This window comes from Pleurodeles waltl, chromosome 3_1, assembly GCF_031143425.1.
Source record: "Pleurodeles waltl isolate 20211129_DDA chromosome 3_1, aPleWal1.hap1.20221129, whole genome shotgun sequence".
NCBI lineage: Eukaryota > Metazoa > Chordata > Amphibia > Caudata > Salamandridae > Pleurodeles > Pleurodeles waltl.
Genome location: NC_090440.1, coordinates 1,437,759,586 through 1,437,831,674, shown reverse-complemented (window position 1 = coordinate 1,437,831,674; position 72,089 = coordinate 1,437,759,586). Strand labels below are relative to the sequence as shown.

Here is a 72,089-nt window from a genome sequence, read left to right as displayed (position 1 = left end):
GCTGGGCACAGGAGAAACCCTACAATTTGACAAATCAAGGAGATATATGTGTGGGGTGCAACACATTCGGGCAAAAGACTAAAAGAACAAAAAGAACAAAAATAATTTGGAAAAAGGTAATCTTGGGCACCAGACTACTAATTAAGGTAGCAAAAGATATGTAAAAAGGGAAAACGTTAGCATGTCAGAAGCTCGGTCAAGAGTCCTCTGCAGGGGGTAGAAAAAAAATCTCTATGTCTCAGCAAGGCTTTTCAAATGGCAATGACAGGGAGGAAGATACCTCTCCAAGGGGCTCAGCATTCAGGATACAGGAAAATGGGCTCAGCTTCTCCTCTTCAGAATCTGGAAGGATCTTCCTGCGATCTGACCAAAGTCCAACTGGTCCACGACACACCAAACGTCATACGGCAATCTGATTCGTTCAGTACAACAATTCATTTTACACTGAAGGGACATCATTCAATAGAAATCAATCACACAACTCCAAGCTGCAACATTTGCGTTTCTTTCCCAGGTCTGTAATGGGAACACCATCCATCCAAGTAGCTCCTCACAAGTTTGAAACAAATGTTTAAATTGATAATCCACAATCCAGGATGTTCCTTATCCAAGGTCAATTTGATACAACTCTTCATATGTAAAACAACAGGAGTCTGTTACCAGAACTTGTCTTCTTATGGGAACCAAGTCTGAAAGAAAGTTCATGTTATGGAAATGACTTCGCATTTTCTGCACAATCATGGAAAGCACAGCATAGTAGGTCTCACTTAGGCTAATGCAAGTGAATTAATACAGCACATTAATACATCAAATAAAATACATTTTAATATGCAAACTGTTAATTCTTCATTAAACAACCGTACAAAATTCTCCCTCATTTATCTCACCTTTGACTCATCCAAAGCCTCTCCTGCTACTATTTTCTCCCTAACCCTTTCCACAGACTCTTCCCTCCTCCATCTCTCCTTTACTCTTCCCAAGCCTCACTCTATTACTACAAACTCCCAATTAACACTTCTGGATTCTTCCATCCTCTATCCCTCCATTACTCTAGTCAATCCAACTAACAAACTCACATATCCTCTGATCAAATTAACTCATAATAATACTAAAACTGTACTCATATTTCCTTATACTAATCCACCACTAATTCCTCTTGGGTTCCTGGGTAGCGTGCTACCCGCAAAAAAGCGCTTCAATGCCTCATCAGGGGTAGTAAGCACTATATAAATACTATTACAATACAATTCAATAATTCTTCATTAGCATTCAGATTACAATAACCTTAAATGCAATAACTGTTAATACATTTCAATCTATATAAAGTGGAACTGCATTTATTCGTTTTTAAACAAGTATTTAAATCATTAATCATTAAATATTCAATATCATTTCAATACATACTATTATTCTATATTCTAAATCACATCATAATATCAGTTTAAGCCTTCAAACGTTTAATCAAACCTTATTATCACAAGTCTTTCTAACATTAGTCTAAACAAATGCACATTTGAAATGACTTCAGTCTATCTTTCTACAGTCAAACCATTAGCTCTTTGGTTAACATTATGCATAAGCTGTCATGTATAGAAGACGTCTGCGACAGGACAGACAGCACTACAGTTTCTCCTACATCATAACTTAAATGCCTGGCATAAATAAAGAACATTTTGCAGTACACAAACAGAGCAAAATAATCCTCTAAGAATATCTTTTGTGCAGGACAGTATATCGTCCTGCACAAAATCTGTTCTGGCCACAATGCAGACACCCTTGCATCATGGTGAAAGAGTCTCTGTGCTTGTGTTAGGCAGCCACAAGTTCACCAACATAATTCCCTTGTTGCGTTGTGTCAAAGTGGTTAGCTGGTAGGGGTGTGAACATGCAGAGAATAAGCCTTTATCTCTGTTAGTAAGGGGCCAGGACAGTGTCAGATTTGTCTTCACAAAATGGACGTAGACTGCTATATGTTATGGGATGACATAGACAAGTGTTTTTTTGCTATTGATGTGGCTCTTAAGATGCACAGGGTCCCAGAAGAGTTTTGGGGGCCATCACTCTGGAAAGACATCCTTACATTGGGGAGGGATACTGTAGTGTTGTGATACTAAATGCACTAGCACCCTTGTGGTTCTGGGCGGACTTAGAGGAGAGATTGAATTAACTGCTTGGTGGTGTTAAGGTGTGGTTATTAATGCTTATGATGCAAACAGTGATTTAGTGTGTGATTGTATGCAGACGAATAAAGGTGTTTAATCAGGAGCTCTATGTGTGGCATGGTCTTTACATGCTCCCGGGCTGGGGAAGATGCTACAGCTGGCGAAGAGTAAGGGGATATGTGCCCCAAAGGAACAAAGCTGCTGTCTCTGAGTGTTTGCAATGACCCAGCAGACTGCTCATGTGTGTCACATGCCCTCAACTGGATCACAAGTTGGTCAGAGCTGGCACGTGTGGAATCAAAGTGCCACTCAAGCTCTCATACAGCCCTTGGAAAGTAGAAGGCCCTGCAAAGGTGAGCGCTCAAAAGACCCACTGGAATCCTGTGGTGCACCATCACACAGAGTCTTTGTCAATGCAAGTGAAACACTGAAGGCAGTGACAACCAGGTACAATACAAAATGCTACACAAGTCAGCGGGCAGGTGCGAGAAACAGAATTAGCACTGACCACAAAGAAAGAGGGCAATGATTTATGCCCTCTGCTCGGGCATGATGGCCCAGGAACAAGCACAACGCATGTGCTTACAGAAGTTGCAGCGACCAACGATGTGTGGCTGCCGACAGCTGAACAACATATACTCTCAGCTGCAATTAATTATTTGAGGCCAGCTAAAGCCCCTGGTCCAGATAAGATTCCAGGGGACCTGTTTAAATCAGAACCAAAGATATGGGCATGGTACATTAACTTATTGTCTAATGCCATAGCAGCTGGTAGCCCTATTCCAGATTCTTGGCGTGGTGCAGAAATAATTCCGATTCACAAAAAGGGTGATGTAGGTTTACCTGCAAATTATCGACCAATCAGCCTTATCGATATCCTTCAGAAGACGTTTGCTAAGCAAGTCTTAGACAGGCTTACTGATTGGATTCAGGATAATCAAATTTTATCCCCCTTACAGGCCGGCTTTCAGTCCAAAACTAACACCATGGACCAAGTCTTCAGGCTGTCATTACTATTTTGGAAGTATGTCACCCTATCTAAGCAAAAACTCTATTCTGCTTTTGTAGATCTAAGATCTGCGTTCGACTTTGTCCCAAGAGAGAAACTATGGGGAGTATTAAACAAAATCGGTATCCCAGGAAACTTAGTGCATTTAATTCAAAGGTTACATGAAAAAACATTTGCACAAGTTAGATGGGGCAATCGGGGGGGACTCACCGACAAAATAGATATTAAGAGAGGAGTGCACCAGGGCTGTGTTCTTGCCCCAACTTTATTCACATTGTTTATTAACGAGGTGGTGCAAGTCGTTACCAACTGCCAAAATGATGCTCCATCCTTGAATAACCACAAAATTCCAATCTTGCTATTTGCTGACGATTCCCTCCTGATCTCCAGAACTCCTATGGGTCTCCAGGTACTTGTGGATAAGTTTAGTTCGTTTTGTGGTGACTATGGACTTGCACTCAATCATAGCAAAACTAACCTTCAATTTTCTATAGTGGAACCCCCCTAGGCCTGGTAAGATCCATAGATTATTTGGGGGTGAGAATTAGCAACAATCTGCATTGGGGGACCCAAATTGATAAAAGTTTAGCTCTTTTGGCCCAGAGATCTGGGGCTATTCTACGCTTCCACAAGTCTACCTCTGAGAGAGTGATTACTCCAACCATTAAAATCTACTGAGCTAAGGCACAGAGTGCTGCGGTCTATGGGGCAGAAATCTGGGGGTCCTCGAACACTGGCAAGTTGGCAGTGGGGGAAAACAACTTTGTAAGGTCAACTTTGGCTTGTCCTCGTATACCCCACTGCTGCCAATGTTCTGGGACCTTGGCCTTTCACGCATCTCAGATGTAATTGCCCTACGACCATTGCTTTTCTGGGTCCGTGTATGGACTACCCCTGAGCTATCCACATATAAGGAGTCTATTCAAGACATTCTAGATAGACCAAATGTTCTTACCATTCCTTGGTTTAATCACATCTCAAAATGGTTTTATAGATTGGGTCTTAGCGAGTTTTGGAGCCATCCAGAAAGTATAAGGAAGGATCAGAAGAACCATTTGAAAACTGTTTACTGGATATATGTCAGGGAAAACTACCTGCTGTGCTCAACACACGGCAGATTGACCTCACAATTTTTTTATTTCAAATGGTATCCGTATCTGGAACCATTCATAGATACAATTCTTGACCCATTAAGTAAGAGTTTATACATTCAGTTCAGATATGGTTGCCTGCCTCTTAAATCTTATGGTAGTACACGGAGTTTGACTACAAGATCTGATCCTTGTCCTAGTTGTAATCACACTTCAGAATCTATTGTACATTTTATGTTTATATGCCCTGCATATATGATTGCGCGATGGAAGTGGTTACGACCTGTGTGTAGAAATATGGGGATAAGACACTGCATGGCTGCCTTAAGGATCATGATGAGGGATACTTCCCTCCCTCTATCTTGTGCGGTTAGCAAGTATATTGTAGCTGCTTGGCATATACGTATCAGTTCCCTGGGGAAAAATGATGATGAGGAACAAATTTTAAAAGGAAAAAAAATAAAAAAATAAAAATAAGAAAAAAGTGTTTTAGCTGCTAAGTTTTAACTATGCACCTAAGACTGAAATAAAACCCCATGTTTAATTTAAATGATAGATATTAGGGGGTCAGGTGCATTTTGATGGCAATTATTTTTATGTGTTTTAAGGCTGAACATATGTTATTCTATTTTATTCTTATCCCTTTTTTTTTTAACTAAACTTCTTTTTATTTTTTACTCAATTGTTGGTTGTTTGTTTTTATGGTTGAAAGTAACCGAATAAAGCTATGTGAACTTGAACATATACTCTCAGCGGTAGTAGAAAAGAGCGCGAAGTACGATGTATCTGCGTTTCTAAAACCACTACTGCCGTTCAATGCCGCCAGGCAACACAAAATTGGTGCCAGGTGGACCTTGTGGATTGAGACATTTGGGGCCAGATGTAAGAAAGCATTTTGCATTCGCAAACGGTGCGAATGCCCGTTCGCGAATGCAAAATGCCATTTCAGAATGTATGGAATACATTCTGAACGCAATTTTAAGGAATCGCTAAAATAGCGATTCCTTAAAATTGCGACCCTGTTTAGAGAGTCGCAAATTGAGATTTCTTAGCACATGTATGAAGCAATTCCTAAATGCGATTTTGGCATTTAGGAATCGCTAATTACAACCAAGTTGAACTTGGTGGTAACCATGTGCAAAATTAAAAAATGCATATAAAATGCATTTTTAAATTGTACATGTAAAGCACACATGCCCTTTTGGCATGTGTGCGCCTTACATGCCCCCCCAAAAATGTTTGGGGTGCAGCAGAGGGGGCCTTAGCCCCCCAGCACCCTGGGGTTTTGCATTTCCAAAATTTCGATTTCTGGTTCAGAAATCGCAATTTTGGAAATGCAAAAAATTCGCAGCTATGGGCCAACAGGCCCATAGCTGTGAATGGGGACGATATCGCAATTTGCGATTCGGTAATAGCATTTGCGATTTTTAAGAAATCGCTATTACCGATTCGCAAATGTGATACATGGCACTTTGTGAGTCGGAAATAGCGATTTCTTAAAAATCGCTATTTCCGAATCGCAGAGGGCCGTGATGATACATCTGGCCCTTGATTACTTCATAGATGCCCTAGAAGAAATAGATAATAAGAAAATCATTAAATAACGAGTAACGTGGGGAATCCAACACAATACAGACAACTCACCGCCAGCCCTGCCACCCCTGACGAGCCGCAACCGCTGGCAGAAGACAGCATCAGGCAGGAAGCAGACAATGTCCCACCCTCCATATTCCAAGTAACCACTCCACCAGGATATCCTGTGGGGCCGTACAAAAAGTATAAATGGAAACACCCACCTCCAGGCACACAGACGCCGCCGTGGCCACCATGGCAAACTAACTGCTAATCTTCCCAGCGTTGTATCTCGCCATACACCTTCAGGACCACCACCGACGGCAAAGATGACAACCGTAAGTATACCTAGCACAGAGGGGAGGGAAATGGCAGTGATACACACCCACACACAACACACATACCCTTCACACACAGTGAATGCCACACACACGCACACACAACATACCTCAATGCAAAATACCCAATACACACACAAAGCCATGCAGATACATGCCAAAAATACAGCACAACGCACAACACCAACACACCCCACAACCACACGGCAACTACCCCACAAACACCTCAACCATAGCATAGACAGGCATGTTGTTCAACACCCACACCATGAACTCCATGTGGCAATGAACCACAAACAATAGCTGTGAACACACATCCAAACAATCACACAGCTGACAGAACACATACAACCAACAATGAAAGAAATATACACATCCAGCACTAGACACACGGACGCACACAACACCCCATACAAACACACAAGCAAGCAGACACACACATGACAACATCCCCATGGCCCAAACCATCTACCAAGCACATGCAACAACACACATTCCACACACAGACAGCACACAGCCTTATATACAGATGTCACACCACAATGTTGAAGGAAACTAGGACAAGTATCTCAACTTGCCAACCACAGCAATGTGGACAGTTGTATTTGAACAAAAAACTATATACAAAGGTGCCAATGGCAAGTTCAAATGCCCAATTTTGCAGGACACATTGTCCATAAAGAATGTCCCAACCTGACTCTTGACTGAAGCTAGGCCTCTACTACATAGGGGCAGCAATGGGACAGGCAGGCACCTTAGGGGCGTTGGGGTGGTGGAGGAGGCTTGGAAGTGGAAGGGGCGTGTTTGCCTTGGGCTTGGGAGGGGTGACTTTAGCACTGGGAGGGGTGGATGTTTTGCTGTGTCAAGGAGCAGGGGAAACACCAGAGAGGGGACCCAAAGAATGGGAGGTGGAAGGGCCTGAGAGGAGCAGGGGGACACGCTGTTTATGGGGAAGATGTGGTGGGAGAGGAGTAGGGAAGAGGTCAAGGGCGGTGAAAAAAACCTCTCTTAGGTACACAGGGTGGTCACATGATTGAAGGTTGGGAGTGGAGGTAGAGGGAGTGCTCGTCTGACGTGTCTGTGTGCTCTAGGTGGATGCTGGTGTGTACAGTGTCTGCATGTGTGTGATGGGTGAATGTTGGGTGGGTAAGTGGGTAAGTATGCATCTCTTGTCTGGGGGCAGGGAAGCAAAGAGAGGGGATGGGTGATGTGTGAGTGAATGTTGAGGTGGTGTGTGCAAGTGAGGTGGATGTGCTGCAGGTGGCAGACACGGTAGTCGTAGTGAGTGCAGATGTGGTGTGTGGGGTGTGTGATGGGGAGTCTGCTGTTGTGGTGATTGTGGGGATGACAGGAATGACAGCAGGACCAGTGTGTGATGATGCTGTGTTGGCAGGTATGAGTGGAGATGTGACTGTACGGGAGGAGGTGGTGGAAGAAGTGTATGTTGTTGTGTCTGCAGATGTGTGCTGTGTGTGTGCATGCCTGTGTGAACATCTGTGATGCCCATGTCTGTCTTTGCGCACCTTGTCTGTCGTACTGGGTGTATGAGTGTGTGTTGGTGTGCTTTGGACGGGTGTAGGGAGAGGGCATGTGGATTGGGAACAGGTAGCTGAAGGGGGGACGGAAGATGAAGGGACACTGGCTGTCATCAACGAGGAGGCCAGAGCCTGAAACGAGCACTGAAGGCCGGACAAGGCACTGTGAATGCCTTACAGGAACGCATTGGTCTGCAGCATCTGGGATGCCAGTCCCTGGATGGCATTCACGATCGTTGTCTGCCCCATAGAGATGGAGCTCAGGAGGTCAATAGCTTCCTCATTGAGGGCAGCAGGGCTGACTGGGGCAGGATCAGAGGTGCTTGTGGTGAAGGAGATGCCCCCCTCCGGTGAGCAGGCACAGGCAACTGGGTGAGGTGCTACAGGAAGGGCGGTGCTGGAAAGGGGGGTGGCGGACAACTATGGTGTTGGTATGGTACCAGAAAGGTCCACCACTGCCAGGGAGCCACCATCGGAGGTGGATTCTGAGTCAGATGTTGTGGTAGCTCCAGTCTCCACCTGGTGCTCCCCTCGCTTCAATGCTGGTTGCCTCCTGGTCCCATGGGCTGCAGCATCCCCACTCGCCGGTGCCCTTCCTCCCTCACCAGATGATACTAATGCACACATAGAGAGAGGAGGAGAGAGAAAAGGAGGGTGGCAGAAACAGAAAGGAAGGAAAATATTAGAACACACACATCCACTTTACATACTAACAATGCAGATAACAGTCCCTGCCTGCCAAACATTGTACAATTTAGCAGTTATTACCAAAAAGAGTCATGCAAGCTATGTCCAAATCCATCCCAACCTTGCAGACCAATCCCCTGCATGGAGACACCTACATGCCCATCATTACCAAAATTACCACTCCTAGAATCATGCCATGGACTCTAACCAATCACATGTCATCCACTTCAGGATGATATTGATCTAAGCAGAGAGGGACTAAGACACTAACGGACAGGAATGTGAGGAGTACATGTGGTACAGAGGATCCATTGATGTAGGAAGTGATGCAACTGCAACCCTCACGTAACATGCCTGTCATTACCCATATACAGTGCCATCATGACCAACTCAAACTACTACAGTACACCTAAAGATGGAGGGTGCAGCCATTTATATGACAGCAGACTAGAGAGACCCATACCTACAGCAGAACATGTCACTGTACCACCACTACTCATCCTACATGGCTCAACATAGCATCCATCATACACTCCTACCTGATGGATGTGGCAACCAGGACTGTACATTCCCTGTATCACATCTGACTACATTCATTCCAAGTCCAAGGAGGGTGATAGTGCACAACCATGCAGTAGTGACCTTACAGTCAACCCTTACCCCCTTGTAGCTGCTGTGCTGCCTTCATGCACCCATCCAACTCAGTGTACGCCACCACCAGTATGTGGGCCATTAGGGGGGTCAGGATCCCACATGCATCCCTCCCACGTTGGGAGGCCATCCCCAGCTGGGCCTCTGCGGTCTTCTGGGCCAACGACGCAGGTCCTCCCAACTCTTCCTGCAGTGGGTGCTCCGCCGGCAATGGACCCAGAGGGTCCATACTTCCTTGACGATGGATCGCCGCAACCCTTTCTTCTAGCTGGTGCTGACCTGATTGGGAAACAATGAGAAAAGGGGGGACATGATGTCAATGATAACAATCCAGCAGTGAGCATAGGCAACACACAACGAATACTGCTCATGCACACTGGCAATGTCCCACAAATATCATGTGCATGCTACACACCTGGTCAGTCATGACATGTGAATGAGCACACGCATATATCGTCAAACAACACACAACATGTGGAACCATAGATGTTGTACTGACCTGTTGTCCTGGAGCTCCATACAACCGTCCATACAGGGGTAGGACCCCCTTCCACCAGTTTTTCCAGCTCCTCTATTGAGAAGGCTTGGGCCTTTTCCACTGCAGTGCGTGCCATCATTGCGCCAAGAGACAGGACACAGCAGCACACAAAGTGGAGGTCTGTATCGCCCAAATGCCAGGAGTCAAGTGAGCTGTCTCACACAAAATGGTGGTTACGACCGCAGCGGTCATGACCATCACCGCCGGCGGTGATCGTCATTGGTCCCAGCCTCCCATTGACATCAGTGTTAACCAATGAGGAGTTGCACGGCGGTTCTGACCGCACTCCGCCATGACGACTGCCGCCGGCAGAACGAGGTCACTTCCAGCAGTCCAATGCATGCCAGACATGCGGATGCCATTTTAGTTTGCAACATTCCTGTAATGAGTTTACACAGCTTCACTACCTGCCTGTCAACACATAAACATACTTCAGGTCTGACATGGTGAATATGGACACATGTTGTACGTGTCTAGTGAAATGTACAGATTTGGCACAACAATTGTCAGCATATTTATCCAGTAAGGTAAAACACAGGAAAGGTGTAGGTGTACATGTCCTGTATACACGTCCATCCACACAGTAATCATGTGCCATTTTCTGATTAGGTATGGATGTAGAGTAATGTGTACTGCCACATTAAATGCAACTTGCATGAGTATTGCATAATGACTGTCGTGTATCATACTGTATAGCTTACATTGTGACAGACATCCTGATTGTTGTTTGTATCCCCACACAGATTTGCCCAGAATGGAGTGAGGAGGAATGCACCAATATTCAGGCCACTCATTGATCTGGAAACCATGGAAGAGCACAACAACATTCTGACCTATCGACTGAACAGTTTGTGCATCAGGGAGCTGGTCGCTCAGTTGAAGGCAGACCTCCTGCCGGGTTTGAGGAATCCCCAAGCCATCCCTCCAACAGTCCAGGTGTTGTCAGTCCTGCATTTCCTGGTGAGTGGCTCATTCCAGAGCACAGTGGGACTGGCTGCAGGCTTTTTGCAGCCCCAGTTCTGAAAGGTGTTGCAGGATGTGTTGGATGCCCTACTCAAGCATGTGCACAAGTACATTAGGTTCCCACTACCTCCATATTTTCCCACTGTGAAAGCAGCCTTCTACAACATCTCAAATGTGCCACATGTCATTGGGGTCATTGATGGGACTCATATTGCCCTGGTACCTCTGAGAATCAATGAAAAGGTCTACAGAAACAGGAAAAGTACATATTCACTCAATGTACAAGTGGTGTGCCTAGCAGACCAATACATTACACATGTAAACGCTAAATTCCCTGGATCTGTACATGATTCCTACATCCTGAGGAACAGCAGTGTCCCTGCAATAATGTCCCAGCTACAGGGCGAAAGGGCCTGGCTCATAGGTATGTGTACTGCTCTCCATGTCAGATGTCTATACCCCTCATGACCCAGTCAGCACTCCGCCTAGCAATGTTGCCCATGGCCATGTTTCCTTTTCCACACAGGTGACTCCAGATAACCCAACCTGCCCTGGCTCCTGACACCTGTGAGACACCCAACTACCTTAGGGGAGAACAGGTACAATGAGGCACATGGCAGACGAGGCGTGTGATTGATCGTACTTTCGGTCTCTTGAAAGCCAGATTTTGTTGTTTCCATGTGTCTGGTTGTGCACTACAGTACAATCCAGGGAAAGTCTGCAAGATCATAGTTGCATGCTGCATGCTCCATAATGCGGCCCTCAGAAGGCACATCCCACTGTTGGGAGGAGGGGGACGTTAATGCTGGAGCTGTTTTTGTGGCCGGTGTCTCTGATGCAGAGGAGGATGAGGCACATGTCAAGAGGACTGACATGATTCGTCGCTACTTTCCTTGATGTACAGGTATGTCTGCATTATATATCATCTGCGTATGGGAGATGTTTTGTTGAAGGTAGTCAGTAGGCAGTATTTGAATGCATCAATGTATGTGTGGGGACTGAAGCCTTACATATTGGTTGACTACCTTGAAGGGTGGGTGACTCAACATGAGGGGTAGTGGAAATGCAAAGCTGCTAACTTCATTTGTGGTATGCTGGTGCTAATGCGGTACAGCCTTACAGTTGTTGTGACGGTCTAGGGTCCTCAGATTGCCCATTTGGGGTCATGTTTGGGGGACTTCTCACTCTTGTCCTACTGGGTGGGCATATCTGCTTTGACATCTGCTAGGTGTCAGGTTTGTGACTACTCAGGGAGTTGTGCATTTGAGGATGTTACCTAAGTATCATCTTTCCTGTCCCACACATGTGTGAATGCCAATGCAGTCCCTCATTTATGGTGCAACATAGCTGCTGGGATACTCATCCTGTGTTTGTGCTCAAATTTACATTCCTACCACCCAGTACCTCATTCCATTTATTTATCCCTCTTCAGGTGACATCTCTGTTTGCAGTCTGCTTGCTGTATTTGCCTGTTGGTGTAGTTGACGGTGGATGTGAAAACAAAATGGATGTACTTACATACCTGCTGGAGTATCACAATATATATGTAACTTCGGATTCTGTGTTTTGTAAACCTGTGTATTATGTTTTTGCTCTTCAATATATTTGCTAATACTTACAATAAAGAGACATGCACCATGACTTGTGATCATAGGAGTTTATTTAGTCTTGAATTTCACAGTCCAGAGGAGTGGGGTAGTGGTATAGGTGATGATCAGAGTGGGTGGTCCAGCTGTTAGGTTCATAGGTCCTGTGACCATTAGCCTTGGAACGATGTGACCTTGGTTTTGGACAGCCAACAGGGTGAACCAGTGGCACACAGGGCGACAAATCTGAAGAGGGATCACTTCCCGGTGGGGGGATGGATCTTTGCTTGGGGTCCTGCAGGATGCCTGGATGGGTGACCTCTTTTACGGGGGTTTCCTCAGCTGCAGGGGTAGGGGTGCTGTTGTCCTGTGGGTCCTTCTGCTGTGCCTCCATCTCAGTAGTAGGTGCTGATGTTGAGGGCAGTGGTGTTGACTGACTACTGAATGGGGCCTGATGTTGGGTGGAGAATGTCCACAGGATGCAGTTGAGTTCCTTGAACTCCCCTAATATGGAAGCCATGGTGTCATTGTGTGCCTGTCACTGCTGCCTGGTCTCCTGGTGGTGTTCCTCCTGCAATCTCTGTGTGTCTTGCAAGGTGGTGAGTATCTGGCCCAACTGGTCCCGGGTTTGCTGATAGGCTTCCAGGACCTTGGAGACGGCCTCCTGGCCTGTGGCATCCTGGTCCTGCCTCATCCCTTGTCCCACAATTGTCCTCCGCCTGGCCCTAGCTCCCTGTGCCTGTGCCTCTGGTGCAGTGTGCTCCTCTGACTGACACCAGGACAGTCATTGTCTTGGGTTTGCACGTTGAATCCTGTCCCTGTCCTGTGGGGCACACTGATGATTAAAATGACCTTGGTAAACACGTATGGGAAGGTGGGCTCTGCTGAGCACTGGCTGCCACAGGGGAGGTGGTTTGGGTTGTGGGCAGGGTAAGGCTGGTGGTGGTGGACTGACCACTCATGCCTGATGGGCCAGGTTCATTGTCGGAATCCAAACTTGCACTTGGATCCTTCCCTAGTCATGCTGCATCCAGGCCTAGGCTTACTGTCACTGGGCTCCTCTATTGTGTCAGTACTTGGGAGACCTGTGAGATGAGAGGTATTGTGTCAGATGATGTTATTTATGTGGTGACACACGTGGGTATGAGGCCAATGATTAGATTGTGCATGTTCGGGTGGTTTGGGGGGTGAGAAGGTGGTGGGGGGTACATGCTGTGCACAGGGACATGGTGGCCAGTGATTACAGTGTACATACCAGTGTCCAGTCCAGTAGCAATTCCCGTCAGCTCTTCCGGATGTAGTATGGCCAGGACCATGGTGCCATTTCTGGGGGAGGTGGTGAGTGTCTGCCACCAGTCCTCATGACAGCCACTTGGTGCCTGGAGTCCATAGCCCGTACCTTCCCCCTCAGGTCGTTCCACTTCTTCCTAATGTCCTCCCTTGTGTGTGGATGGTTCCCCACTGCATTCTCCCTGTTGACTATCCTCTGCCATAGTTCGTTCTTCCGGGCAGTGGATATCTGCTGGACCAGTGCTCCAAACAGTCTCGGCTCCACTTTGACAATTTCCTCGACCATTACCCTGCGCTCCTCTTCAGTGAATATGTTTTTTTTTGTGGTGCCATGGTGGTTGTGTTGTGGGTGGGGGTGTATGGCGCGCAGGGATTGTGGGTGTGCTGTTTGTAGTTGTGGGTATGTGTAATGATATGTGCATGTGCTCTGTGGTGTGTGCGTGCAGTGATGTGTTGTGTGCTGCGTGCTTTGTGTGATGGTGCCTGTGGTATCTAGGTGCAGTGCCTCCTTTCAGAGTATCTGTGTCTTGCTCTATCTGGGTTTCAATTTTCAATTTGCAAAGGGGTCTGGGTATGTGTGGGGGTGTGTTTTGTAGTGCTGTGGACAGGTGTGTGTATGCGATTCAGGTGTTGCTATTGGTGTTGTCCTATCTGGTGCAGTGTTGGTGTGGTGGTGGCTACTTATTTTCCCGCGGCGGTTTAGACCTCCAATGGATTACCGCTGTGTTGGTTTTCGCGGTGCTGATTTGTCTATCGGAATTTGGCAGGTGGCATTTTCTCTGTGTGGCAGTGGTGGTGGGGCAAACGCCTCCTTCTTTCCCTCGTTTGGGCTGATGGTGTTTTTTTTTCATTCCAAATTTGGCAGTGTTGTGTTGGTCACTCGTGATATGGTGGGCTCCACTCTGCCATCGCTGATGGTGTTTCGGCTACCTTTTGCACAGCAGTTTTTGGGTATGACTGCCAAACTCAGAATGAGCACCTCAGTTTAGACAAAGTACTAGTGGCCGCAAGAGCCGATGAAAGAACAGAAAGACAACCGGCTGATATGGATGCTGGAACAGGGAAAAATGAATCAGCGCTAGTCATGAAAAAGCAAGTACAAGCACTCCACAGATGCTCAATAAATTGACATATTCAATGAAGGAAAAAGTGTGTTTTTGATGTGGGTTTTCATATCCTCAAGAGAGCAAATGTCTCGCCATAGGCCCAACATGCAAAGGCTGTGGAAAAGAAAAGCACTTCATAACGGTATGCAGGGTGAAAGAGAAACTAAATGCAGCACAGTGAGATAAGAAAATGGATGCTAGAAAGTTCCAGAAACATTCTTGCCTAGTTCACAAGCCCAAAAAGCAACATCAGTTACAACAAGTAGAAGCTCGACCAAGTCGATCATTGTCAAGAGCATCCTGCAAAGAGTCCTCAACGTCATTATCAAGCGCCAGTGAATAAGATGGTTGTGCGATGATGATGTCAACCAAAGTACACCAGACACATGTTGGGATGGTTGTGTGCAAGGCTGAACAGGTGACAAAGATAAACGGAACAACCTTGTTTGTTTGGGCAATGCCCCAAGATCACAATGAAAGTTAACTATTGCTCCATAACCTCTGTCATAGACAGTGGTGCGTTGATTAACATAATGCCAGTTGAGAAGTTTAACAAGTAGAAGCTCGACCAAGTCGATCATTGTCAAGAGCATCCTGCAAAGAGTCCTCAACGTCATTATCAAGCGCCAGTGAATAAGATGGTTGTGCGATAATGAAGTCAACCAAAGGACACCAGACACATGTTGGGATGGTTGTGTGCAAGGCTGAACAGGTGACAAAGATAAACGGAACAACCTTGTTTGTTTGGGCAATGCCCCAAGATCACAATAAAAGTTAACTATTGCTCCATAACCTCTGTCATAGACAGTGGTGCGTTGATTAACATAATGCCAGTTGAGAAGTTTAACAACGTGTCTCCTGTACCACAACTTAAGCCGTCAAACACAAAGGTATAACTGTGGGCTGCTTCCAACCCATTACAAAGTCAAGGATCATTCACAGCAACCCTGAAAAACAAAGCAGTGTCCATGGAAGCACCAATTCACTTACTTCCAGGAATTTCATCCAGTGCATGCCTGCTTAACTTAGCTAGTGCTGCTGACATTTGACTTATATCTCTCAATTACAACTTACACACACAGCCTGAAATTGTAAGTTAGTTGCCATTGTGATTTCACGGTGTTGGAAAATTCAAAATAATTAAAGTGATACTCACATTAATGAGGACATTCTTCCTGTTGTTCGATTGTACCCCAGAAATGCCTTTCTTTTGCAGGAAGCTGTTGAGAAAGAACTAAAAACACTGTTGGGGCATGACATAATTGATCACTCTGTTTATCCTACGCCATTGCTTTCATCCTTAGTGGTGGTACCCAAAAAGAACAGTGGCAGTGCAGTGCGCAACTGTGTTGATATGCGCCAGGCCAACAAAGCAATCGAAAAAGAAAGACACCCTTGTCCATACACAGCAGACATGATCATGAAGTTGAATGGAGCCAAAGCCTTTTCTCGTCTTGACCTCAACAAGCGATATCATCAACTCTAGCTGGAAGAGAACTGTAGGTACATTACCACTTTTTCGACTCATGTTGGTTCTTTGGAGTGTCATCAGCTGCAAAAATATTTCAGTATGTCACGTATGCTTTCAACTACGGTGATAACATGTTGGTGTTTGGAGTAGCACGGGAGAAGCACGACCAGGCCCTCATACAAGTGTGCAAATTACTTGCCAATGCAGGTCTTATTCTGAATGAAGCAAAGTATGAGTTTCATAAGACCAAGTTTAAATTATTTGGTCACATATTCTCTGATGGGGGAATGACTCCTGACCCATATAAAGTGCAAGCACTGTTATCTACGTGTCCCCCACAAGATGCCACAATGCTGTGATCCTTTTTGGGCACGGCCAGTTACTACTCAAAGTACATTCATGACTTTACTGCTGTGAGTGGCCGATTGAGATAGGTGAAAAAAACAAGATGTTCTTTTTCAGTGGTCTGTAGAATGTGATCAGAGTTTCAAAAAGATAAAGCATGTAACCGAGAATGCGACTAAGATGGCCTATTTTAACCCCAAGCTTTATACTGAACTCATTGCAGGTGCTAGCCTGGTGGGGCTTAACCTGCTGGGAAGTGTTAAGGTGTGGGTATTAAGGGTTATGATGTAATCAATGAATTAGTGTGTGATTGTATGCAGATGTATAAAGACTTCTAATGAAGTGCACCATGTGTGGTGTGGTCTTTGCATGCTCCCGGGGTGGGGAGGACTTTACAGGTACCTTGATTCCACTGGAGGTGGGTGACCAGATGAAGTGCACACCAATGATAACCATCCTTGTCACCAAGTGCAGCATTAGGTTCAGTGATAGCTAAAAGATGTAAAACAAGTCCTGGGGGATTTTCTGGATTATGCCAGCAAGGCACTGAATGGTTGGGTGCAGGGCAGCATAGTTGATGGTTTGACTGGGTTGTTTAATCTGATACTGAGAGAGCACATGTTCAATATCTGTTTTATAGAGCTGGGCCAGCACCTTATTGATAGTACGCTCAATAACATAGAAAGCTAGTAAGGAGGTGGACATCTTGGTCAGCATCAGAGTGTCCAAAACATTTTCTGGGGGGGCGGGTTCACAAGAAGGGTGGTCAGGGGTCCCACCAGAATGAAGGATGGGGAGAAAAATGTAAAAATAAGGAGTTCTATAAAGGCCACTAAAATAATTTGTAGGGGAACCCTAGTAACTAGTCCTGATCTGAACAAAAGAAAATAGCTTATTTGACAAGTGGACAGGGAGGTTTGTCCCTGTAGCCGGATGAAGACCTTCCCGGCTACATTACACACCAAAGCTGGAGCAGAACCGCACTCCGAAGCCGGAGCAGAACCGCGCTCTGAAGCTCTTGGCGAAACCATGTATATTGAAAATGGGAATCCAGACATCCGGATTCCCGTGTACGTACCTGATAAAGGACGGCGAGCGGGACATACAGGGGAGAACAAAACTGCCAACGCCAGGAACCAGGATATCCGGGTTCCCGAGAGATTAAAAAGCAAAGAAAGACTACACGCGGAAGTCGCAGAAGAAGAGGATGGCGCTAAGGAGCACGAAACCGAGATTGCAGAGCAACTAGACCACGGAGGAAACGAGGAGGAAAAGGGCCCATACCTTGGGGAGAGGCGGCCGTTCGACGGTCGGGAGGACATCTCAAAGGGACAGGACAGTCCCAATAAACCCAAACTCCGCCACGTCCCGGGAGGGACTTGGCTGCAGCAGGTACGGTCCTGCCTAAGGGGAAAATGACGTTATATGGTGGGAAGGGAGGAGGGTGGAGGAGAGGGATAGGGAGAGAGGAGGAGGGAGGTGGGAGTTTGAAAGGGAATTCCACAGAGCATGTGACAGAGTGATTTTTTTTCCCACTTAAAGTAGATTTGACACACACAGAGGTGAAAACGCTGGACTCTCGTGACCCTGTACATTCATCTCTACTTTCCTTATTGCCTTTTCTTGGGAAAGCACACATATACCCATTTACCCCGATCTCTCTCTCTCTCTCTCTCTCTCTCTCTCTCTCTCTCTCTCTCTCTCTCTCTACACCCTTCACACACATTAAAAGAATACCAATTGCAACACAAAGCCTCTCTCTCTCTCTCTCTCTCTCTCTCTCTCTCTCTCTCTCTCTACACCCTTCACACACATTAAAAGAATACCAATTGCAACACAAAGCCACTACTTACCAGTTTTTGGTTCCTTTTATTTTCCGGTCTTCCTGCCAACACCATCGCCGGGAAAACATTGTCAGTCACCAGGGACCCCGAGGGAGAAGAAAACAGAGGAGATCAACATCTGGAAAGACTCTAGATACTGATTATTATAAAACCATAATTATTTCACAATAAACGCACCTGTATACATCCACCACCTGAGTATCGTTTTACTCCCTATCACTATACCCACGGCCACAGTCCCCCAGTGTACTAAGTCCAAGGGAGACACCAAATGTCTCAAGAGGCACAGCCCCCCACCAGGGTTGGTGAATGTAGCACTTGGGGAGGAGGTGGTTCCAGTTAGCATGGGAGAGAAAAGCAGAGGTTACTGTAGTGTCCCTAAGGGATAACAATATAGTGCTAAAAGCCTTTATGCAGTGGGTCACTATCAATGAGCACAGGGTGCAGGCTCTGAGAGACCCTGGAGCCAGTATAGCTACTGTGAAGTGTCATCTAGTGTCTTCAGAGCCGGTCCTCCCTCAAACAATCCACTATGTCATTGGCGCAGACAATAATTAAGTCACTACCCAATTGCTCTGGTTGCCTTTGAGTGGAGGGAGGTCTTAGGTTCTCTAAAATTAGCTGTGAGCCATGCCTGTAGATTGTCTGTGGGGCAACAACCTAGAGCACATAGTCTGAAAGGAAGTGAAGCTCAGGTCACACCTAGAGATGTTAGGCTTGCCTGCATGGTTCTGTATGAGTACAAGGTTCATGGTTGCCCAAAAGGGGAGTCAAGAAATCCTGGAGCCTGGGAAAATGGCCCAGGTAGCTGCAAATAACAGAAAGTGCAAGAGGTATGGAAAACCATCCACTGAAGCTCCCACAATCGAATTTGACTGGGTGCCTGGGGAAGCCTCCCCTGTGCCTATCAGGGAGGACATTCCTGCCCTGGGAGACCTGCCTGAATTTGCCGGATGGCATGTTGAGGGTGGGCCCACCGGAGAAGAATTCTGTATGATGCAGAAAGAGCGCCAAACATGGAAGGGCTAGAGATGGCAAGCTGTGTCCCAGGCAGCAGGTGATACCTGTGTAGATCACCTTATCTATGGGGAGAATTACCTCTTATTAAATGAGCCCAATGTCGTAGACTTGGGGCAGCCTGTGTGCCTGTGGTCCCCCAGTGTTACAGGGCGTTCCTACCAGGGTTGGCTCATGATATATGCCTGGCAGGACATCTGGAACCAGATAAGAACTTTGCCAGGATTGTCCCCTACTTCTATTGGCCCCAGATGAAGACAGCCTCAGACACGTTCTACAGGTACTCTCCCACCTGCCAAGCAGGCGAGAAAGCAGAGAAAAAGCTAAAAGCTACCCTTCGTCCTTTGCCTATCATTGGCAGGCCCTTTAAGATGGTTTGCATCAACATTGTTGGTCTCTTGGGCCCCAAAACAGTCTTAGGCAACAGGTTCATCCTGGTATTCGTGGACAATGCTACCTGGTACCCAAAGGACCCATCCCTCTGAGGTGGTGACTGCAACTGCAGTGGCTAAGGCCCTGATAGGGATTTTTATCTGCATGGGATTAACTCAAAGAAATAGGGACTGATTACAACTTTGGAGAAGGTGTTAATCCATCCCAAAAGTGACGGTAAAGTGACAGATATACCACCAGCCGTAGTACGAGTTTCATAGGATATAATGGACTTGTAATACGGCTGGTGGTATATCCATCACTTTACCGTCACTTTTGGGACAGATTAACACCTCCTACAAAGTTGTAATCAGGCCCATAGTGTCTAAAAGAGGCACTAACTGCATGTCAGTATACATGAAGTCCGTGTGGGATGAGTGTGGTGTAACCTGCACATTCTCCACACCCTATTATCCTTAAACAGGCTTGATGAGAGATTCAAACTGACCCTCAAAGGCATGATTATGGCTGTGTCTGAGCCCATGAGGTGAAAGTGGGACATCCTCTTGCCTTACTTGCTATTTGCCTACAGGGATGTACAACAGAAGGGTGTTTGGTTGAGCCCACTTGAACTTTTCTATTGACACTCTGTCAGGGAACCTCTCAGCCTTAGGAGAGAGGGGTGGGAGCAAGTTCCCAGGAAAGCCGCACAGGATCTAGTCAGCTGCATACTGGCTGTCCGCAACCAGATGCAGCACTTCTAGAAGAAGGCTAAAGCTAATCTTGAGGCCAGTCAATAAGTAATGAAATTGGACAAGTTCATATGAGGGGAAGGAGTGGAAGGGGGATGCCACCTACCTGATGGATCTCAAGACCCCTAAGAGCCCCTTAAGTGTCCTCCACATAAACCACCTCAAACTGCACTTTGAGAAGTCTGAACTCAGGATTCCTCTGGTGACTGATGACGGAGTGGAAGAGGCGATACCTCTCCTTTAACAGCAGAGTGACTGACGTCAGTTACTGGGGCATTATTTTGTTCTCTGTTCTCCTTCACACACTTGTTACCAGTATTTTTTTCTCTGTTCTCCCTCACACACCTGTTACCATGGACATTGATACTGGCGACAGTATGCCTGTTAAGAACACAATTTACAGGTTGTCGGACCAGGTGAGAGCTAGCATCTAGGAGAAGGGATCCAAGATGTTGGCATTAGGGGTAATTGAGCCCTCCAGCAATCCCTGGTCCACCCCAGTAGCCCTGGTACCTAAGGCTGACCCACCGGACACCACTCCAAAACTTAGGTTCTGTGTGGAGAAAAGCAAACTCATTTCAGTCATGAAGATGCTTCCCCCTTTCCCCGAGGTGATGAGTTCATAGACAGTCTAGGCGCTGCTAAATTCCTCGGTACTTTTGATCTCACATCAAGGTACTGGCCTATTGCTCTGACTGAGGGGGGCAAAAAAGAGGTCTGCCTTCTCGACCACAGATGGCCACTTCCAGTTCAGGTTGATGCCCTTTGGCTTAAAAAATGCCCATGCCACCTTCCAGATGTTGGTGAACAAGGTCCTTGCTGGGAAGGAGGCATTCTGTGCTGCCTACCTAGATGACATAGCTGTCTTCAGCTCCAGCTGGCGGAAAAGCCTGCACCACCTCCAGGCGGTGCTTCAGGCCCTGCAGCAGGCAGGCCTGATTTTCAAGGACAGTAAATGCCAGATAGGGCAGGGCACTGTAGTGTGTCTGGGCCACATGGTGGGAGGGGGGAAGGTACAGACCCTCCAGGCCAAGATTGAGACTATCCTAGCCTGGCGACCCCACAAAACTCAGAATGAAGTGAGAACCTCCCTGGCCCTCACAGGATATTACAGGAGATTTATAAAGGGATAGGGCATCATTGTTGGCCCCTTAACTGAGCTCTTAACTGAGCTGATTCTGAAGAAGTAGTCCAAAAAGGTGGTCTGGACAGAGGCCTTTCAGAAAACCCTTGACTACCCCAAGGAAGCCATGTATAAAGAGGATCCTGATTTCTCCAAGGACTTCATTGTGCGGACCAATGCTTCAGAGAATGGCATAGAGGATGTCTTAGCACAGTTAAATGTGGAGGGCCTAGACCAACCTGTAGCTTTCATCATCAGGAGGTTACTTGCCTGGGAACAGAGGTGGAGTGACATTGATAGGGAGGCCTTTGCAGTGGTGTGGGCACTTAAGCTGAGACTACACCTGTTTGGGGCTCACTTCCGAGTTCAGACAGACCGCAGGCCCCTCAGATGGCTCATTCAAAGAAGGAGTGAGAATCCCAAGCTGTTGAGGTGGTCCGTCTCCGTACAGAGAATGGACTATACAGTAGAACACAAGCCTGCTTCAGACCACACCAATGCTGACGGTCTCTCCAGGTTCTCTCTGCCTTAGTGATGATATCTCCCATGAGCTTGGGTAGTTCTCCCCGCTTTCAGCTGTGGGGGACATGTGTTAGACCTTTCAGCTTTTTTTTGCTGAACTTATTTTTGTTGGCCTTATGACACTGGACTCTTTACCACTGCTAACCAGTGCTAAAGTGCTTGTACTCTCACTTTTAAACATAGTGAAATTTGCTTACACCCAATTGCCACATTTTAATAACGTGTACGTCTCTAGTGAAGTATACCCAGGGCCTGTAAATTGAATGCTACTAGTGGGACTGCAGAACAGACTGTGCCACCCACTTAAGTAGTCCTTTAAACATGTCTCAGGCCTGCCATTGCAGTTTGTGTCTGAACTTTTAAACTGCCATTTGTACCTGGCCAAATAAAACTTTTTCCAGGCCTAAACCTTCATTTTTAATACATATGTCACCCTTAGTGGAAGGCCCTACTCAGCCTAAGGGCAACTGCAGGTTATTAAAATGTTGGACATGTACTTTTAAGTTTTACATTTCCTAGAAGTGAAAAACTCAAATCACTTTTTCACTGCTGCAAGGCCTGTATCTCCCTTTGGATCACATTGGGTTACCTTATTATACATAATAAGTGATAACTTTAAATTGGGATGAGGTAGGAAGATCATGTTTGGTGCACTATGAATTCTAATTTTTAGCCCTTTTTAATGGTTAAGCTTGATTTGAAGTCACATTTCTGAAGATGTCACGTTTAGCAAGTTGGCATTTTCTTGTCCTTAACCATTTGGTGCCTGCAGCCTGTATCCTAGGGTTGCATGACTTGGTGTAGCTAGCAGTTGGTCTTTGTATTTTGCCCCCGGACAGTGAGACAAAGGGGGTATAAGTGTGGCAGGATGGATCACTTCTAATAGGGTGGGGGGATGAGCTGTCACATACCTCACTTGCACATCACAAAGTCTCTGCCTCACCACACTCGCAAAGGGTTTGACACTGGTCTTTTCTGACCCCCAACAAGCTAGGGCCAGGGCAGGAAGACAGAAAATTCCAAACACCTCTAGGGGTAGATACCTCTAGAAACGTCTCCTACTTCAAAGTTGGCACCAAGTATAAATATTGAACCCTCAGACCCACCCTTGAGTACACTCCTGGACCAGTGAATACTACACAAGAAGGACTGCTGTGCTGCTCTACTGCCTGAAGGATTGCTATTCTGCTCCCCGTTACTCTGCTGCCCTGCTTGCTGAGAAAGAAGACTGGACCTGCACCCTTCTTCTCAGGCTGAATTGACTCCAAGGGTCAGCTGACTGATCTCCTATTCTGAGCTACAGGGACATGACAAGCTCCATAGACCTCCCTACATCTGCCCAGCTGACCTGCCGCTAGACCTGCCTGAGCCCTGCTCTTCTCTTCCAGAGTGTGTTCCTGACCCCCAAGAGGTGCCTCTCAGGTCTGGAAACTTTGTGTGACCTTAGTTGATCTCCCCCTTTAACGAATGGAGGAATACTGACGGTTGGGCTCTTTGAGACTGCAAACGGGCCTGTTCATGCCTGGTTCTTGCCGCCTATGCTGCTGGCTTTGGTGGACGCGATTCTTTGCACCACACTGTTATCAGTGACTCCTGGTAATGCGAGACCTACACTTTGCGCTACAGCATTGACATCCTGCACTGACCACCAAATCGAATCTCCAACAATGGCTGTCCGCCATGCCCCACAAGATCTTAACTGTGCAGCGATGACCGTCCACGCCCCCTGGTTTGCTCTTCCTGTTACAGCAAGTACCATCCACAACTCCTTCCCTGCTCCTTGAGGTATGTGAAACCACGAACTACACTTTTCACTCCAGACTCTAGAACTCTAGAAGGTAACTTTTCAGGTGGACTAACCGGGTCCCTGTATCCGCCCTATGCACCATTATGGTAAGCCTAAACTTGTGACTTTCACCCGTTCTCTCATGATCAGACAGCTGCAAATGGTGCTTTGTGCTTTTAGGCATTTTACTTACCTGAAATACTTAATATTGCATATCTCCGATTCCACTGGATTTTTTTTGCTGTGGTTTCAAATAATTTATTACATTTTACTCTATTTTTCTAAATTAATGTGGGATTTTTCTTGTGTAGTGATTGCACTTTAATACCCTTTTAAATGCTGCATAAACATTTTACACATGGCCTCTATGTTAAGCCTGGCTGCTTTGTGCCAAGCCATCAGTGGTTTAAGCACAGGTTAATTTGGGGTTTCCTTGTCTTTCACCCTGACAAGATTTGGGGTTTCTGCTTGAGTAAGGTTTCACCCCTTCAACCAGTAGCCGAGTTTCCGACATGCATGTGCTGCTGTACTGTACAATTGGCATACTCACCCAATAAAACTGTTTAAAAAATAAAGCAAAAAAATAAACTGAAACAAGTAGCATTAGTAAGGACAAACCTGTATCTGCGAGGATGTGGACAGGTGGGTTTTCTCCACACAATATGGTAATGCCCTCAATTGAGGGTAAACAGAGGTGAGGTTAATAAGTGCCGGAATAGGGTGCTGGGGACTTGTGTACCTCCAACAGCCAAATTTCACCACTGGGAATATGGCAGGATGTCACGCTAATTAAGCACAACAAAATGTTTTCCAGTCTAGGTCTCATGATTCCAGTGCAGAATAAAACCAGATGATAGCCTGGCTTCCAACTCTGACACATTGCCACTCTAACATGAACTGGCGTGGGCGTCCAGAAAAATAAGTGTATGAAGGCAGAAGGTGTCTAAAGAAATCTGAAAATATTTGGGGTCCTTAGAGAGGATATGGCGATAGGTGGGACCCATTCACCATTGTTCACATACCCCCCACCCCCAGACTTTTTAGACATGGCAATTCAAACACTGTGATATTCGGATGGTATGTACATTAGAGAAATATGTCAGTATTTAAGAGTAATGCTGGTCAAATCATGATGACAATGTCTATTTCTTGTTTTAAATATCTATAAATTGGTTTACCATTAACAAAATGCAGCCGTCTTGGTGGTGTCCGTCCTTCCTGCTTCTGAGTCAGGTGTATTTTTAGATCAAGCCACCGCCTAGATTTACAGTAAGCGTTTAACCATACACATAAAAACACATTCTTGAACTGACAGGTCTGCAGGCATTAAAGCCTGTGTTACATTCTTTTGCTTATAAAAGCTAACCTGATACTTATCTTTGCCGAGAAGATTGATGGATGTCTTAAATTCAACATCTTGTTTCAAAGAAAATTGCCTTGGCTTACGGACAAGGAAGAATTTTTCTGAAAAAGGTTTGTTTTTTATTACCACACTGGGAAGATCACAGTCCCCATTTGCAAAACCTTTCACGTCACTAAATGTACGTTTACAACAGAAAATACCAACATTTACGCCTGTTGGGGACAGCACAAGGAAACTCAGCGGGTGTGAATAGTTTTATTACTGTATAATTGTATGTCATGACTGTGTACAATAGTACAAGGGTTGGGGGAGTGGGCTGCATGGTTGCTTCGAAAGTCTGGAACTCCACAATCCCCTGAGTTTGTTGGCATTCACAAATTCAGATCCAACCCTTTCTCTTTCTGGAAATGGTTAGTGAATAACCAAAGCAAAACTGTTGACCCTGTGGACAAAAATATGTGCATTTGCAGATTGGGATGCCTTTCCCCAGTGCAGAGACATTCACTTTGTACAACACCGCATTCGAGAAATATATCCACATGACATTATTGTCAGGACAACTGGAAACTGGTGTCTAGCACAGATTTACAGGAGTACTACCGAGAAAGTTTTTTTACATCTCAAAAGTCATCACTTTACACCTGTATCTAGGCTTACATTACGGTGTAACTGCTTGGCTTTTCGTTGGGTATTGGGTCCATCGAAAGTCATAAAGATATTGAATACTGAACACTGTATTGTAAAAATAATATTATAACTGCTGGTGTGGCCCACCAAGCATCTCCACATCTTGTGGGATTAGGTTATAGGAACAATGAGCTTCAGCAATAACTTAAACTCCTGGACTGATTTCCCCCCACAACACCCTGTAAATACCAGATGTGTAGCTGTGAGACAGTAGCCTCTTTCTAGCATGGTTACCCCCATTTTTGGCCTGTTTGTCAGTGTGTTTTAACTGTGTCACTGGGACCCTGCTAGCCAGGACCCCAGTGCTCATGGGCTGTGGCCTATATGTCAGCCTGTTTCACTGTTTTCGTTGGTATGCTTGACTGTGTCACTGGAGTACTGCTAATCAGAACTCCAGTGCTTATGCCCTCTCTGGTTCCACATTTTTGCTTACATGGTACCTACGTACCCAGGGCATTGGGGCTCCAGGTGATCTTTATGGGCTGCAGCATTTCTTTTACCACCCATAAAGAGCTCATACAAACACTTCTTCAGGGCTGCAGTTGCAGCCTGAGTGAAATAGTGTAAGCACTATTTCAATGCCATTTTCACTGCGCCAGGCCACTCATAAGTCACCTATATGTCTAACCTTCAGACTTTGAAGGCTAGGTGCATAGTACCTGTGTGTGAGAGCACCCCTGCACTAGCAGAGGTGCCCCCACACCATCCAGGCCCATTTTCCCAGACTTTGTGTATGCGGGGATGCCATTATAAGTGTGCTCTATATATAGGTCATAATCTATAAATTGCTTCACAGTGGTAACTCCGAATATGGCCATGTCTAACAACTGGAATTGTACCCCAATACTGATTCCAGTATTAGTTGCACAATCCTGTGCACTCTGGGGGCTCCACCATGGCCCTCAGTACTGCCATCCCAGTCTTCTGAGGTTTTCACTGCAGCCCCAGCTGCTGCCACCTCACAGACAGGCTTCTGTCCTCCTGCGGGTTGAGCACCTCAATCCCAGGAAGGCAGAACAATGCATTTCCTTTAGGAGATGGATGGTACATCCTCTCCCTTTTGAAATAGGTGTTACAGGCATGGGAGGGGTATCCTCCAGAGCCCCTGGAAATGCTTTGAAGGGCACAGATGGTGCCCTCCTTGCATAATCCAGTCTACATCAGTTCAGGGACCCCAGTCCCTGCTCTGGCGTGAAACTGGATGCGCGAAAAGTGGCCAGTGCCAGCAGGTGATGTCAGAGACCTATCCAGATAGGTGCTTACCTGGTTAGGTGACCAGTCCCCCTCTCAGGGCTTTTTAGGGTCTCTCGTCTGGGTGTTTCTTCAGATTCAGATTGCAAGACTCCAGCAGAAATCCTCTGCATCGTTTACTTCATGTTCTACAGACAGATCAATCGCTGATTGCTCCAGGAACTCTACAAAACTGCAACAGATAAGCAAAGAAAACTTCTACAACATTTTATCCTCAGCTGCTGCCAGCAACTGCAACAGTTTCCAGGTCATGCATCCTCCAAGGGCTGCCTGCCTTCAGCCTGCACAAGAAGAACAGAAGGAATTTCCCGTGGAGTGACAGAGTCACTACCTTGCTTCATCAGGCACCTCTCTACAGTGACGACCAGTGGCTTGGACCCCCTCTCCAGACGAGAGGTGTGGATCCAGCAACATGGGTAGTTGACTAAAGTGACTCCGGCAGTCCCACTGTCCAGCTGTCCAACTTTGGAGGAGGTAAGAGCTTGCCTCCCCACGCAAGACAGTACCCCCATGCACTGCGTGACTTGCTGTTGCCAAGGCTTGTGTGTGATCTTCCAAGAAGTTCTTCATGCACAGCACAGCTTAGGCCCCCAGCACTCCATCCTACTATGCACAGCTTCCTGAGTGGTTCTCCGGCAGTGTGGGAATCCTTTGTGTTGTGCTGCTGCATTTACACCTTCTTTGTCCCCATGCTGTAGGACTCCTGTGTGCGCTGACTGGTCGTCTGTGGGCTCTCTGAGTTTCTGACAGCCCCCTCTGTCTCTCCTCCTGGGTAGAGGCCACCAGGTTCCTCCTGGTCCTGGGCAGCGACATTTTCCGCTAATCCCGAGCTTTGCAAGCGCCAAGGCTTGTTGGTAGAATCCAGTGACGCAAACCAGACTGCATTCATCCATCCAGCATGGGACATCTTTTGCACCAACCAGGAACCCACATCTGTCTTCTTTGGTGCAATACTGACTTCGTCTTCTTACCTGTGGTTCCTCCTTTGCACCTTCATCCGTGTTAGCAGGGACTCCTGTTCTCCCTGGACTCTTCAGTGCTTCTTGGACTTGGTCCCCTTCTTCCACAGGTCTTCAAGTCCAGGAATCCATCGTTGGTGCCTTGCAGTCTCTTCTGGTTCTTGCATTATCTTTTATCACAACTTCTAGTGTGGCCTAGGAAACTTGCTGTGTTTACTCCTGCTTTTGTGGGCTCTGGGGTGGGGTACATAACTTACCCTTGGCGTTTTCTTACACTCCTAGTGCCCCTACACACACTATACGTGCCTAGGTGGGAAACCAACTTTCGCATTCCACTATTTCAGTATATGGTTTGTGCTCCCCCTATGCCCATTGCAACCTATTGTGTTTTTCACAATTTGCACTGTTTTCCTACTGTGTACATACCTGTTCCTGGTTACTAGTGTATATATTGTGTACTTACCTCCTAAGGGAATATAGCCTACAAAACATTTTTGGCCCTGTTTGACCCAAATAAAGTACCTTTATTTTTGTAACACTGAATATTGTCTTTCATGTGTGTATGTACTGTGTGGCTACAGTGGTATTGCCAGAGTTTTGCATGTCTCCTAGTTCAGCCTTGGCTGCTCTGCCTACAGCTACTTCTAGACAGCCTGCCTTATAGACACTAACTACATTTCACTAATAAGTGATAACTGGACCTGGCATAAGGTGTAAGTACCTTTGGTACCACCTACAAACCAGGCCAGCCTCCTACAGTAACCTCACACAAAGAGATGGGTGACGCGGTTTTATCGGTGGTCCCGCCTGTCAGGGCTTCTCTCTTGTAGGCTACCGGCTGCCAGGTTGATCCATGTCCCTCAAATTAAACCACGCAGACACGCCATTAATGATCTCTATATTGATGTATATGGATTTCCTGTCACCTGTGCTGCCATCACCTATACCACTTTTGAGCTTGCTTGTAGTTTTTCAGTGCACACCTCTCAAAAGGTCTCCATGAATGTTGCCCCGCTCCTCCCCACCCCAGTGCCACCATTTTAACACATGAAGTAATTGGAGGAACGGCACTTGCCTGTGGCCAACGCCCTCTTCCTGGGCTGTGGTAGCAGGGACCCGCAGTGCCTTCCTCCTCGTGGCCACTGGGTCTGACAGTGGTCTGCTCCAGGATTTCTGAATTATTTGCTCTGCTTGGGTTGCTGCATAGCATCGGCTGTGCTGATGTCCTTGTCTTCTGTTACAGCTGCATCCATCACTTCTTGAACCTGGTCCTCCTTTGCGAAGTCAGTTCAGCCAGATCCACCCCACTCCATCTGTACAACATTTGTTATCTCTCCGATGTTCCTTTTCCTCTCATCTGTTGCTCCCTGCTCCTTCTTCAGCCTTCCATCATTTGTCTTTCTCCTCCCCTCGATGTCAGATAGCATCCTCTTATTGACCCATGCCTTTGCAACTAGCACCTGCCTCATCTTCTGCACTGGGTCAACATAGAAGCCATCTTGGAGTCCTCAGTCTGGTCTCGACTTCATTACAGTATATTTCGACCACTGGTGTCCAGATATGCTCTGATTCCCCAGTTTAGAGGAGAATAGTTAATCCTGATTGGCTGGCTACAACATGAACAATATGTTGTGGCAGCTATTACAGGTCTCAGGCACATGGTTCCTGCATCCTGAAAATGAATTCAAAACGTATATCAGACGGCAGCGTGAGCACACTCTGACCCTCAGGGGCACGTGAGGTATTCCAAAAGAAACCGTTCGTCCCTTGATTGGCAGGCCACAACTTGGACAGCATTTTGTGGCAGCCATTACAGAACTCAGGAACACGTTCTTCATTGAAATGCATTATAGTAAAAGTCAAGTTTTGAGGGTCACAAAAAAGAGCACACATACAGAGTGATAGATTGTATACACAACATATATCACTTTTTGGTGGTGTTCAACACGTTTTAGAAATTCTAGTAATTTCTCAGGTGATTTTACCCTGTAACAATGCATAGTATTTGTGAACCAAGTTTGAGAGAAAACTGTTTTCTCTCATGATTTTCTCATAGACTTTGTGGAAGGTGGTCCAGAAGCTAAAATTAGAGCACACTCTGTATACGTTCACACTGTTTTTCAGCCATGTGAGAATAAAGTCTGCTATTTTGAGTAAAACATGTACTTCGACCAGCAGCAGGAGCCACAGTTGATTCCCCAGTGTTCTACTGATGCTTTACTCAATGTTCTGATGAACAACTAGAGTTATAACATTCTGTATTTATGACAAAAGTGTGTCACACTTAAGCAGCTAAAATTATTGATATTTATATTGCCCTCAATTTAAAATAAACACTTGCTTAGGTAAAAGTCACTTACAGGAGGGCTAGACTATCAGGCAGTTGATACAATGATGGGATTAGTCCTAGAAATTAGTCTATGCTCAGTCCCCAAGCCTTTTTAACCACCCCCAATATGTTTTTATCACTGCCTTTCAGCTGTTTGATGGTCAGAAGACCCATACATTTTACCTCCCATCTTAGCGTGTGCCACACTTCTCCCACACTTCTTCGTACATTTCTTCTTATGCCATCCCTTACACTGGTCCTCATTTGACCTTTTCATTAACCACTTAATTTTCTCATAGCCAAACTTAAACTGAGCCTTAGTCCTCCCCTACATTAATTTAACCTAATACCCACTCTCTCCCTAAACCAGGAATAATATTTTTTGTACTGATAATGTATTTGGGGGAAGATATTGTTTAGTTTGGGTGTTGGTGGGGAAACAACAGGAGCATTAGAAATATTATTTTGCATCTGTAGTTATTCAGGAATCATGCAGGTAGGAACGCTCAATTAGTTGTGTTGCATGTAAAGCCAAATAAATTGTGCTTTGTAAATTAATATGGCAAATTTTTCTGTGCTAGTGTAACTTTGCACTTTTCATTTTATAAACAGAAGGTAATGGTGTCTAGTAAAAGTGTCACTGCGGGAGTTTATTTTTCTTAAACCTTTTTCCATCTCTATTAGCAAAAAATGTTTCTTTAATTATGCTGCTGGATCAATTAATGTTAGATGCTAGTGCAAATAGTAACTTTGTCTAAAAGGTATGATGAATCATATAACTGCATTGGTCCTTAATGAAACAGCAGGAGCCTGTTTAACTGACTCTACAAACATATGCCTGCAGTGTGCACTAAAGTTAATGTCTTACTCTTTTTCTTCTCTTGTGAGACCAGCAAACTGCTTCTTCTCGAGGCAAGGAGGAAGAAGAGGAAGACCCTGGACAAAAGGACCAGTGGGAGATATCTGCTTGGCTGCACTTGAAGAAGATCCAGGCAACTGAGTTGGCCTTTCACCAGCTGGAGGATTTGAAGGAAGAGAAGAAGGCAACAGCTTCAAAAACCTCCTAAATGGCTCATGTACAAAGGCAGCTGAGCCACACAGTGAAGGGCCTCCTCCATAAGGTCCTCGAGGGCCTGGAGACCCCAGAACAGGGACAGGAGAACTTCAAGAAAAGACTAGAAAATTTAGAGGGACTATTTTATTATGAAGGTTGTTCGAAATGGCCGTTCCTGCAGGGTTATTCCTAGACATTTTGCCTTAACCTCCTGTTTTATTGCTGTACCTTTTTGTTGGCCTTAGGACTCTGAGCACTTTACCACTGCAGATCAGTGCTAAAGTGCATGTGCTTCTCCCTTAAAAATATGGCAACATTGACGTATCCACAACTGGCATCTTTAATTTACCTGTAAGTCTGTTAGGGAGTTGTATACTCTAAACCCAGGGCCTGCAAATTAAATGCTACTGGTGGCCTTGCAACACTAATTGTGCCACCCACTCAAGTACCTCTGTAAATATGTTTCAGCCTGTGTGCGCAGTCTAACTGCCACACTGACTTAGCTTTTAAAATCTCTGCCGTGCCTTAAGCTCCCCTTTTCATACATTTAAGTCACCCCCTAAGGCTGGCCCTAGGTAGCCCATAGGGCAGGGTGCCATGTAAGCAAAAGGCAGTACATATACTTATAAGTTCTCATGTCCTGGTCATTTTTCATGCCCCTCTCATAGGCCAGCATTGGGAATTCCTTATATTAACTTGAAGCTGTAATTACTGATCTGAGAGGAGTAGCTGCATCATGTTTAGTACCATTGGAATTGTAATAATAAATCCTCTCACCTTTTGAGGTTGGAGTTACTATTTTAGAAATTCCACTTTTAGAAAGTAGTCATTTATCTGCACACAGTGCCCTGTGTGCCCACAGCCTATCTCCAATACATGACTATGTTGGGTTAGGTGACAGCCACATTTGTGCATTCCCTTCACACACCCACAACACAGGATACTCCACTGCATCTGCATACTGATGGGTCTTCCTGGGGAAGAGGTTGGGAAGAGCTTACACCTCTAGGGGGTAGTGCCTGGAGTGCACACAAAGGGGCTGATTACCTCCCACTGGTAGTCTGGAGCTGAGGCTGGCCTGAAAGGGGGATCTGTGCACTTCACAAGAACTCTTTTGTAGTCACCTCACACAACAAAGGCACTTCTTGATATAAATATTGGGCCTATGACTCACTCAAGTCAGTATACGTCTGGACTGAAGACAAGCTGCTGGAGTAAGGACTGTTGTGTGCCAGGATTACCACTCTGCAAAGACTGACTGCTCTCAGGAACTGCTGCCGTGCTTCGTTGTGCCGCCTGTGCCGTGTTTGTGGCTGTCTGGAGGGAATGCACAAAGTGTAGCTGTCACCCAACCCAGTAGTGAAAAACGACTTTGGAAGTTTTTCACTACCAGGACATGTCAAACATAAAAGTACATGTCCTACATTTTACTTACACAGCACCCTGCCGTATGGGCTACCTAGGACTCACCTTAAAGGTGACTTATATGTAATAAAAGGGGAGTTTCAGGCTTGGCAAGTAGTTTTAAATGCCAAGTCGAAGTGGCAGTAAACTGCACACACAGATACTGCAATGGCAGGCCTGAGGCATGGTTAAGGGGCTACTTATGTGGGTGGCACAGTCAGCGCTGCAGGCCCACTAGTAGCATTTAATTTACAGGCTCTGAGCACATGTAGTGCACTTTACTAGGGACTTTTGGGTATGAGACAATATTACCATACTTACGGAGAGAGCACAAGCACTTTAGAACTGGTTAGCAGTGGTAAAGTGCATGTAGTCCGCTAAACACAGTACCTTAAATTCTGGTGCACGGTCTGAGTGACATTGCTTTGCGAGCCTTCGCATCGTCGGGCGTCGGTTCTGAGAAGCTGTTTGGTGATGCTTTGAGGGGCTTGCCGTCACTGTGCGTCGATCCCAGGGAGCTGTGCGGTGAGGCTTTGCAGGTCTTGGCATCACTGTGTGTTGGTACTGATGGACTGGCAGCTGCGTGGTGAGGCTTTGCGTGGCTTTGCACCAACCGGCATTGATTGCGGTGAGGCTGGCAGCTGTGCAGCAAGGCTTTCCAGGGCTTCATGTTGCTTCGTGCCATTTCTGATGATAACTTGTTCTGCTTCGGACATAGATTTACTTTCTCCCTAAGGTAGTTTTCCAGTTTCCTGCTGGGCACTACATCACCCTATTCTCGACCGAGCAGGCGTAGAGATTGCATCACTTGGATTCACATTGGGCTTTTACATTGAGAGAATTAAAGTAAATAGAATGGCTGATCAGCTTTTCCTTGGCTTAGTGGGACTATAAGAAGGGAAAAGTAACTATGTCCTAGCCAAAAAGGTGCCTCTCACAGACATCAGGGCCCGTTCTACCACAGCAAAGTAGTCTGCTACGTCTGCTTTGTTGAGGGAGTTCCAGTTCTGGACATGGGGTGGGCTGACACGGGCCTCTTTTCACACCTTCAGAAAGCACTACTCTGTTAGGTCTGTCAGGACTCTCTGGTTGAGAGCTTCTGGCCGATGGCTTAGGACAACGTGAAGATCTTTGAGCCCACGTCTTGACCATCGTGGTCTGCCAGAGGTAAGGGCAACCCATTCCAGTAGCCATGATGCCACCAACACTTTAAACGGCTAAGCAGAAAGTGCTTCCAGAAGGAGCCCCTAGGAGGAAAAATCCTGAAGGGAAAAAAATCTGATGATGAGGGTAGGCTCCCAGATGGCAAGGGCAGAGACCAAAAGCCCCAGCAGACTGGAATTAGACACAGGTGCACCCCTGGAGGTACTAGTCGCAAGAGGGAAATCCAACAGGAGTGGAAGTGCCAACAGAAGGCAGGAAAACAACAGCAGCCAGGCAGGAAATGTCAGTAGGAAAGAGGATCAATGGAAGCATGGAAACATACTACAGGAGTGCAGAAGTGCTGCAACGAAAAGAGAAAGAGAATCCCTCTCCATACATACTCTCAGGACAGAAAATTACATCAGAAAATGAGGCTAGCATATTGGATTGGGGGGGCTATTCAATAATGAATGAATATGCTGCTATGACGGATTGGGGGCTAAAAAACTCCTTCCAAGGACTTCTGGGAAGGAGAACTATGGTGCCTGCCAACATGGCTCCCAGGAAAAGGAATGCCAAAGACTGCACGGGCAGGCCAGCCCCCATGAAGATGTATCCCTGAATGCCTGCGGCGGCCCGCCAGCACTGCCAATACGCCACAGGTAAAGAAGCAGCACGCCCCACTGCATAGAGTTCGACGGGAGCTAAGCTGTTGGGAGGGGCATACTGCCTTGACCCCTAAGTCCACAGGAAAGGTACTTTTGCCAGGTCTCGCCTGCAAAACATTTTGACACAATTTTCTTTACAGGCTCACCACCTTGTGGCGGTGTTTGCATATTGACTCAAAAGGTGTCTCCCCATGCTGAGTCGTAGTCTCGTAGACTTATGTAACAAGGTCCTAATTTAGTTCAGTGTGCACACATAGCCATCATATATCAATCAATCAGATTCGGCCTGATCTCTACATTTAAGGGGAGGGAAAAAGGGGCTTGTATTGCTGTCAACACTTAAGGTTATGCATTATATGGCTCTGTGACATCTAATCTGAAGAAGGTATCAAAGTGGTAGCTAGAGACAGGTGATTGCATCCCTTGGTGAAAAGGAGCTAACACAGGTTTTCTGCATGCCGGGGTACACTCAGAATGTGAGAAATCTGCGAAGAGAGAAAGAAGTAGCCATTTTTTTCTTTTTTATGAAAGAGGTGCTAGGTTTACTGTTTGCATGGGATCCCCTTGTGGTTCTCCTGGGTGTCCTGTTAAAAGGACCACTGACAGTGGCAGATCGCTCAACTCTTTATGGTACCATACCTAACCATTTAAATAACCTGAGATCTGAAGGAGTGTTTGAGTTCAGGCAGCCATGATGTGGAATGCCCTGCTATTAGAAACCTCCCACATATCTTCATGAAGAAACTTTCAGACAGGCCTGAGAGCTTAGGTATACAGTACACACCAGCGTCCCATCAGCAGCACCTATGGACCACTTGTGATGTAGGGCCAGATGTAGCAAAGGGTTTTTCCCACTCTGTGTCAATGGGAAAATGTGTTCGTACATATGGTCCGTAGTGCGGTACAGAAATGCTGACATCAGTCAATCAAGAAAGGTTCTACCCAAACGATGCTACCACCGCTCCTATTCCACACTAATGCTTTGTAAAATGAACGTTAGCAAAACCACAAATACTTAGTGGTTGTATTACATTTCTCTTTTTGAAATTAAGGTTTCAAAACTTTGGTTTCGCAAAAACATTTGTAGGCTATTACCAAGCTGGTTAGAAGCAATGTGGCTGTATTACTTAGATTGATCCAAGAGTGCCTATAGCCCTATCAGATAATTCAAAGTACAGTTGAGCTTCCTCCCGTAACACCAACAAAACAAAGCGTGACCTCGTTTCACAGATCACATTACATGCATATTCCACTGTTCCAGTAAACCAAATAGTCAAAATTGTTGCAGGAACTGGTTTGCTGCCCTAGATCTATCACTAACATTACTGATTGGAATGTGAAAAACCGGAAAAGCAGCATTTGGAGCGCTATAAAGCCCAATGTTTTCTAGGGCTCCGGGAAAGGCTTGTTTGTCTTCTACGGTAAGTGATCACTCTCTCTCTTGTGCAGAGTTACACGACTTTTAAGACTTTCCCCAATGTTTGTTGGCTAAGAGAAATCTAAAAACATAATATTTTTGTATTTATTTCTCCAAGTCTACTTTCCATTTTTCATAAACCGTTAAAATGCAAGAAAGGTCATGTAACTGAATAGAATATCTCTGTATCTCATCCCCAGAGGTGTGCAGAACCAGGCCCGGCAGCAGGTGAGTTGACTTCATTGTTGTAAACAGCACAGTTTGCGGATATTAGCACCACGGGAGTGATGCTGAATCTGTAGAGTGTGGTGGAGTTTATTCTTGTGGAATTTTGTGCGTTTTTTCGATGAAATTCTCACGTTTAAAACGTTCTGTCTTATCTATTGAATCTGTTACTAATTTAGACCGTGAAACCCTCAACAATCCCACCGCCCCCCTCCATCCCCCCGTTCACATGAGTTGTCTTTCTTGCTCTTTTTTTGAGTGAGGTTACGGTACATGTATGCTCAGTATGTACATTCTTGTCATTATTGATTCTACATACTTCACTTCTGAGTTTGTACCTTCTCTTTGCTACAGATACAGATTGCTTCATTTCTTTTGAGATTATATTAATGAACATAGATATGCAAAGCAGAAGTCGCATCCTATGTTCATGCGTGTACCAAGGGCAATATAGTTGACAAGGGCTGTGTTCCACGAATGTTACACAGGGGTATGCAGGGATTGCATCTTCGAGATGGGCTATCTATGCTTTCACATGAGTGATGTCCTGAGGCCTTGGCACACATGGGAGTGGGACTATGCATACATTTGTACATCACCCCCTCCAGAGGAGGCAGCACAGAACTGATGGGTCAGGGTTCTGTGGTATACTCACTGCAGGGAGGGGTATTATTATTGGGTCACGGGAGGCTGCAGCTGTGGCACACTACATGCTATACTCATGTTCCAGATTAATTTTGGAAAATGTTCAAGTTATTTCATGGTTTTGCTCTAGATCTGCTTTTTCTCCTAACCCGCATGATTTTGATTAAATTACATAAAAGGCTGTGTAAGTGCTTTTAATTATAGGATCTTTATTGCATGGGTTTATCACAGTTTCTCCGAGTGCAGGGACAGCTGACAAAGACAGCCTATGAATTGGGGTAGGCACATGTTCTTGTTTTATTCTGAGAAATTAACTGAAATAACCACTGTTTTTTTCCTTTCATAGTATTATTAATTGCACATGTCTGCCAAAACATTCTATTAAAAAGCGTTAAAATCCCACCAAATCTGAGATTTTTACAGTAAAGAAGTGTTCATATTTCATTAACATTTATGGAAAAAATAAAGTAGTTAACCACTTTAACTGCATTTGCAGCAAATAATAAATAGAAGCAGATCCCGTGGGCATCCTAGTATTCCTGAGCTGCATCACTGTACATTGATCTCTCAATTATTCAATATTTCTGGACAGTGTAGGTTCAAAAGCAGGGCCGGTTTTAGCGCTGGAGGCGCCTGGCTCGCCAGTCTTTTTTGGCACCCCCACCTCTTAACTCATGTGACCTCCTACTCACTATTCTCCAGCAAAAGTGCCCGTCATCTCTCCTTAGCCTCTCTTTCAAATACATTTCTTTTGTTTTAATGAGCTGGTAAAGGCTGGCTTTACTAATCCGCTCACCCATTCACATAAAATACAAATCTGTTCTTTGCAGCAGGTATATTAACCCTCTGCGCTACTTTATGGCGAGACAAAACCACCACTAGACAGAACTCCCTCTCCCTCTCAGGAACCACCAATGGCAAGAGTTATCATGACATTTGCATTGCTGATTTAAAGCTGGACGCACAAGGAACTCTGCAGCAGGTGATTTTAAATCGTACTAAACACAGCGCCCCCCCCCCCCCCCCCCCCGTCAGTGCCCCGTACCCAGGTCAGCGCCCAGTGTGGCCGCACCAGTCACACAGCCTTAAAGCCGGCCGTGATAAGTTAACTTCCGACCTAACAAGAAGTCACACATTCATTCAGATTACGCTCAGCCACCAGCGTAAGTGTAAATGTAATCCACCAAGAGGTGTAACTTAAATTTGAAAATGACAACGTCATTCGAAAAATATAAATGAACGACGGGGTTTTAGCAAAATTTCCAGATCACTTGACAACACTGCAAACACTACACAATTCATGCAAACGGTCAATTAAAACTGATGTCCCTTAGACTCTAGTCTCTACCTTTATAATGTGTCAGAATAAAGATGACGAACCATAGAACTTAGAGGGTTCTAGCTGTTCTGATGATGGTTAGTGAAAATTCGCATTCTGTCTGGAACTGTTTGACCTAAAGAGACCCAATATAAGGACATACAAAGAAATGCAAATGTATCAAAGTAATTTTTGTCACATTGCAAATATTTAGCTGATTGCTGTGACCTTCATCACTTAAACATATTAGGCTCTATAATTGCAAATGTATTTGAATTAAATCTATGGCACTGGGCACTGATGACACCATTTATTTTTTTACATAACATAGCGTGTGTGTTTGTCAAGTACACATTCAAGGTTATGAAGGATGAGAGGATGAGTGGCCCTACCAGGATTGGAGCCTCGTTTGAGGTCAAGCGCAGATTTCTTAAATGGATGCATTCGTCCAATGAGCCACCACACCCAGCTTTGTTTGAGATGCGAGCACGTTTATACAAAGAATACAAAGTGAACAATAAATAAAAAAGTGCACAGAACATTTCAATCAGGAAATGTGCAGATTGTATGAATACTACTGAATTAGAAGAGCACTGCACATCTACAGGTCGATCGTGAAAGCATGAAATGTAGTATATAAACACAATAAGGGAGCACGACGACAAAGGCAGATGTCCATGAAACTATATAGTGATAGAAAGATATTCACAGCTATACAACTGCCCCTCTGATCATCTAAGGAAGCGTGTGGTAAATACAGTTGTGAAGGGTTGGATTCAATAAGGTTTTCCACCGAGGGGTTCCGAGTGACATTAGAGACAATGAGAGCCAAGGGCCGAAATGCCAAAGTGCATTGTGAAGATATCGATGTTCGATGACATCTATAAAAAGGTTTGTGTGTTAGCAATTCTTTGACTGTAGACTCTGACAATCCCTTTCTGACACCTTGGATAACCTCTTTACATTTACTCTATCTAAAAGATGTCTTCGAGAGATTACACGTGTTATTCATGTACCTGTTGTTTAGTTTCTTTTCAAGAAAAGCTTTAGATTGGTTTGACAATAGGAATTTGTACATTATCTTCGAACTAAGTTTTTTTTAAACCTGGCTGTGTCCCCCTGTGCTTTAGTTTGGGATTTTCAGACAAACGGATATTGATGCACAATGTGGTGGCGGGATTTACAATCCAACACAAATCGTGATTTGTAACCAAAAGTAACACAGAGCTGCACAATGAACTGCCTTGTGTTCCTTTGCATCAAAGAGGATGTTGCATGGACACTTTCGTGCAACAACCCAAGGGTTTTTTGACCCAAATTCGTATTTACAAAAATATGTAGACAAGGATTTGTGCCAAAATCCTTCACCTCCTCGAGGCAGGCTGATCGAAATGAACATTTCTTCTCTTTTATGCCCCTGTGCACTTGTGCTGCACCCCACAGCAGAAATGCAAAGTGGGAAATGCTATAAGGCATAATTTGTGCACTGGAAGGGACCCTATACTATAGGGAACTTATGCTTACACAATGCAGTACCCTTGCACTATGGTCCAAGGGAGACAGTAGAACATCAGTACATTTTAGCTGATTTTGGTGCTGTTCTGCTATATACCACATGTGCAACACAGCACAGCAACTTTACTTTCAGTGCGGCGTTGTGTGACTTTTTAGTAAATCTTGGTTTCTATTTCTACTGTTGACATTTATTTCACTGTCTAGCTTGTCATTTCCATACGTTCTCACATCCAGTAGGGATCATCCTACACTCAGTGACTGTTACATCATGTGACTGGAATATAAAATAAGGCAAGCTGTGTCTGTAGGAAAAGAGCAAGGTTCTCAATTAATGCTCCTTTGCTACTCTAGTCAGAGTTATATTTTGTCATGACTCCTGACAAATCAGCCATATTAAGTTGCTAATGGGGGCAATTTAGATGCTTGCTGCTGTTGGCGAGCAGGCAGCTCTCTAGTATAGATTTATCTTAATGCATCTCGTCCATCACCACAACATTGCCATAAAGTGGTATAGAAAAACAAGAAACAAGGCTCTTCTGAGTTCTTCCACACACTCGGAAACAAGCCCTCCCTCAACTTGCATTACTCTCTATCTTCTGATAACCTAAAATGCTCACACAGGCGGCGGATTTTCTGAATTTTCTATTTTAAAAGTTCCCAAAGATATTTTTTATTAAGTACCCCTTGGCCAGTGACTGGGTGCCACTCAGTCTTTCATATTAGTCAAGAGCAGTAATTGGGTAAAGGTAGTGCATCATTCATGAAGTAAAGGGGAACAATTATCAGTACTTTCACAAAAATGATGCAAACAGTGCAAATTGGTTTGTCAGAATTTATGTTCCAGTGAAAAATAAGATTTGCCTTTGTAGTATTTTGTATCAAGGGGGCGTTCCATGGATGGCACATAGGCATTCCCGTGCAACCACACATGCGGTCTGATGCAAAATCCAACTCTATTAAAGTTGTTAGACAGAGATTTACACCAAAAAACGCATGCCTCCTGGAGGCAGGCATAAAGTTTGAGAAATTTTGTCTTTTCCCAACACTTCTTAAACTTCGGATGTCTTCTGCACTGTACAGCAAACATATCAAGTGAGATGGGTAATAAAGCATAGTTTTTGTACTGGAATGTTCCCCTTCCAAGTCAAACCCTATGCTTGATAGAACACACACACCCCATCACTATGGTGCAAGGATACCTGCATTCGAGCATTGCAGCCTGAAGTACGACAGCGCAGAATGAGAGACAAACAGTGCCATAGCTTTGTAGATATGATGCTGTTTTAGTTTTTCCCATTGATGCAACACAACCCAGTGCAGCAACTTTGGTTGCGGAGCTGCATCGCGCCAAAAATGAGTAAACCTGGCCCATAATTTCCAGATTCCTCAATTTATGTGTCGTTTTGGAGAAGTCAGTCCATGACAATTATTCTGCTCTTTTTCCTATTTAACTGCACATCAGCGTGTAAGGAGGGAGTGGTACTACGTTACGGCCACTGTGGGCATCTGCTTTTTGGCAACACCAGAAGAGGCCACTACAGAGCACCAGACTGAAACAAATAGGCTTAATAATAGGCTAGTGACTACATGTCGGGGCACGTCCATACAGAGGTCATTCTGCCTTGCACTGGAAATCGAGGGAATGGACGTACGTAGCATCTGCTCAGGCATCACTAGATACTATGGCTGACACTTTTCCTCTTTTTTTCAGCTTCACGGGACTCTCTTTGAAGGTGACCACGCCTGAAAGAAGCAGTGTCCTTTAGAGAGCTGCCTGACCTAGGTAAATAATTTGCCATAACTGAGATGCTTTGCTGGCACATGAACATTTAATGCTCTTGGTGAAGGTGCACATTGCTGGAAACTCCACAACACCTCTAAGGACAGTCTGACCCCAGCTTTGTCCCTGCTTCTTTTATCTCCTGGTGATGGGCTAGTCTTTTATGCCCTAGATTCTACATTGTCCTTAGTCACTTAGATACAGTATCTTTGTGCCCTGATTCCCCCTAAAAGGTTCAAGACAAGGGGGATATTTAGGTGTGGGGTTAACAGGTTACTAGAATGAACATTTCTGGGAAGTATTCCTGCATCTAAATCACCCTGTTTGAGCTATTGTCCCTGAAAAGGGGAAAAACATGCGGACCTGGAATTACTTGGTCCTCTTCCACATGAGGTGTCCCCATTCCAGAAATAATTCCATTCCCTTTCAACTGCGACATTGAGCCGGTGGTATATTGGACCAAGAGTGTCTATGGGAGGTGGGGAGGGTGGTGGTGAGGTTGTCAGGGAAGGTGAAGCTGGTACTGGACAGACGGGGGGGCATCCATGCTGCACAGCGCTGGAGGGGGCGCAGGTTGGGCTGCGCTTGAGCTCGAGCTCGAGCTCGCAGACCCTGCCAGGTCCGCATGTAATTTTTCTGGTCATATTTTCCAGACCCTAAAATAGGACGTGGTGTTACTGCATCTTGAAAATCCGGGTGTAATCGCACCTGACCACTTCTGGTCGGGCGGAGAAGTATCCCACCCTTGGAAACCCCTCCTCCCAACTCGCAATATGGTCCCAAATCTGGTGAGACAGAGAACATTTCTGAGTTTGCCCCTGAAAATATCAATATTAAATGCAAACAAAGCTGGCTTGTGCCAAATGATTACTCCACCTACTGGTAGCACTAAAGTACTGCAAGTGGTGGGAAAAGTGTTCTTAAGTGTATGGGGATTCCTCCAGAAGGCAAATATACTCCGAACCTTCTTTTCGGAGTATATTTCTTGGAACAATCTTGATTTTGTTTCTTCTCACTCTCAAGCTTTGGGGCACATTTCCACTTCTTTTGCCACTGCTCCTACTTCAACCTCAGTAAGAACTGTTTATGGGAGAATTGCAAATAATTCCTGGAAGTTTGTTTTCTTGCATGCTAATGAAATTGTCACACTACTTTCTCAATGATGTAACTGTTATTTACGTATTGTGTAATGGATCATAGATTTAATTTAATAATAACATATTAATAATAATATAAATACCATGAAACGTGTTCACGTGTTCTTGAAAATAAATCAGCTTTATGTGTGTTGACAAAGTGAAGCCATGCACATCTAGCACAGGCCAGAAGAGTCCACATCCATGCTAGATTTCTAAGCTAGCATAATAAGATGTCTTCGCAGACAATACATCTTAATGGAATGTATTTACATAGGAAATGGTTATCCTAAAATATGGCTAGGATCTGCTCTACGTTTACCCCCGACCCCTACTAAAATACACTGTTACTGTACATGTTAAAACCAAAGGCTAAAACTCCACGGTCTGCAAAGGTGTTTCCATTGTGAACAGAAATAGCTGCAATTCCAAAAGCTTGTTATTATGACAGCAAAGTAAATCAAATGAATTTGCAAGTGTGATTATGGAACTGTTTTTGGATGCCTGAGCCTGGCATGAAAACAGCAATCACTCCCTAAACAGAAAAGTGATAAATAAGGGCCTGATTTAGATCCTGGCAGAAGGAATACTTCATCACAAACGTGACAGCTATCCCGTCACTGTATTACAATTCCCATATGATATAATGGGATTGTAATACGGCAGTCAGGATATCCGTCACGTTTGTGATGGAGTAAACCCTTCTGCTAGGATCTAAATCTGGCCCTAAACTTTCAAAATGTTGAGTCAGAAAAGTAAATACATGAAAGCACGCACACTGGTTGTAGGGAACTGGGCTTTTTGTTTCAATACCCACCCTTTTTGCGTGGTATTTGGTGCAACTTTGACATCAGTGCACTGGGTCCCTGTCAACCAGGTCTCCAGTGCCAGTATTCCTTCCCCTGAACTGACTAATTGGCAAATCATTTAGCACCCTCTGTAAGTTCCTAGTAAATGGTACCCCTTGCACTGTCTGTGGCATGGTGGTCTGACCCTATGTCAAATAGCAGGCAACGCCCCCAACCCTGTTGTTCATGGTGGGGTTACTCAGGTTGTGGGTAATCTCTTTGGGCCAGCTGGAGGTTGCCCTGGCTAAGATAGGGTTAGCAGAGGTGGCCACCTGTGATTCCAAGACAAAAAGAATGGGCAAGGACCCTAATTAAGCAGACAAGGGGTGTTTTGAATTGGGTACTAACACTGTTGAAGTAGGTCAGTTCCCCAAAGGGAATGTAATAGACAGGAAGATGTAAGGCAGAGTAGGCCCTGCAACAATCCAGCCAGTTCACTTATTCTTTCTCGCCTGACAGACTAGGAAGACTTTCCCAGGTTTCGCTGAGTCTCCAGGCCTGTGGGCTGGGAGGCTGGGTTGTGTAGGGAACTGGGCTTTTTGTTGCAATACCCCCTTCCATTTTTTGCTTGGTATTTGATGCAACTTTGACTAAGGTGCACTGGGTCCCTGTCAACCAGATCTCCAGTGCCAGTGTTCTTTCCCCAAAACTGACCAATTTACAAATCCTTTAGAACCCTCTGTAAGTTACCTGGTACCTAGGGCCTGGGGTACTAAAGAGGGTCCCTACGGGCTGCAGTACAAATTGTGTCACCCTAAGGGACGCCTCACCAAGCACATGACAGACTGCCACTGCAGGCTGCATGTCTTGGTGCAGACAAAAGTGAAAACACAACAAGTCACACATCCCTGTGTGACATGTCCCCTACCGCTGCATGTAATATTTGTAAGTCACCCCTATAGCCGGCCTGACAGCCCTAAGGCAGGGTGCTTAATATTACATGTGAGGGCATACCTGCATGAGCAGATATGCCCCTGTGCTGGTCTGTTCCATTACTGCCAGTGCAAGTGACCAGAGAAGCCAATTTAAACCATGTACTGGACACTGGTGAAAGCGAGTTCCCGAGCTATATGACGGCCTCACTGAATATAGGGATGTTTCATTTCAAACATCTCGTAGTGGTGAACACCCACTGATGCCAGTGTTGGTTTTACCACTACATGCACTCAGAGGGCACCTTAGAGGTGGCCTTTGCAATCCTACCAGACTCTGGTGTGCTCATGGACTGGTTTTTACTAGCCTGCCACTTGAGACACCATTCTGGACGCTCGGGTGAGAGCCTTTTGCACTCAGGAGACACAGAACAAAAGCCTGTCCGGGTAGAAGAAGTAAAACCCCGTCTCACAGGATGACCTGATGATTAGCCTTCCTAAGGCGGCAAGCCTCAAAGGGATGCTGCCTTTGAAATGCGAATCTGGCTCCCCTCAAAGGAGAGGAAGACACCCCCTGTCCAGAGCCCAACTGGCAGCTGGACAGGTGGGAAAATTAGCTAGTCAGTTAGGCGTGCCACCCCCAGGATAGTACCACTCCTAAGGTGGGCTATATCGAGGTGGAAGCAATTTTTCAGAAGCAACTATTTTGTGATGCCATACTTAGGAATTCTGGAATAGGGTTATGCTCACTTCCCACAGGAAGTGGTCATATAGGGGGCGTAGTGACCCCAAGGGTCAGTAGCCCATTGACTACTTCCCTGTGCACTCTAACATCCCTACATTTAGTATTTAGGGGAGCCCCTGGCACCAGAGAAGCAGACCACCACGACCTGAGAAGAGAGAGATTGGTTCTGTAAGTCGCTATGAAATGCTCACATGCAGCACATGTTTCTACCCCATGGGATAACATTGGGCACCTGAAGCTAAAAGGCACCTCTGCACTCAGATGCCCAAGTGCCTCCTGAAGTGACCTGTTGGTGCTGCCTTGGACCTTGCCCCATTCTTACCTTAACTCCTAAAGATTGCTTCCTGCAAGTTGCTGCTAAGTACCAGTTTGCAGAACTTGTTTTTCCTCCCATAGGATAACATTGCAGAACTCAGAAATTGAAGTGTCCGCTTTTTAAAGTGAAAAGAATTCCCACATAAAAATGTACTTACCTGAATGATTTTTCTCTAATCCATAAAAATATATAAAGATACTTGCTATTTTTATAAATTTGTGTGGATCTCCATTTTGAGTTGTGTGTCTCATTTATTGACTATTGTGTGTATTTGAAGTTGTCTTACACTCCTCTGTGTTAAGCCTAAGGCTACCCCTAAACAGAGCACTTTGGGATTACATAGTAAGCCGTGCACACTCACTGGGGACCCCTGAACCCTTTACAAGGCATTTGCACACCATATAAAGGGCAAGCTTCATACACTGGTTATGACATACAAGCTACAAGTCATGTTGCATTTGCAGTTTATCACAAGAACTACTGATTTCCTAGTGCCAAAACCTAATGGGTACAGATGTAACAATGCAACCATCCACAAAATACCATGGCCTTGAAGGACAGCCCATCCAAGCAATGACAACAACTAAAAGCATGTGAAAGCAATCAATCAATCAATCAGTTTTTGTAAAGTGTGGCTACTCACCCGTGAGGGTCTCAAGGCGCTGAGGGGGAGGAAGTGCCTCATCCGAAGAGCCTCATCTGAAGAGCCACATCTTGAGGTTCTTCCTGAAGATGGTGAGCGATGAGCTTTGTCTGAGGTGCAGGAGGAGGTTGTTCCAGCTCTTTGCTGCAATGTAGGTGAAAGATCGTCCTCCAGGGTTGGTTTTCCGAATGTGAGGGATGATGGCTATGGTCAGCTGGGCAGAGTGAGGGATCTGGTGGGGGTGTGGAAGGAGATGCTGTGGTTCAGGTAGGCTAGTCCTGCATTGTGTATGACCTTGTACGTGTAGGTAAGTATCTTGAAGGTGATTCGTTTCTCCACCGGATGTTGGGAGATATGTTCTCGGCATGGGACGTCCAGGATATGTTTCTTGTCACAGTGCCGGCGTTGGAGGCATTGCTGTAGTCGAGCTTGCTTGTGACTAAGGCGTGGGTGACTGTCCTGTGGCAGTCTGCTGGGATCCATCTGAATATTTTCTGAAGTTTGCAGAGTGTGCGCCAGCAGGAGGAGGCAACTGAGTTTACCTGGCGGGTCATGGATAGGGAGGAGTCGAGGATGATGCCTATGTTGCGGACGTGCTCAGTCGGTGCAGTGGGAGGCGCTGAGGGATGTGGGCCACCAGAAGTCATCCCATGCTGAGGTGGCGTTTCCGAAGATGATGAGCTTGGTCTTGTTGGAGTTGAGCTTGAGGCAGCTTTCTTTCATCCAGGTGGCGATGGCTTCATTCCTGAGTGGAAGTTCCTTTTGGGTCTTCGGTGAGGGAAATGATGAGTTGTGTGTCATCGGCATATGCCACGATGTGCATTCCGTGGCTTCTGACGATAGCTGCGAGAGGGGCCATGTACATGTTGTACAGTGTGGGACTCAGTGAGGATCCTTAGGGGGCTTTGCAATTAACTCCTGTCGGGCTGGTTGTGTTTGTCTGACTTGGCAGGTGAAAGGCCAATGGCTGTGGGTGGCAGACCCAACGACAACTCTCTGTATTGCTTCTAATTTAACTATTTTTGAAGTATTGATGACATGATGTCTTCTGGACAGCTAACTCAGACCTAAAAAGGACCAATCTGACAACCATAAATGTCACAATGCCCAGAAATACACTGCAGTGTGTTATAAAGACAGCATTTGTTGATGAACTGCTAGAGGGAAGAATAAAAAATACTAGGAAATTTATGACACTGCAAATCTATAGAAAAAACACTACCAAGATCTGCAAAATACAAATTCCCAAAACCTGCGAGAAAATATGTTAAAATCTGCTAGGAAAGCTGGGATTTAGACTGACTAGGCAGGTAAAAGCAGGTGAAGCGATGCGCCTCACTCACTGGATGCAGTTTGATTCACCATATATTTATTCCTTTAAACTTGTGGTTCAAGAAATACATGCAAGGTTAAACAAATACATTTTGAAAACCATTTGAAGTCAGGAAACAAACGAAAAGTACCACAATCATCTTTGGGGATGAAGGACCCCGCCACCTACACTATGTATATGATCTTGAATACACTCCCTGTTTTTAAACCTCCATGTCCCTAGCTTCACTGCTCTGAACACATAAGATACACACATGCCTACTTACAACCACAAGACAGGCATGTGCATGAAGGCTATTTTTGTGCTGAGTCCAAGATTGTATGATGGACACAACCTGTTTCACAATGCGAGGTAAAAAACACAGTATTAACAATGCTGTTCAATGCAGCACCACACAATGAATTGTTAGCAGACACCATTTGGAGTAGGTTTCGCAGAAATTATATGGTTTTAGTTCCTAAAGAACCTTGATAATTGTCTTTGTTTGTTGCAATACTTTGTTTATTTACAGCGGTTGGAAGATGAAAATAGCTAGTTCATTCCACATTTGGCTGTAAACACTTGGGCCTTCATTACGTCTTTGGCGGTAAAAACCACCTACCGTCGTGGCGACGGCTGCCAAAAGACTGTTGCCGCGGCTACCATCCGTTCGCCAAATTATGACCACAGCTGGATTTCCGCCACAAGAAGGGCAGAAATCCGGCTGTGGCCATACTGGCGGACGGTGGTAAGGTGGCGCTGCTACCACCAGCAGCGCCACGCCAGTAGGCTGCCGCCAGCCATATCATGACAAATGATAAGGCCTGGTGGTGTTCTGCTGGCAGGAGCTGCTGGCAGTAGCAGCGCCACGTCCCATCCCCTACCAGAAAGCTCCCTGGATTCAAGTAAGTCAGGTTTCTGACAGGAGAGGGGGGTGTTGTGTGTGTGTGTGTGTGTGTGTGCATGAGTGTGTGTGTGTGAATGGGAATGTATGTGTAGTGTTGTTTGCGTGTATGCATGTGTGTGAGTGCGTGTATGCATGAAAATGTGAATGCGTTTCTGCGTGTCAGTGTGAATGTGTGAACGGCTGTGTGCATGAACGAATGGATGCATGTGTGTATGTATGCGTATATGTCTGTGTGAATGAGTGTGTGTCTGCGTGTGTGTGTATGGGGGTTGGAAGGGAGGGGGAGCGTGGATGAAGGGGGCAGTGGGGGGCATCTGGGGAGTGCTGGGGGGAGGAGGCCTCCTATCAGTGACAGGGAAGGAATTTCCTGTTACTGATAGGGCCTCCCGCCATGGTTTTCGTGGCGTAAACCATGGCGGTAGGCAGCGTCATGATATCGCCGACGGTACAATGGCAGCCGCCGGGCTGGAGATTCTTATCTCCAGCCAGGCAGATGCTACTGCCATGGCAGTCGAAGTGGTACATGGGGGGGTTGGCTTCAGCCAACCCACCAATGTCATAATGTGGCGGTAAGTACCGCCAGCCTGTTGGCGGTACTACCGCCACATTATCTCCGACCGCCGGGGTCATAATGACCCCCATAATGTACTAAATATTTTGCCTTTCCCTGCCGCATGTTTTAATCAAATATGCCAAATAATTTAGTGCTCCGTTGTTGAATAACTCCAGTGGCTCATGCATAAATGATCTGGGATAGAAAATCGATGAACAAACTGAAAATCTTTAAACTTTACATGGTAATTTTTGGTGGTTTATCTAGTAACAACACTGATTAATTTCACACACGGTTGTCAAAAGGTATTTCATTTATTAATTGATTGGAACATATTTACAAATAAAAATATCATCATGAGGTCTTGATAAACGAATGTATGGCACTGCGGTCCTGCATAAGCCTCCCCACTGAACAGACCAACAAGCAGGAATGAGGTGCCATACATTCGTTTATCAGGAAGTCATGATGATATTTGCATTTTGTAAGGAGTTAACTATACTGATCTTTGGGATATAATAAATCTGTAAGTGATTGATGCTCGAATTCTCTGAAGTGAGAGCTCTAAGAAGACGTATTTAGTATCTGAATCTTGCAAATTGGCTTTGCTGCTTATAGCCCTGAAGAAATCGATAGTCAGCGAAACACGCGTTGGCTACTTTAGTGCTAGGATTGCGGTGATAGGATGGGGACTACAATGGGAATCTGATGGAATTTTCTTCGTACAGATATTTATTTGATCAATTAAGAATCTGGATGGGTGTCATTTATGGACAGATTGGAATACGATGTAAATCAAGCAAGAATTAGGGATGTTTAGAAACATTTCATATGATGTGATGTACTATGAATTGTCACATTTATGCAAATTTGCATCAACAGAATAATACAGAAATATTTAACCAGGTTTTCTTTTTTTGTGGTGGATTCTGTTTACATATTTTATTCATCTGTTGAGCTTTACTCCCCACGATCCCCTTTTTGAAATACATTAAACTTGTGTCACCGGAATAAACTGACTTCTGTGGGTGAGAGCGCAGGGCCATTCCTCAGTTTCCTCATATTTGTGTATTACTATTTCCCATTTACCTTATCCCGTGTAAGATCCTTGAATGATTTGTTAGAAAGATACTGTCTGGCTACCTGAAGGCTAATCAAATCCTTGAAGAAGAGCAATTTGGATTCCGTCCAGGTCATGGGACTAAAACAGCCCTGCTCACCTCCCTGGATGAGTTGAGAATGCGAGTAGACAATGGTCAATCGGTGGTTCTGATCCTTTTAGATCTATCCGCCACTTTCAGTACGGTTAATCATAACACGCTAGTGGCTAGGTTGAACTTGATTGGAGTCAGGGGCACGATGGCAAAGTGGTTTCAGTCCTATCTGTCGGACTGACAGCAGGCAGTATCCCTTCCACATGTTCGCACTGAGTTCAGGACTGTAAAACAGGGTGTTCCGCAGGGCTCATCAATCAGTCCAATCCATTTTAATATTTATATGAGCCCCCTGATCTCACTTACCAAATCACACAATGTCAGTTTGATTAACTATGTGCATGACACACAATTAATCCTGTTGCTAGAAGGAACTCAAAAGATGTCAGTGGATGCCTTCCATGACTGCATGAACGACATCATTGGTTGGCTTATATCTGGCTCTCTGAAATTCAATGGAGACAAGACAGAGTTTCTCTGCTGCTCGGCAACTAAGTCTCCTGCCCTAATCCCACCTAATTTCTGGCCAGTTCCCTCTGATGGGGTCCCAGTTCCATCAGAGGCTGTTAGAAATCTAGGGGTGTTGTTTGATAATAAACTGAGCCTAGAATCTCACATAAGTAAGACTGCAAGATCCTGATTCTCTTTAATTAGAGCATTAGGCAAGGTTCTCCTGCTAATTCCCTCCTCTTCTAAAGCTTTAGTAGTACACAGTGTGATCTTCAGCAGACTGGATTATTGTAATGCCTTGCTTTTAGGAGCCCTGAGCTTCCTGCTCAACCAGCTCTACAGAGTTCAAGCAGTGGTGGCTAAACAGGCCCTGAATAGACCCAGAAGGTCTTCTGTATTCTTGTCATTGAATGATTTGCACTGGTTGCCATTAAGACAAAGAGTTGTGTTTAAATCTATATGCATTGTTTATAAATCTCTTCCTGGGATTGGCTTAATCCCCTTACAAAATAAAATAAAATGGTATGCCCCAGCTAGGCCCCTACGTTCCTCCTCCATGTATCTGGCCACATGGCCAAATTTAGAAAATCTAGACAAGGGGGGGCGTGCTTTCATGACTGAAGCAGTTTGACTATGGAACCTTCTCCCAGATACCTTAAGATGTTTTTCTGATCTTATGCATTTCAAAAAGGCACTAAAAACCTGGCTATTTCCCTAACAACTCAGGGGAACTTGGTAGAAAACTGTTTTACCTCTCTTTCTCATTGAAAGGAATCTGTTATCTAATTATTTATTCAGCACCAGGATACCTGAAAGGTGTCAGTCACACCTTATAAGTAATCTAAATAAATAAATAAAATGAGCCAGAGCCAGGCATCTGTCTTAAGCATGACTTGAGCATTTAGTGACTCGCCCACCTCTAGTGAGTGGATGGATGAAGGGGGTGTGCTATGTGCAGTAGTGCAAGAACAGTGTGTAGAGCTGCCATTGAAGTGAGACAATTTGGAGGCAAAGGGAATGTGGAGGCTGTATGTTTCAGGGAGGCGCTGTCTGTGCCATGCTGAATTTTGATAATTAAGCAGTCATGTTCATAAATTAGGCACAGTCCCCCACCAACATATGTAGCAGAGATGTCCACAGCAGGCCCAGGAGAGCCAATCACAAGCCACGTCTTTCGGTATAACCCCTATATATGTAACTGATGTCCATTTTCAGTCACTGTATGTAAATGTATCTCACGAGGATAGCTTAAAAATATGGCAAGGCTCTTGTCCTCCAGGACCTACGATGGCCATCCTGTAAGATAATGATATTAATGCATAAACAAGAGATCTGCTGCAGATAGGATTACAGTATGCTCTGAATGAAATATCCACATGTTCATAATATATCCACCACCAAATTGTGGATCATATAATACAATAAGAGACTGAAACAGAGGCATAGAGAAATACCACAGAGCCATAGCACCCTAAATCTAACCTGGTGTTCGGAGATAGATCAAGGCAAGTGTTAGGAATTAAACTACTTAAAAATGATCACAGTTTTTAAATGTTTCTCACTTCATAGCCTACTTAGTACTCTACATATAGGTTAACTGGCCCTGTATTTCTTGCCTAGCTTGGATTTTTCTCATTAGGAGGAAGAGACAAAGTGATGACTTTAAACAGTGCCCGGCATGAGCGTATTGCACAAAAGCGATGTTTCGTAAATTCTTTCTGAAAGCACCAAAACCCATCGGGCATTCAGGTGAGTGTGCCCTTATCAGTTGAGTAAAAGTGGAAATATATGTGTTGCAGCTTCATTTTTTTAGAAAAATCACAAAATAAATATGAATAGATGCAAGTAAAATTGGCAAACAAAATTAATATCAATAAATACAGGTGGAAGCGCTTAGAAACCATAAATCCAGGATACCAACTGGTAAATGAATTTGCAAGTCAGACCTCTTTGCTTCTCGTTTCCTTATGTGCCTCCTTATGTACTACATTTCTGTTTGCAGTGCGTCAGAATGTGACATTATCAGGTCTTCTGTGTGACATATTTAATGATGCTGTATCACTGAGGAAGCAGATGCATCCCATCCATCAGTAGCAGGAATGTCCTCCAGAGGAGTAATCACGGACTCCTTTTAAGTGGGGTTCCCCTACGAGAGTCAGTAATTGTCCCCACTAGCATAAAGTGACTATTTTGTGACAGCTCACACTATCCAGATTAAACTACCAGCAATAAATCCCTTAGGAACACGTGACATGTGTGGGTCGTTTTGAGGCACACATAGATATCAGGGGAGCACCATCATTTTGTAGAGTGCCACCCGCCCACTAAATTAAGTGACAGACATGGCCAGGGGTCCAAATCACCACATACCAGCCTTGTAATGGGGACTATGTTGTGTTTAGTGGAGACATATGGGTTGCAGGCAATATTTATGTTCAGGTAACCAACTCTTGAGCGATTTGTAGTCAAGAATCCGGCATCGGTGAGCGGGCTGGCCCGTCATTGGAATATAACGAGACTTATCCCAGTTAACCTGCAGTCCCGCTGCATCTCTATAAATGTCTAGCATTTGGATCGGACGGGGCAGGTTTTTATGTGGAGACTGGATGTACAACAGAATGTCATCTGCATATAGCACTACTCTGCCTCCATGGTCAGATGTCCAGTAAAAACCCTATAGCTCTAATGTGTAAAATAAAGGTATTTTAAAAGTGATGCTCAGATCTGTAGAGTGTCAAATACGGAAGCTATAATTAATGCAAGTCACCTATTGACTTGTCACGTCACCCTCTGCAGAAACCCCTGGGCTTTGAGATGTTGACTGTGCAGCTCAGCTGATGTGCCACCACTTTGCGTGCAACTGTCCGTGTGTCTGTGATAGAGATATTTAAATGCATGGACAATGGGAAAGGTGGTGGGTCATGCTGAGCTGCAAAGGAGTGGCACTTTGACATTTCAGCCTCAGCTAAGTACAAATCAGTGAGCATCGGAGTACTATGGGGCCTGGAGCACCAGACTTAATGCACTGTAGTTTGACATGAGTGGAAAAAAACCTCATTGGCTGGTTGTGGGAAATTGGGAATTTGATTGAGGAGCGTGAAGACCCTAATGAAGCAGCATCCACAATCTCTGTCAGGGTGAACCACAAAAAGTCACTAAAGTAACCTAGGCTTAACCCTCTGTTAGTGTGGCGCAAAAGCAGTCATGGTTAACTTTGAGGCAATGTGTTGAGCATCTATGTAGAACAAAGCAGCAATAAAGTGAAAACACAACACAAGAAAAATGCCACACCAATTTAGAAATATAGAGAAAATGTAATAAATAACTTGACAACAAAACTAATTAAATTCAATCAGTAGAACCGGGTTTATTAATTTATAAACTTTTAGTAAAAAATAGTGCCTAAATGATCAAAGCACAAATCATGGGCATCTAGTTGGACAAGACTGGGGCATAGTCAAAAGTTATGGCTGGCCACAATGGAGGGTGGCTCTGGTACACGAGGTGGATTGGGCCTGGTCTTGGCTTACCTTCGGACTTAAAAGAAATTTTGAAAAAAAGTTCCTGGGGGGCAAGGCAACCAGTGGTGTCTGAGGAGAAGCTGTTGTCATCGAGGAGTCACTGGACGAGTTTGGGGTGAAGATTTTTTTATTCAGACTTTCCCACTTTTTTGAAAGTTGGACATTTCCAGTAGGATGAAGTTGTAGGCTGTAGACAACAAGGGCCGCACAAGCCTAGATATCTTTCCTGAGAAGTCCCTCTCAATAGGATTTGCTGCTGTGGAGAAGAACGTAGTGGGCGCTACTGAGAAGTCAGGCTGACGAGCGATGCACCTCAGGCAGATTGGCAAGCTGGTACATCCCAGTTTCCTGTTGGTTCTCAAACCATATTTTGGTTTTGACTGTTGGGCATATTTAGCATAACATCCAAGAGTGCAGGACTTGTTAGGCACCACTTGGAGGGCAGGATGCACTTCATGCAGGGTTCATGTGTGAGTCCAAGCTTGTTGGAGCTTTCTGTTTCGCTCTAGCTCAGAAAGGGAGACCAGACAACCAGCTCTTGGAGTCACTCGTGTGGTCCTGAAAGCAGCAAGTCAGGCCTCAAGCCTCATGGCAGTCTTGTGAGGCTACATGGTAGGCTTCAAGCAGCAGAGCAGCCCTCTGGTAGCAGCAGGGCAGTACTCTGAGGTACAAAGCAGGACTCAATCAGCAAGGAACTCTGATGTACAGGGCAGTCCTTCTGAGGGTCCTCCGCAGGTCAAGGAGTGAAGTAAAGAGTTGGTTTGAGGGAACAATAGTTATACCGAGTGCCATCCTTCGAAGTGGGAAAAAGTTCTCGGATCTCCCCTATCTGGTCCTGGAAATGTCCTTCCTTCCCCTTCTGGCCGTCAGGTTCGTAATGAGGCCCTATGTGTTCTAAAATGTAAAAAATACAACTAAAGTGCTACAGTAGATTGATGGCTTTAGGAGACGTGAGGCAGATTAAATGTTTTGCAGATTCTGCAGAAAAGTGAAGCTGCCTTAATGTTTACAAAGCTATCACAACAATACGGCCCGACAATGGAAGCAATGGACTCAGATGGCACTCGGAATGTAATATGCAACCGGCGGGAGAAGCAACAAGATACCATGGACTACTGTACTTGATGTCAAAAAGGCATGCAATATCTGTGAAATTATGTGTGAGGAACTAACTGTGAAGGGCACTTCACACAACCAATAGCTGAAGGAGTCTGACCACAACATGGTAGTGGTTGAATTATGCTGCCCAAAGCCCCTTTCTGTATATTGTATAGTGCTTACTTTTTAAATAAAAACGTTCTGGTGCCCAAAGCCCTCCTCTTAAACACGCAGTTGCAGCACTTAAATGTGCAAGCACAGAATTCTGAGGCAGCGTAATCCCGAAGCCTTCTCGGGCCTCATAATCCATTTACTGCCACTCCCTACCCCTTCAGCTCACTCTTACAGCTTTCTTCTTTCTCACTTTGTGAAGCTTTTTCGTTTTTTTTCCGTCTTTCTCATATGAGTCTTTTGCTCGCAAATTGATTATTGTGTCAGTGTTGTTTGCTAACAGGCGGTCTTTCCTGACAACTATTGTTGCCTGGAGTCAGACGTCAAAATTGAGCATGAAAACCACAGTTTGATCAGAAGCATATCATGGGAGTATTTATAATTATAAGGAAGTCAAGGATTACATCATAGGGGCAGATTTGGCGGGGATTGGAATCTCAGTGACCCGCTCATTCATTTATTCTGCATAGAATGGTGAATTTACTTGTGTGAGCAGTTCAAGGTTCGGTGAGTACATGGACAACAAGAGGGTTGTAGATTCTCTCCTGAAAGTCAGGGATGGGAGACCAGTGTCAGGCAACGGAGACATTTTTGACAGGTGTAAGATTCACGTCATTTTTTCTCAGGGGGTTTAGTGAAATTATAGGAACATTTTGCAAATTACACTTTCGTACTGAAATGCGGCGGTATCCCACTTTACATCTTTTAAGTAAGCTCAAATCCTGTATATAAATTCTCACAAGATCCCACCAGAATATTAGATTAAGGAAAAAAAAGTCTGTTGATGAGACATTTTCTATGCAAACCAGTCTCCCGCGCTGGTACCTCGCATTTTTATGCAGTGTGTATATTCAGTTAAAAAAAAATATGCAGAATCATATTATACGAAATGTTGACAAATTACACACATTTTGTTTGCCACGAATTCCGGCCGTTCCACTGGTGGAATTAAAATTATACCCAGGCTCAGCTTTCTCTGTCCTGGACATGGCAATAGTTAGCAGGTCCAGAAAGTAAAAATTGTTTTGATGGCAAAGAGACCGTGCACTGTTTCTCTTCATAAGAATGTTGCACTCAATGAGCTCTTTCCCACTTTTTCCTTTTTGCAGAAAGGCAGAATGAGTTGCTACGCTGACGTCGATCTGTTTGCAGAATCCAAATCGAGAACGTACCGCGATTGGGATCTGGGGATCTATGCGGAACCTAAAGATGGAAAGCTCTACCAAATGTACCACGGGACCACAGTGGATGCCGCTGAGGAGATCATCAGAAATGGCTTCAAATTGACGAGGGATGGCAAATTAGGGTCCGGGGTCTATGTCAGCAGACGGTCCAATATTGCCGACAAATTCCCCAAGCATCTAATGCACGATAATGTGGTTCTGAAACTGAGAGTCAATGTTGGTAAATGCATAAAGATTGACGCAAAGGGGCATCCCTTGCAGAAAAACTGGCAGCATCATTATGACTGTGCCTGGATTCCCTATGGAAACCCCTGGCTTGATTCCTTCCAGGACAGAAATTGTATTGCAGATCCCAGAAGGATTAAAGTCATAGGTATAGATTCGGCACCAATACGTGAGAAGGCCAGGCTGCAAGCCTTAATCAAATAATGCACAAAGTAAAACACTTGGGCCCAGATTTAAGAGGGCCGAGCACCATCTAACGACACAATAGGGTTATTTTTTTAAATGCAAATGTGGTGTTAGATGGCCAAAAAAACAGCGCCAGATTTACAAAGCGGCGCAATGCATTCATTGTGCCACTTTGTAACCCCTTGCGTCACATTATGCCTTCGCCAGGCATAATGTATGCAAGGGGGACGTTCTCCCGTTAGGGGGGGCTGCAAAAATGTAGCAAAGAAATCTAAGAGATTTCTTTGCATAATTTTTTCCAGCATTTTAAGACCTGCTCAGAGCAGGCATTAAAAGGGGGCATGCCATTGTATTCAATGGGTCCCTATTTACTGTTTAGGGCTAGCACCAACATTTTGGCACTAACCCTTGAGAGTACATCAATAGCATCAGAAATTCTGAAGCTATTGCACCCTACCCTGTGCCACGGTGCACCGTACTTTAAATACTGCACACGCATGGCGATGGTAGGGGGCGCAAGGGGCCGCAAGCAAATTGGCACTACATTTTATGTAGCGCCACTTTTCTTAAATCTGCCCCTTGGTTGTTGACACCGAGGGGAAGATTTACTGAATTTCCACACAACGCAGCTCAGCAATCAAAGTTGTTGCACTGCATTTGGCGATAGAGACAGAACAGAACAGCACCATCTCAATTAAGATATGGAGTCATTTGTACAGAACTTTTTGTGATTGGAAACGGGCCTCTTCACAGAATCAGCCCATTTGTGACTGCAAAAAAAACCATTTATCAATGTATATATGTCAAAGAGCGATTTGGAAACGTGTTACCAAATCACAATTTGGTTTAACGATTTGGTATTTGGAAGGGCAGTTTTTAGTGCAGCCCTTCCAAATATCGAATTGCAGTGCTATGTATGAATGTTTTGCGACTGAATTACGGTTGCAAAACATTCATTTTTTACCAACACCTCAGATGAGGTCTCGGGGGACCCTTCCCCTCTGAAAATGTTTAACTAAATATTTTTAAGAGCATTTCTTAAAAAATGAAACTGAAAAGTTTTATTTTCTTTTTTTAAACACATCCTGTTTTCCTTTGATGAAAACGGACTACATGTAAAAAAAAATATGACTTCATTTAAAAGCAAACACAGACATAGTGGCCTGCTGGCTCCAGTAGACCACCATACCTGTGATGGCTATCATTCCTAATGGGCCGCAAACTGTAATCTATCTCATTAATATTCATGAGGTATATTGATTTGCTACACACTAGGAATCGCAATTTAAAAGTGGCAAGTTTTCATACATTAGGAATTGCAAAGTCGGAAAAATGTGGGGAGTTTTCAAACTTACCATACTGTTATGCCTGTTTGGAAGAGGTGTATATTTCGGTGCAAACACTTGTCTGCCTTGTCGAACCTATGAGTGGGTGCATGGGAATGCTCATGTACTGGTCATGGCTCACCCCCACAATGCAAAGTAATACAATGCTGCGCGTATCGCTACTTGTGTTAATTCCGGCAACTTTCCAATGCAAATTATGATTTGTGTTGGGGTGTAAACCCCACTGCAACACCTCGTGCTGGGTTTGTCACCTTTGTGACTCAAACCTGGTGCAAAGAATTTGTAAATATGGGCTTGAACGTCTAGTGATAGTAAAGTGAATAGTATCAATTGATAGACAGTTCAGTAAAACCGAGATGTTAATAGAAAGATTCTGAAATGTTTGGAAAGAAATCCATTTTCTAATTTGACCTTTTTTCTGTTAAGTGATGAGTTCCTTGACTCTGATTACCAATGGATGCACCTCCATCACTTCGAGTACTGTTACCTCCAGCCCCTTTACTGCTTGGGATGTGTTCGGAGTACCTCCTGCAATGGGTGCTCTAAGTAGTGGCAACTACTGATGTGATGTTCAGTCACACTATTTGGGGTTGGTGTGGTCACATTCATCCCTTCAGAGAAATTAGTTTTGTTTTGGGAAAGCAGTTCTCGTGGCTCCTCCACATCCTCCTCTCTGCCACACGGACAGTGATATTAATGCTTTGATGGATGGTTTTCCATCTGTGATTGTTTACATTAAGTTCCAGTCCGGTAGAGTAGATGCATTGGGAACCCTTCACAGCAGATTGCTATAAACGTTTTTTCTTCTGTTTGCCCCCCCAGTTCTATGAGTATGTTATCGATCTGTTCCCCTAAAGCTTTTTGAATGCCTATATGTATTTTGATGAAATGTATCAAGATCACTGCCAGAGAAGACTGTGGTTGTTCCAAAAGTTATGGTGTCTGTAACTAATAAACTTCTGTGGGTCACTTGCTTTTCTTGGGCTGTGTTGTTTCTGGTGGCAGGATCGGTGGCAGAATGCGCACGCTGGCTCTGTAAGACTGCACTCTAAGCACATGTGACTTATAGAAATTCCTAATTTAACCTTCAAGTTCATTTTCTATTTCAATTCTAAACAGTTTTTTTCCAACAGGTCTCTTTGTCAAACATCCCCTTTGAAAATGTAAGTAGACAAAGTTAAACAACTTTTGGGCCAGATTTATGCTGGCCTTGCGCAGTTCCAACATCACAGTAGCGTCATTTTTTTACACTAATGTAGTGCTGGAAGAGGATAAACGGCGCACCATATTTACAAAGTAACCCATTGTGCCACAGTATGCCTGTACCAGGAATAATGTATGCAAGGGGGTGTTCCGAAGCTAGCTGGCTGTAAAAATGGTGCAAAGGAATCTATGAGATTCCTTTGTCATTTTTTTCTCAATTTTTTAACGCCTGCTAAGTGCAGGCATTAAAAAGAGGCTCCCGTTTATTATAATGGGCCCCTGGGTGCTTTGCAGGATTAACGTCATAATTTCTTACACTAATCCTGCAAAGCGCCGGACAACCGTTAAAAAATATGACGCTAGTCACCCTAACTACCGCCATGGTGCGCTGTATTTTAAATACTGCACTACTATGGTGGCGTAAGGGGGGCTCTAAGGGGTTCAAGAAAAGTGGTGCTGCACTAGGTGCAACACCACGTTCCATAAATCTGCCCCATTGTATTTCACCAGTGCCAGTTTGCTCATTCCCCAACTTGCAATGTGAAGCAAAGATCACCCAAAGTTTTTATTTAGTTTGTTGCAAACTGTGTGAGGGTTGTGAATATTCTTATATTTTTTCGAAAACCTGCACTAAGCTGAGAAGGACAATCCTCCCAATATCAATGCTATAGATGTTGGCGCATTGTCCTACGCTTTCCACAGCATTTACACTTTTATGTTTCATATGCTGAAAATGTGTCGAATGGCTTTGCATATTTGTTTAATTCATCACCAAGTTAAGTTTGAGTGTTCGTTTGCATACTCTGACACCCACGCTGGGGTAAACTAAGTGGAAAACTCTAACCGTGCACACTATGCATGGGTAAGGCGACTGTACATGTATGTATCACATGCACTCACGTCTGTTTCACACTTCATGCCTGTGGTGTAAATTATGGAGGCGAAGGAGGGGTTAAGCTTTTTTTAAGGCATGGCTCAAACACATTTTCAGTGGTTGGGTTGGCTATTTGGGACAAATGTGTTGGGACAGTGCTTTCAGGGCCAAAGAGCTGAAGGATGCTTACCCATTAAGGCCTAAAAGCAACTCTGAAAGGGTTGCACACCGTTTTGCACTAGGGAATGTCTATGTGGAGAGAAAGTACTCCTTGATGGTGTACTAGACATTAAAGTGCTGGAATATGTTATGAGGCCTTTCACTTTATTTGCGTTTTTTAGCCAATGTGCTGAAAAGAATGTCCTATGAAGTGCGTCATTCGGTCCTAATGTTTGAAAGTTTTTATAGGGATAAGATGCCAGAAAGCATCTGAGGGAGGGCATGTCTTGCTGGCTGCACTTGTTTTCATGCAGAATGTGGCTGCTGTAATACAACAATGTCCCGGGCTCTGTTTGGATCTCTTAGAGCCTTGATAATCCCATACCTTTCACAGGTGTATGCGTTACACTTAGACATTATCATTATGTAATGTTCAAGTGCCAACCCCACTTTCATTGTGAAGGAGTCTGTGCCGGCGTCACTTTACTTACCATTGCACTGTACTTACATTAGGGAAACAGCTCCTCGCGAAATGTTTATCTCGATGAGGCTGCGGTAGAGGGAACCGATTTTCCTCTCCTGGGAAGGGACAGTGTCACGTCCTCCTTCGGTTAATAAGTGCCCACCCTACTACAGAAGCAAATTGAAAATGATGTCACTGCATCCTTCTATTGGCCACGCCCAAGTGGCTGTAAAATATGCTGTGTTAAGCACCAGCAGAAACATCATGCAAATTCATTAAGCAGCAAAATCCTTAACCCTAGCGAGAACTGTTTTTCTTTATACGTTGTTGAACGTTGCTGCAAATCTAATCTGTGCAAATGTGTGATTTACTCATTCATTAAAAAAAAATCCTTGTGAGAGGGCAATCTTACATGCAGGCCCGGTTCTAGAGGGTGGATCAGGCCCTCCTAAGGAGAATCCCAGGCCCACCCAGGGCCGTTCACAACTTCAAAAACAACTTTTTGTTTTTTTCCACTAATCTTGCACAAGGGCCTGCAGCTCCGCACGCTCTACCTAATCATTTAATATTAATTCACCGTTAACTCTGGCTACTTTCAGAAGTGGGGAGGTTTGATGGCAAGTTTGAAGTCAGCAGAGATGGTAACTGCTGTCATGCAAAGAAAGAACATGTCTCCTGAACACTTTCGCTATACCCCAAGTGGTGGCAGCACCCAATCCAAGGTACTGAGATGCAAATTCAGCATTAAGAAACACATTTTCTGCAAATGATTTTACCTTTCCTAGAATTTCCTGCTGTGAGGCCATTCCTAACTTCCAGCATTAGCAGTGATGGAATCATGCTGTGTGAAGGGACCTATGTTTAACCTGCAGGACACCTTTTTGATTCTCAGCAGGATCATCTCAGAATTACATCACTCTGAGGTAGATAAAACTGGTGTAACTTGGTCAAGTAATAGGAAAACGTGTTGCTTTTAGTGCTACAAATTGGCAAACTGTGCAGCAACAGGTTTTACATTAAAGAAGAATTGGCAAGGTACATAGGTCTCACCTACGCCATGTTGTCCAGCAGTGTGGCTGTGCAGCCCGACTAAAAGTTCGAAAAAGGCACTATGAGCAGCGTGGCTGCGCAGCAAGGCTAAAAGTTATAGCGTCATTGCACTTTTTTCTAACTTTTAGCCATGCTGCACGCTGCTAAACAATATTGCTAAAAGTCATTGTGAAAGCCAAAAGCTGCCGCATAGGCAAGACCTATTTTCTTTGCCAATCTTGTTGCTGTAATTGTGGGGCTCCGGGGGCCTGTGATGAGAAAACAAGAAAATGCCTATGTTGCAAGAAGCCATCACAGCTATACTGACGGGAAGCTTGGCTTTTCTGACAAGCGTTCACCTTGTTTGTAGACTGGGGCAGTAATGGCGCTGGGTGTGGAGGTGACTGGCCTTTGGTCCTCTGAAGACAGTGCTGGCTTGGGCTGTGCCAGTCCACTGTCTGCCAGTCTGCGGAGATGGAATTTCCCACTTGGCCCATCTGCTTCTAGCTTCTTACCAACACTGGTATTTCCAGGTGACAAGTCATTTTCACAGGATTCATTAATGGGTATATTTATATTTGAGCAATACTCGTTTCTGTAATCGACCTCGCAACAATGGTAGTTTGAGTTCACCCCACTGAGAATCTTACTAGATGTAGATGTAGGAAATAGGCACATTAATACCGCTTTTGCACGGATATAAGGGTCAGACAGGGAGGGATGTGTCTTTGACGGAGGGGTTTTATATAACCTGCTCTACTAAATAATACATGGATTTGGCTCTGACACAATTTTTTGTGATCCTGGTGCAGATGTGATCAAGAACAAGTGGAGCCCTGATCCTTTACTGGCATGTAAAATAGCCCAGTTGATTAAGTGCCTGCTGCTTTAATCTTTGTGCCACCTGCACCAGTTGCCAAGCTCAACTTCTAGTCGGGCAGATGTTCATCCTTGTGAGGTAGATAAAACCAGACCTTTTGAATTGGATCGATACACTATTGTCTAAGCAACAATCATGTGGTACTTGGTATGTAGTGCACACATGGACACCTTTCTACTGCAAGTAAATCCTTGCAGGACCCACGTTTGCACATAATAAACCAGATCATGTGGTTGTAGTAATTCAGATTGAAACCCAGATAACTCTTGGCCTCTCACCTGAGAATAACAAAACAAATAGCAATTTCTGCCAGTTGTGATTGTTTGGAGAACCATATGACAGGAATTAAATAATGGTGCACGTAAACACTGTGCAGCATGGAAAGTGGAACAACATGGACAATGAGGGGTAAGGGAGAAGAGAAGAAGCAACACAAACAGCAATGGTGTGAGAGCTCAGGGGCGTGATTTACAATTTCTCATCCAATGGACTTTTTTATGTAATGAAAGGCAAAAGTAGTTAATAATGATAAACATTTCAAATCTTGTGAAATTAATTTGACCCCACAATAATGACTAAGAATCGATAATTGAAGTTGATGTAGTTTTATTTCCAATCAATAATCAATCCAATATATATATATATATATATATATATATATATATATATATATATATATATATATATATATATATATATGATGAAAATGTTAAAAAGATGCAAGATCAAACCTGGCAGGCTGAAATATCGCAATCAGTTGTATCTCATCAGATTAGGATACAAGTCAATAACAACTACAGCCATACAGAAACTAAGAATTAGAAATAGGTGTTCCATAAAGAAACCCCCACTCTCTCACATAAACATGAAATAGTTCCAAATTCATCTAATCAGTGTTCTAAGTAAGGAATGAGGATGGTTTGAATGAAGTCTCAGTGCGATTTGGGAATGTGAGAAGGTGTCAGCATAGTGAAGGCTTCAATAGGAGCCCTACAGGAAGAAGAACAAGTGTTCAGCATAAAGTTTCACACTTACAAGAATAACGGAAGCAGAGAGGTTTGTACCCCTCAAAGTCTAAGGAAATCTGTTTTCTTCTAAACCTAAATGAATCTGCCTTACAATCTAACAGCATAAGCATTAGTTAAAACAAACGGAGATTTCAGAATCCATGGTATCTCTTTTCTCCTTCAGCTTCTTGTCGGTCATGTGCATTTGCAACATCACCTAAATTTCCCATCTCACAGAACTCAGACAGTTAGTGCAACCTTAAACATTTCCCATTCCTGATACACAATGAATAGAAGACTTTAGCTGCTCATTAGGTCTTCATGTCTCTTGTCAAGATTTCTTTTTCCTGGCCTTGCTATCAATAAATGAATACATATAACAATCCTCTTTTTCTTTAACTAACAAAGCCTTGAAACAAACTTGCACTATCCAAGCAATTAATTTTCAAATTAAGGCCTTTAGTCAGTTAAATTTAGCCTGACTAATGTATGCTTTGAATATGTGGTTATAAATACACATTTATAACTTTCAAAATGAATGCAGAACATGAATAAAAAAATGCATGTTACTTCTGCAAAAACAACTTAAATCATAAATGTAAACTGTGAATAATAAATACACGAAAGCAATATAAGTAAAGGTTAATGTACACGTTTATAGGAAGCTGGCCTGGTGTGTGGTGTGTACCAAAGGAACCTACACCTTATACCAGGTCCAGGTATCCCCTATTAGTGAAGTGTAGGCAATGTCTAGAAGCCAGGCCCTCTAGAGGTAACTGTGAATGAGCAGCCGAGGCTTATCTAGGAGACATGCAAAACCGCTGTAGTCACACAGCACTTACACGCATGAAAGAAAACACTCAGTGTTATAAAAATAAAGGTACTTTATTTTTGGTCACACAATGCCACAAAATACTAGAAGGGCAACCCTCCAATAGGAGGTAAGTAATACACTAATTATATACACTAGTAAACAGTAATAGACATAGAAAAGGTTAGAAAACAGTGCAGTTGCAAATAAACAATAGTGACCCTAGGGGGTCTAAACCGTATGCTAAGAAAAATGAAATGCAAACACAGGACCACCACCTAGATGTGTGGAATGTGTAGAGGGGAGCCGGGAGTAGTAGGGAACCACAAAGGTAAGTAACACAGTCCCCCCAGCGACCAGGGAAGCAGGAGTAAATCACTGGAATTTCCCTAAACCACCTAAAAGGAAGGAAAAGAAGAACAGAGGACTCCCAGACATGAATGAAAGAAACCAGTGGTGGATTTCTAGAGAGGAAGACCTGTGGAGAGAGGGGACCTAGTCCAAGAGTCACAGTGGTGTCCATGGGGAGTAGGAGCTACTACCCACCCAGCTATGCAGAAGTTGGTCAACGGTGATGAGGAGAAGGTCAGCATTGCAGCCCTGGAGCCAGAGGAGAATTCCTGAGGGGTTCAGATGATGTCCCATGCCGGAAGGAGAATTGCAGTCGATGCAGAAATTCCACCAACAAGCCTTGGCAAAGGCAAATATTACAGTTGGTGGAAAGTGGGGCTGCTGGGGACTAGTAGGGCCCAGGAGGGCTCAACCTGGGGGGGGGGGAGGGTGAGGGAGGGATGGAGGGGACCTTCAGAGACACAGAGAGCCCACAGGAGCAAAGACAGCACCCATAAGAGTCCCACAGGATGGGGACACAGAAGTTGCAGAAGAAGCCCACACAGCACAAAGAAGAAGGGTCACACGCCACAGGAGAACCACGCAGAAGGCTGTACATCGCAGGAAGGAGTGCTGGGGGCTGGTACTGCATGTACCCTGAAGTTCCCTTGGAGGATATACAAACAAGCCTTGGCAGCTGCAAGAGACGCGGTCCACGGGGGTACTTTCCTGCGTGGGAAGGCAAGGGCTTACCTCCAACAAAGTTGGACAGCTGGCAGAGAGGACCAAGACGACTACTCTGGACCACCACCCATGATGCAGGATCCATGCAGCTCAGGATTAGAAGAGATCCACACAGCTGGTCGTCTTTGAAGTAGGTGCCTTCATATGCAGGGGAGTGACTCCTTCACTCTGAGGGAGATTCCTCCTTTCTTCTCATGCAGGCTGAAGATTCGCCACTCTCAGAGGATGCACAGCTGGGGAAATGTTGCAGAAGCTGGAATGAGCTGTGGAAACAATGTTGCAAGAAGAGTCTTCTTTGTGGGTGCAGATTGTTGGTTACTGGAGGATCCAGTCTCAGTTCCAGTGGCTAGAAGTTGAAGTAAAGTTGTAGAGGAGTCCTGCTGGAATCTTGCAAGCTGAATCTGAGGACCCCCAAGAGACAGACCCAAAATAGATTGATTACCAAGACAGGTGACCACATATTAGGAGGGGGCTCTTACTTCACCTGCCTGGCCACTCAGATGCTCCCAGTGGTCCCTGTCAACCTTGAATTCAAGATGGCAGAGCCCAGGGACCCTCTGGAAGAGCTCTGGGCACCACCCCTGGGGTGGTGATGGAATAGGGTATGGTCACTCCTCTTTCCATTGTCCAGTTTCGTGCCAGAGCAGGGACTGGGGGTCCCTGAACCGGTGTGGACTGGTTTATGCACGGAGGGTACCAAATGTGCCTTTCAAAGCATACCAGTGGCTTGGGGAGGCTACCCCTCCCAAGCCAGTCACACCTATTTCCAAAGGGAGAGGGTGTTACCTCCCTTTCCCAAAGGACATCTTTTGTTCTACCTTCCTGAGCTTGATCTGATCAAGCAGCAGGAGGGCAGAAACCTGTTTGAAGGGTGGCAGTAGCAGGCTGCCTGGAAAACCCTAGAAGACTGGTGGTGGCACTGCTGGGGGTCCTCTAATGAGCCCCCAGAGTGCATTGAATCATACTGGCAACAGTATTGGGGTATGATTCCAACATGCTTGATATCAAACATGCCTAGGTTTGGAGTTACAATTATGTTGCTGGACATAGGTAGTGACCTATGTCCAGTACACCCATAAAATGGCATCCCCTCACTCACAAAGTCTGTGAAAATGGCACCGGACTCATGGAGGCATCTCTGGTAGGGCAGGGGTGCCCTCACACACAGGTACTTGCATCCTGCCCTCTGGGCTAGGAGGGATGACTTATAGTGACCTGGTGCAGTGACCTATGCATGCACCCTTTCACGCAGACTGCAATGGCAGGCCTGCAGAAAACTTTGCATGGGATCCCCATGGGTGGCATAATACATGCTGCAGCCGATGAGGGTCCCCAGGTACCCCAATGCTCTGGCTACCTGTGTGCCATATACTAGGGACTTACATGGGGCGACCAGTATGCCAAATGTGGGTGAAAATGGTACAAGTTACCAAGTTAAAAGGGAGAGAGCATAATCATAGGGGTCCTGGTTAGCGGGATCCCAGTGAACACAGTCAAACACACTGACAAACAGGCAAAAAGTGGGGGTAGCCATGCTAGAAAAAGGCTACTTTCCTACAACGTTATAAAACTTTCAGCTTCTCTGTAGTTACATTTCATTAACACATTTAAAGGTTCACACAGTTTATATTATTAAGGGACACAGTAATTAAAATGTAAAAAATAAATGTGTTATTGCGAAATGACAATGTATAATGGATGGATTCTAAATTACGCTACTTCAATTCCCCCTAAGATGGCAATGTTAAACATCACAATAACAGATGTGAATCCATATTAGGTGAGATCAAGCCAAAACCTTGACGTTTTCACAACTTTCATCTAGTACTAGTTTCCTGTCATCTTAAAATCTACACTGACTCTTCTCCATTTCCACATCTCTTCTGATTCTTCTCAGTCCTTTCAAATGTTGTTTTTCTTTCCTCGCCTTTACATATTTATATCCTTTGAAAATTGTGATAAACGTACACATTGCACAGGTAGCAATAATGATAAGAGGTCTCAAAATAGAACCCACAATTTAATTTCTTAGATTTCCAAGCCATCTGCCAATCCTTGAAAACCCATCTTTAATTGCTTTCCAAACACCTGTAGCTTCTAATTCCTGTAAATCTCAATTTAACTCTGTAATATTCTTAATATATTTCTACAAATCCTCACTCTTGTTGGGGATATAGGTGCAGAATTGTTGGACCTTTAACATTCTCCAAGCTTCGTCCTATTTTGTGAGAAGGATTTCTAGCGCCTGACGATTCTGCAAAACCATGAATTTCAAAGCTATAATTTCAGTATATATGGCCAACAAAGAACTTGCTGTGCTTATGGACAACTTATCCAATATGGCGGACAGTTTTCTAATCTTGAGGTCATTCAAGATTACACCTACATTTGGAATAACTGCACAAAAATGTCTCCCACACTTTTAGGACCACTAACACCTCATTTAGTTGTAGGTTTGTTTCCCAAACAGGCTCATTCAAATGTTCCACATGATAAATCTTTGGGAAAACTACACCTAAAAATCATATACCATACCATCCCTTGGGCAATTTGAAGAATGTGCTTTCCCCACAACAAATTAAACTCCAGGAATCACACACTCTTGTCCTCCCAAGAACAGAAGCAAAATATCTCCATATTCGAAAATGTGGTTACAATCACTTTTACCCTTGAACTTAGTGCTAAAGGAAGATTTATTCCTACCTGTACATATTCTTCCTGGGTATTCCCAATCTAAAAGTAATGCTGGCATAACTCCTAAGTCTCGATGTTTCACTTATACTTCATCCCACTGTCCGTTATATCTTTCATCCCATTCTGTTTTACCCCTTTCATCCATTGCTCTCTTCCTGTCTTCTATTGAATCTAAAAATTGGTTCTAAATCTCAATTATAAAACATGTCAGATTCTTTCTATGGGTATAAGTGATGTCCAGTGTCAAAATTGGTTTAAGGAAGCTGCCAACCACCTCCATTATCTTAGCATGGAAATAGTGATTCAACATCGTCACCAAAGGAACTTCAGAAAATACCAAATCATAATTTGAATAACAATATTGGAAATGTCCTGCTCCATAAAACAGACTCAACAGAAGGCTACACAAACAGCATACATAAGAGGAATATAATGATAGGTAATTCCCTTTGAGGCTCACCCAGTAACTGCATACAAATATAAACGTTCTTTGCATCCGTATTGTCAACATATTCATAAAGCAATTTCAAATAGCCATTTGAAAAATAATCTTCTCTAGATGCATCTACAAGTAAAACTTCATAATCTTGGATTTGCAAGCTATTATCTATAGGACTCAGGGTCTTTGGGCAACATTAAGCTCAGCTATTGTGGAAAACTTTGGTGGAGACAATCCTACAAGAAGAATGATTAATACTACAACAAATACAAACAATACCCCTCCTAATATATATCTACATCTATTTGTGCTATTAATTTCCATGACTTCTCTAGAATCAGACCGTTGAGTAGAAATTAGCAGCAAACAGAATCTTTTCTGTACATTTCTCTTTGTGCAAACAGCAAAACAAAGTTCGAATAATGTACAATGAGATTAGATATAGAATCTTCGTGAGACTTCCTTAGCCAAACTCCATCTTCTTCTAAATGACACCCTTACAATCCTTCTGCTGCCTTGGGCTTGGGAACTCTTCTTAATTCTTTGAAACAATGTCCTTTTTATTACTTACAAATCAAAATTCAATTCAGATGATCATATCAATAGTCCTTCAAATCAATTGACTCAGTTCAGGTTGCAATTTAAATCTACAGAGGCTCAACTGGGATCACACTTTTGTCTTTCAAATCACAGGTTTCCCCTTCATCATCATTATCAGCGAAGTATATCCTTTCAGGGGATGAGTACCTCCGACATTGGCACTCTAGCTTTTTTTGATCTGCTGAGTACTGGTTCACTGTCACTCAGATCAGAATCCTCAGTATCCTCTGGAACAGTATACAGTCTTCATTCCACAGGCAATCTTAATCTCCTCTTTCTTGACTCCTCATCCAACAGTCCTCAGACTCTACTCGCCAGGAACAGTAATAAGCCCTTTATCAGGGTCTGAGTCTAGCTCAGGTATCGGTTTAGTCCAAGACTCCTGAAATGTCAGTTCATCAAGACCCCCCTCAGGTTGAGGATGTGCTGTTAGAGGTTCTTTTCGAGTCTCAGTACTTTGTGCACACTTTCTTGCTGTTTCTCAGCTGTGATTTGCACTTCTAGAAGAGGTACTGTCATATCATCATCCAACCCCGCTGTTCTGCCTCTGACACCTCCTCCTGCAGTCTTTTCACTTCCTCCCAGGTATCTGTTGTTGATACCAAAAGGTTATAGTTGGCCTAACTTTCAGATTCTGTTACGACTCTGCCGTCCCATCTCTGGGGGGCACTGTAAACGGACTATCTGCAGCCTGGGAGTCACCATTAACACTCATTCAGAGTCCCTTTCTGACTCCTGCTTGCTTCCCTTTTCGATATGGTATGCTATTGAAGACTTACATTTGCTTCCATGGACATCATGTCCCATAATGCATTGCTTAGTAGTCAGTAAGACCTAGAATCTGCTGTCCATTGTTTCCTATGGGAATAGTCCTGCTGTTCCTTTGTAGTGGATTCACTCCTCCAGGACTTGTGAGAGACTGGAACTGCACACACCTGTGACCACTCTTGTGCAGCCCAGCCATGTGACTGTGCCATGGGCTTGCTGCTGCCTGGAGCGGCTTATAAGCTGCCATTTGCTGAAGCTCCCTGTTGTGCATTGGAGTTTGTTTCCTTTGTGTACCGGACCTCTTGTTGGCTTGTGTTACAGTTCACCAGAGCCTGCTTCCTGTTTCCCAGCCCTGTTTCTGCTTGCTTCAGTCACAGCCTGCTCCCTGTTTTCCAGTTGTGTTTCTGCTTTGCTTTATCATGAGCCTGTTCCCTGTTTTCCAGTTGTGTTCCTGCTTTGTTTCCTTGTTTGTTCCTTTTGTTTCTGGTACTATTTTCCCTTTACTTATTCCTTTGCTTCTTCCTTAGCACCTGTAACCTCTCTTCTGTGTCTCAGGCTTGGCCCATAGTTTCTGTTCTCTTTCTCTGTGATCCATGCAGTCTCTAGTTCTCTTGCAGTTAGTCTCTTGCTCGTTACAGTTTCCTAGTATCCCTGTGTATATCCCTTAGGCTCCTTTCTAGCTCTTCCTCTGTAATTGCCTCTTGGGTTATTGTTTCTGTTAAGTGTACTATTAGTCTCCACCTGTGTATAAGTGTTTTCCTTTGTACAAGGGTTGGCTCCTGGTTTCCAGAAGGCACTTCCTGCCCCATCCTTTGCCTAGTGTTATGTGTACTCTTAAGTGCCTAACTGTGACAATGTGCCATTGCTGTTTTCCAGGAATTGCCAATGTGTCTCCATCGGGACCCACAAGGGCTTGTCTCGTGTATGTGAGTACAATCCTTGTTTGTGCCCCAAGGGTCCCGAGACAGAATCACTTCTGCTGCCTTCTTTCTGTGGGGCTTCCAGGGTGACTAACTGTAAGAGTAATCTGCACAGAGGCACTGACATTTCCTGTTGCTGTGAAAAGTTCTGAGCCTTACCTGTGTACAACCGTAGTGGTAACCCCAGTGTGGTTGTCCATCACTGATCCGTTCCCTGTTTGTTCACACTAAGGTTGCTCTGCCTTCACTCTCTGATTTCTGTGCTTTACTATAGATATTCATTCCCGGTGTATGCCTTTATCTGCTCTTCTGCTTCGGTAGACTACATGCATAGGGAGATATTCTGTGACCTCAAGGGGTGCTCCGCTCAGTCCTGACAGAACCGCCCGGAACCGTGACAGATTCATTCACACACTCAGCACTGAGGGTTTGTGACCCATAAGCACCATATCGGGTGACCTCATCAGCATAACGGTTGCCTACTGTCATATAATCATCACCCCTGTGGTGCACAGAGCACTTCACAACTGCAATTTGTGCAACTAGCTGTAGAGCTTCAAGTAACTTCATAACGTGCTCCCCGATGAGAATGGGAGATCCAGATGATGTCATATATCCTCTGTGTGAGCATAAGTGCCTGAAATCGTGAATGACACCAAAGCCATACTGATTATGTGTACATGTAGTCACTTTCAACGGGTCAGAGACACAGCAAGCTTTAGTAAGAGCTATCAATTCAGCCACTTGTGCAGAGAACACCCCTCAAAGCCAGGAAGCTTCAAATACTCCTGAGACTGTACACACTGCATATACCGCTCTAAAATATCCCCCATTGCCTTTTAGACAAGATCCGTCCACAATCGGTATGTGATCAGACCCTACCAGTGACTCATACCGTATATCTGATCTCAGCTTGAGGCATA

General features: G+C 44.6%; 1 long non-coding RNA gene across 1 annotated transcript; it reads left to right on the top strand.

The window, feature by feature from the left end:
• The first annotated feature begins 35,905 nt into the window (after positions 1-35,905).
• On the top strand, positions 35,906-41,521 carry LOC138285268 (uncharacterized). The gene is made up of 3 exons (XR_011201556.1): positions 35,906-36,039; positions 36,236-36,263; positions 41,450-41,521. It is a non-coding gene; the product is annotated as an uncharacterized lncRNA (long non-coding RNA).
• The last annotated feature ends 30,568 nt before the right edge of the window (positions 41,522-72,089 follow it).